This window comes from Apium graveolens, chromosome 10, assembly GCF_009905375.1.
Source record: "Apium graveolens cultivar Ventura chromosome 10, ASM990537v1, whole genome shotgun sequence".
Taxonomy (NCBI): domain Eukaryota; kingdom Viridiplantae; phylum Streptophyta; class Magnoliopsida; order Apiales; family Apiaceae; genus Apium; species Apium graveolens.
In genome coordinates, this window is record NC_133656.1 from 139,939,968 (window position 1) to 140,012,056 (window position 72,089).

The 72,089-nt window shown below is 36.3% G+C and overlaps 5 protein-coding genes across 6 annotated transcripts; 2 read left to right on the plus strand and 3 right to left on the minus strand.

The window, feature by feature from the left end:
* Positions 1-24,739: 24,739 nt before the first annotated feature.
* Positions 24,740-26,858, minus strand: LOC141693435 (hypothetical protein At1g04090-like). Its single transcript, XM_074498538.1, has 3 exons — positions 26,781-26,858; positions 26,521-26,648; positions 24,740-26,407 (listed from the first exon to the last, which is right to left on the minus strand). The coding sequence occupies exons 1-3, from the start codon at positions 26,837-26,839 to the stop codon at positions 24,843-24,845; spliced, it is 1,752 nt and encodes a 583-aa protein (XP_074354639.1). The 5' UTR covers positions 26,840-26,858; the 3' UTR covers positions 24,740-24,842.
* Positions 26,859-28,723: 1,865 nt separating this feature from the next.
* On the minus strand, positions 28,724-30,971 carry LOC141689001 (uncharacterized). Its single transcript, XM_074493158.1, has 5 exons — positions 30,804-30,971; positions 30,366-30,662; positions 29,518-30,051; positions 28,971-29,162; positions 28,724-28,859 (listed from the first exon to the last, which is right to left on the minus strand). The coding sequence occupies exons 1-5, from the start codon at positions 30,807-30,809 to the stop codon at positions 28,824-28,826; spliced, it is 1,065 nt and encodes a 354-aa protein (XP_074349259.1). The 5' UTR covers positions 30,810-30,971; the 3' UTR covers positions 28,724-28,823.
* A 3,399-nt stretch (positions 30,972-34,370) lies between these two features.
* Positions 34,371-36,779, plus strand: LOC141693920 (uncharacterized). Its single transcript, XM_074499107.1, has 2 exons — positions 34,371-35,203; positions 36,189-36,779. Exons 1-2 carry the CDS (start codon positions 34,924-34,926, stop codon positions 36,551-36,553), a joined length of 645 nt encoding a protein of 214 aa, XP_074355208.1. The 5' UTR covers positions 34,371-34,923; the 3' UTR covers positions 36,554-36,779.
* Positions 36,780-37,390: 611 nt separating this feature from the next.
* LOC141689443 (putative pentatricopeptide repeat-containing protein At3g25060, mitochondrial) lies at positions 37,391-40,048 on the minus strand. Its single transcript, XM_074493724.1, has one exon. The coding sequence runs from the start codon at positions 39,961-39,963 to the stop codon at positions 38,194-38,196; it is 1,770 nt and encodes a 589-aa protein (XP_074349825.1). The 5' UTR covers positions 39,964-40,048; the 3' UTR covers positions 37,391-38,193.
* A 905-nt stretch (positions 40,049-40,953) lies between these two features.
* LOC141690839 (chorismate synthase 1, chloroplastic-like) lies at positions 40,954-60,277 on the plus strand. Of its 2 annotated transcripts, none has more exons than XM_074495600.1 (13): positions 40,954-41,111; positions 41,319-41,469; positions 41,535-41,611; positions 41,725-41,783; positions 41,906-41,989; positions 42,087-42,179; positions 42,460-42,540; positions 42,804-42,935; positions 43,014-43,116; positions 43,202-43,296; positions 43,399-43,464; positions 43,909-43,993; positions 60,072-60,277. In XM_074495600.1, exons 1-13 carry the CDS (start codon positions 41,015-41,017, stop codon positions 60,086-60,088), a joined length of 1,140 nt encoding a protein of 379 aa, XP_074351701.1. In that variant the 5' UTR covers positions 40,954-41,014; the 3' UTR covers positions 60,089-60,277. The 2 variants fall into 2 exon arrangements, with proteins under 2 accessions (XP_074351701.1, XP_074351700.1); XM_074495599.1 differs by lacking the exon at positions 60,072-60,277 and adding an exon at positions 44,344-44,586 and having other exon boundaries at positions 40,955-41,111.
* Positions 60,278-72,089: the final 11,812 nt, after the last annotated feature.

A 72,089-nucleotide genomic window follows, 5' to 3' on the forward strand; every position in this document is an offset into this window, starting at 1 on the left:
TGGACATGATCTTAATAAGAGAAAATTAGGTTTTTTCAAGAAAAGGGGTTTTAGCCTTTTAGGGGGGGGGGGAGAGAGCGAGCGTATTCTTTTTGCCTTAGAAAATCTTGAGAGTGTGTAAGAATGAATCAACAAATCATATTTGTATTTATACTCTCATAAAATAAGTTAAAAATAAGTGAAAAGAGATTTCCTAATTTATGCAAAAAGTAACTGTAAAAATGAAATTGGGTTATTGATTACTAAAAATGACTGTGAATATACACACATGATTGACACACGTAACATCGTATTTAACGGTTCAAAATGACCCACTCTCAATGGATAAGATAGAAGAACCTAGCTATTGATGAAGTTGTTCATCAATTGCTAAAATCCAAAAAAAATCTAGATGTTTGTTATGAGTATCAACTGCTAAGAGTAGCAGTTGATATAGTTAAATTGATTTTCTTAACTACTAACAAACAAAGTCTGAAATCGGTCTCAGACTAGAACGAACAACGAAACTTTACGACAGCTTTTTCGTACACGTGTCATAACACTAACATCTGGCTGCAACAAGAAATAATTAACAGACAATTTTATCAGTTATGAAAAATTAAGCACACCTAGCTCACTTACTAGTCTTGTGAGTTTCGATTTATCAAGTGTCTTGGTAAAGATATCTACTAACTGTTTCTCTCTTGGAACAAAATGTAGTTCCGCAGTACCATTCATCACATTTTCTCCGATGAAGTGATACCTTATATCAATATACTTGGTTCTTGAGTGCTGTCCTGGATTCTCACTGATGGAAATAGCACTGGTGTTGTCACAAATGATTGGTATTTTCTCCAATCTTAATCCATAGTCAGATAATTGAGTCCTCATTCATGAAATTTGTGTACACCAACTTCCAGCTGTAATGTACTCATCCTCAGCTGCAGAGGTTGATACTAAGTTCTGCTTTTTGCTAAACCAAGAGACCAACTTTTTTCTTAAAAATTGACAGCTTCGAGTTGTGATTTTCCTATCAATTCTACAACCTGAATAGTCTGCATCTGAATAGTTGATTAGATCAAAACCAGACACTCTAGGATACCAAATGACAAGGTTTGGTGTTCCTTTGAGATATCTCAAAATTCTTATTATAGCTATTAAATATGACTCTCTAGGATCAAATTGAAACCTAGCACAAAGACAAGTGGCAAACATAATATCTGGTCTACTGGATGTCAAGTACAACAGAGACCCAACCATGCCTCTATAATTAGAAATATCCACTTTCTTTAATGAGATGTTCAATTTTAATTCAGTGGCAATTGGCATTGGAGTCTTGGCAGGTGAACAATTTGATAAGTCAAACTTCTTTAGAAGATCATTCACATATTTGATTTGACTTATGAAAATTCCTTCCTTCACTTGTTTAACTTGTAAACCAAGGAAGTAGGTGAGTTCACCCATCATTCTCATCTCATATTTACTTTGCATTACTTTTACAAACTTTTTGCAAAGCTTCTCATCAGTTGAACCAAAGATTATATCATCCACATAAATCTGTACAAGTATACTGGAACCATTGACATTTTTGTAAAAGAGGGTTTTATCTATAGTACCTCTAGTGAAATGATTTTTAAGTAAAAATTGAGATAGAGTGTCATACCAGAATTTAGGTGCTTGCTTTAGACCATATAGTACTTTTAAAAGAATATATACATAATCTAGAAATTTTGAGTCCTTAATCCAGGTGGTTGGAAAAAATATACTTCTTCTTCAAGTTCTTCATTTAGAAAAGCACTTTTTACATCCACCTGATAGACTTTGAAATTGGCATGAGCTGCATAGGCTAGAAAGATTCTGATTCCTTCCAGTCTTGCCACATGAGCAAAAGTTTCATCAAAATCAATTCCTTCTTCTTGATAATAGCCTTTTGAAATGAATCTTGCTTTGTTCCTTGTAACAATGCCATTTTCATCCATCTAATTTTTGAATACCCATTTAGTTCCAATGACTGATATGTCCTTTGGCCTAGGTACGAGCTTCTAAACTTTATTCCTTTTAAACTGGTTTAGTTCTTCATACATGGTTGTAATCCAGTCTGAATCCAGTAGAGCATCCTTGACTTTTTTTGGCTCTTTATGTGAGAGAAAGCTATTGTACAGACATTCCTCTTGAGCTGCTCTTCAGGTTCCAACTCTGGCAGATGCATTTCCTATGATTAATTCAAATAGATGACTTTTTGTCCATTTTCTTTGTGAAGGTAGATTTGATCTAAATGATGAAACTTCATTATCTTCATTATGTTGAACAAGATTTGAAAGATTATTTCTTGAATCTTCCCCCGAGTTTGAGGCTTCTGTAGAAGTTGATGGAGTTCCAGGCTCTCTATCAAATGATAGATCATTTTGAGCTTCAATGGATGCCTCATTTTGGTCAACAACTGTCCTATTTGACTGATCAATGACTACTTCCTTTTCGGGATTAACTATTCTTTCCATACCAGTCAAATTTGCAGGTTTTGTGTTGATTCTTCCAGGATCATCATCAGCTTTGTCTTGTCAGTCTTCCATTTCATCATCAAATACAAGTACATCATTCTACTCCTGGTATATCAATCCTTGAATCTCCTTGTCATCAAAAGCTACATGAACTGATTCCATAACAATGTTGATTCTCATGTTGTAGACTCTGTAAGCCTTACCAACTGCATACCCAACAAAAATTCCTCCATCCGCTTTGGCTTCAAATTTGCCAATATTTTCACCTTGATTTCTACGAATAAAATATTTGCAACCACACATGCAGAAAATCCAAGGTTGGTTTCTTCCCTTTAAATAACTGATAGGGAGTCGTACCATGAGCCTGATTAATTAAAGAGATATTATGAGTGTATATGCGGTGTTAATGGCTTCAGCCCAAAAGTATGTGGGTGATTTTGATTCGCCTAGAATTGCCCTTACGGTTTCAATGAGAGTTCTATTTTTCCTTTCAACAACTCCATTTTTAGGGAGTTCTTGGAGCAGAAAACTCATGAAGAATGCCAACATTTTCATAGAATTTTGTCATAACTGAATTCTTGAACTCAATTCAATTGTCATTCCTGATTTTTCTCACTTTTAAGTCTGAATTATTGTTAATCAACTTGTTGTTATTAATAATGATATCACTGGAATCATTCTTTGAATAAAGAAAGAAGGTCCAAGTAAATTTAGAGAAATCATTAATAATTACTAAGTAGTATCGCTTATTGGAGATGGACATGACATTAATTGGTCCAAATAAATCCATGTGAAGCAGTTACAAGGGTTTATCAATCAAGGAGACTATCTTACTCTTGAAAGAGGCTTTCTTTTGCTTTCCAAGTTGATAGACACTACAAAGACCATCCTTGAAGAATTCCAATCTTGGAATTCCTCTTACTAAGTCCTTTTTGACTAGATCATTCATTGTTGAAAAGTTGAGATGATACAGCTTCTTATGTTATAGCCAGCTTTAGTCAACAATTTCCTTACCGAGAAGATGGGTAATAGAATCAGTATCTGTTGAGTTGAAGTTAACTACATAGACATTTCCTTTTATGACTCCCGTTATCACCACTTTGTTATTTTTCTTATTCGTAACAACACAAGCTTCCAAATCAAAGTCTACTTTGATACCTTTATCACAAAGTTGATTGACACTCAGCAGGTTGTGCCCGAGTCCTTCAATAAGTGCTACTTGATCAATGATAATATTTCCTTTTGAAATCACGCTATATCCTACAGTATACCATTTACCGTCATCTCCAAAAGTAATATTTGGGCCAGCTTTTTCTTCCACCTCTGTGAGCAGGGATGAATCTCCAGTCATGTGTCTTGAACAACCACTATCTACATACTAGATATTTCTCTTCTTTCCCTACACACAAACAAAACCAACTCAATCCGACTCTGGTACCCAAGTGGTCTTGGGTCCAGTTTTGTTAGATGTTTTATTTGCCTTGTTTCCATTTTTACCCTTACACTTTGAAGAATCAGAGTCCACCTTAGTCTTTGATTCTTGATCAGAGTTAATGATGTTAGAATCATATACAAGTTTCTGTGAGTGCATAACATTCCTATGAGGATTAAACATGTTATTCATTTCAGTAATGTTCCATAGCATGTTATATGCAGAGAAATAAGGACTAGGAATGTATGGCATGTTGTTACAATTTTGATTAAATATGATAGGCATAGGAAAATATTGCATAGCAGGCATATGTCGCAGGCATAGACATCTTAGGCATAGACATAATAGGCACAAGCATAGACTTTTAATTAACATATAAATAATTAAAACTACCACACTTAGCATAAGATTTTCTCGGAGCATACTTATCTGGAGTGTAGTTTTTATGTTTGTTAATACCAATCTTGCCATTCCTGTTATTTGTTTTCTTATCTTCTACTTTAGTCTTAACCTTGTCCTTCAATTGCTTGTCGAATAGGTGCTCAGTGTTCAGCTGTTTGTTCTGCTAGGTTTTGCTACACTCACCAATTACAAAATTCTTGCTAACTGGACCATACTTCTCATGAAGTTTTTCCAGTTTAGAAGAACTAATTGATTTCTTCGACGGATAAATTTTATCTATTGAAGCTTCATTTTTCAACAAATAATCACTATCCGTAGAAATACAAGAATTATTAACAGGTTCAGTCTTAACTTTCTCCTTGTTTCCAGCAATGTCACAGAAAGATTTAATTCCTTGTTGGCAGCATTTCTCGATTCTTTCCATTTCTCAATAATATTTTGTTCACATTCAAGCTGATTCTTAAGAGTTTTTTCCCTCTTTAACACATCAAGCAAGTCACCTTTAACTACTAGATAATTTCTTTTCAATTTGACAAGTTCATGCAATTGACTTTCTAACTGAGCATTTTTCTCAACAAGTAAAGAGTTAGATTCTTTAACTCTAGTATTTTCTTTTCGAGAGATTTTAAGAGAGACATACAGATTATACAATTCAGAGATCATTTCATTTATGGTTTCCTTCCTTTCACTATTACTCAGATTAGACAAGTCAGTAGTGATTACCTAAATTCTTGATGTACTCACTTCAAGTCCATCATCATTTACTACGAGTGCTAAATTCACATACACATCTTCTTCATCCGAGTCTCCTCCTTCCACCTGGTCCTTCTCTTTGGTAATGAAGGCTTTCTTTTTTTATTAGGAGATTACAATATTTCTTCTTACAGTCAACAGCTTCATTACTCATGAGATTCTTAAGTGTCCAGCTATTCCACAGTTATAGCATTTAAATCTTGATTTTTCAACCAAATTTCTGTTTGAGTGGGATTCTTTGTTGAATGTCTTCGAAAAATATTTTTACTTAAATTTCATATTAGAAATCTTTTTGAGAGAAAGGCCATGTGCTCATCTAGCTCTTCAAGCTCGTCAGTTGAGGAGGAAACATTCTCAAGCTCAACAGCTTTGGCTTTGCCTTATGATGACTTTGGTCTTTGTTCCTCAGCTTCATTTGTTGTAGATTCCATCTTGACTTCCACTTGCTTCTTATAGTACTTTGATGCAACAAGGGCTACAGATCTGTATTTCCCTTGTCCCCTTTCTATTTCCTCATCTTGCTGCATATCCAGCTCATACATTTTAAAGATTCCATAAAGTCTGTCAAGATTGTATTTCTTATAATCATATTAGTTTCTGACAGAGACAGTTGTCGACTTCCATTCCTTTGGAAGAGATCTCAAAAACTTCAGATTTGATTCCTTGACCAGATAGTCTCTTCCATGCAACCTTAGACCATCCAACAATTTTTGAAATCTGTTGAAAGTCTCACTCAGTCCTTCACCAGAGATAGAGTGAAAGTACTTACATTGTTGTATGAGGAGTTACTTCTTGTTTACTTTGACTTGTCAGATCCCTCATAGAAATTTGAATGGTGCCCCAGAATCCTTGGTTGTGGGATTGTTTATGACACATTCAAACATGTCAGAATCAATACCATTGAACATGATGTTCATAGTTCTCTTGTCTTTATTGATTTCCTCCAGATCTTCTGGTGAGTATTCGTCTGGATGCTTTACCACTATTCTGTCTACACCAATGGTTCCGTCAGCTGCTACAAGTCATGTGATTGTCTCCATGGGAACACGAGGACCATTGTTAATGCATCTGACAAATCCTTCATCTTGAGACATCGGGTGAAGCCTCATCGCCACTTTCCAGTAAGAATAATTTTTTTTTGTCAAGAACTGGAATCTTTACACCAACATCCTTCTTACCCAGGATTGATTGTTTATAACTTCAAGATCTTTAAACTCTCTGTATGTTGAGAGTTTGCTCTGATATCAATTTTATTTACCAACAATCAATATATGAGTAATTTGTAGAAGGGGGGATTGAATATAAATTATGATTTTCAACTTTTTCTTCGTGAATAATTGCTAAAGTGAAATAAGAACACAAAAATTAAAATTTCAGGTGGTTTGTTTTTGACTTGCCACCTGAGTAATATATTGAAAAAATAATCTTTATAAATTACAAGAATTTCACAGCTGCATTTTACATCATTTTTCTAAGAGATAGTGCTCTCGACTAAGCTCTGTTGAAAACCCTAGTTTCTTATTTTTTAGATAATACACTGCTACCACTTGGTTTATATATCACCAAGTTATAATGCTTGCTAGACAATACATAACCAGTCTTCGAGGTCCAACAAGATTGCTTTTTTATTCTCTTTTCTGTGAGGCTTGACAAAAGAGGCTGGATTTTATCTTGATATATTTTTGTGAATATTCCTCCAATTTTTCATGCATGAAAATGGAAGGTTTCTTCTTCTTCTTCTTCTCTATCCAAGATCACATGTTCATTTTTTCTTGGCTTCCATTTTTCAAACTGTGATCTTTTATCAGCCCATGTGCTCAATCAGATTTGGTATATGTGTTATGTCAAGTCACTACCAATTGTTATTTGTTACATTAGCCATTGACAATCTGATCTTCTTATCCATTGATGAGTAGATCTGTTAGCCATTGAAAGTCTGTTCTCCTTAGCCATTGAAGGCTCACTTCATTTAACTAGAATTACATGGCATCGAATATTTATAATTAACCATTCTATTCTATTTATTCATTGAGTCAACGATGATTATGGAATGAATAATTACAACAATGACTATAAGTTACGATCTACATGAAAAATGCTACAAATTCTTATCATAGATAAACTACTCTATCGATAGCTATCACACAAAGATAATTTAGCCATCGATAGTTGCTTTCTACTTAATGAAATATTATGCTATATGTTTTGTTCATCATCAAAGGCACATGTGATTCCCAACACTTTTCGTCTGATCTATATTACCACCACTATCACCACTTGAACTAGAATCATTGTTGCCATTAATGACATGTATATCAGGATCATCTGAAAGATTTTCAAATTCCAGAGATTTAGAATCTTTTTCTCTTTGCAGGCTTGCCAACTTGGTGTCGTTAAACGTTACATTAAGTCTTTCAATTACCTTTTGATCAGCAATCGCATGCACCCTGTATGCTTTGGATTCTAGAGAGTAGCCAAGAAATATGCCTTCTTCTACTTTAGCATCAAAGTTTTCTAGATGCTTATTTCCATAAGCAGAAATCATTTTGCTCCAAATACATGAAATTATTTTGGTGTTGGTGTTTTGTCAGCCATAATCTCATAAGAATTCTTATCATGACCTTTATTAATCAGGATACGATTCTGAGTGTAACAAGCTGCGTTGAATAGGGGAGAGCGCGGGCGGATCGGTTCAGTTTTAGGCTAAAACTGAAACTGAAATCACACATACTCTCGGTTTTTAAAATCAAAAACCGAAACTGAAACCACAACCATCGGTTCAGTTTCAGTTATAAAATACTGGATTGATTATTATTGGTTTAATATCGGTTTTAAAACCGAGTCAAATATAAATATTAAAATTTGAGTAAAATTTGGAACAACATATTATTTTGATTAAAAAAAGGTATTAAAAATATATTATATATTAATGTTTGCTATATTAAAATTTGCTAAGCTACAGAAAAAGTGAGAACTAGTCTCTGGTCTCTGCATGTTTCCCCGGATAAAAATGCAAAACAGGGTATAGTAGTGCACTTACCGGGAAAAACAAGCAAAAAAAAATACACACTGGACAATGGACATACTTGGAAAACACACATCGTATAACCTGTGCTATGCCCAAACAAAAATATTTATATAAGATAAATTTTAAAATATATTTGTATTTATTTATATTTAAGTTGATATAAACTATATAAAAATAGTTAATAAATATATTTTAAGTATCGGGTCAGGTTTTTTCGGTTCGGTTTCCACCTATAACCGAAACCGATATTCGGTTTTGATTTTTAGTTTTTCGGTTTTGGTTGTGGTTTGGTATTTTATAGATCGGTTTTAACAGCTTTTAGTGGATTTGGTTTCGATTTCGGATTTATTAGGTTTTTTGCTCAGCCCTAGTATTGACTGCTGCAGCCCAAAAGTAGGTAGGAAGTCATGATTCACTTAGCATAATCGTTGCTGCTTCAACCAAGGTACAATTCTTTCTTTTAACCATTCCATTTTAATGTGGATTTCTTGGTGCTGAACACTGTCTCGAATACCTTTCTCAGTACAAAATTCATTAAGAAATGCATTCTTGAATTCTGTTACATTATCTGATCTGATCTTCATAACATGTACTTTCATTTCCATCTCAATCTTCTTTATTTGATCGACAATCATCCATGGTGCTTCATCATCTGATTGTAAGAACAACACCAATGTGTACTTTGAGTACTCATTGACCATCAATAAAGCATATCTTTTCCTTGATAGTGACAACACATTTACTGGACCAAATAAATCCATGTGGATCAACTAAAGAGGTTCAGTGATACTTGTCATTTCCTTGCTTCTGTGTGACGCTTTCTTTGACTTCTCTTTTTCACATGCTTCACAGAGTCCTTCTAGACGGAAATTCCATCTATGGTAGACCTCTCACCAACTCCTTATTTACTAGTAAGTTCATTATCTTGAAATTTAAGTGTGAGAGCTTCTGCTATAGCCAACTTTGATCTACTGAATCTTTGCTATAGAAACACCTCATTATCCCCATCACAAGTTGAACTCAAGTCATCTACGAATATATTACCTTTCATTACTCCCTGTAAAGCAAGCTTATCATCTTTTCGATTTGAGATTAAACACCTTTCCTTCATGAAGTCAATATTGTACCCTTTATCACAAACCGGCCGATACTCAGAACATTATGCTTTAATCCTTCCATAAGAGAGATATTTTCAATGATGAGATTCATGATTTCCAAATTGCCATATCCCATAGTAAATCCTTTGTTTTCATCTCCAAAGGTAACTATAGGGCCAGCTTTCTCAACCACACATGTGAGCAGGGACTTTTCTCATGCCATGTACCTTACCCTGCAAACGCAGATTGATTAAGAAGACTTTGGTACCCAAACATGGTTGGGTCCTTAAGGTTTAGGAGTTGTAAAGGGATCAACACATTCACCTTGACTATTTTCTTCTTAGTCTTAGTCTTGATAGTGTTGTCATCAGACTTAGAGACAAGTGTAACCTTCCCAACTTTAGGAGGTACTATAGTCTTTTCCTGTGTGCGCTCATTACTCATGCTTGTTGTAGTGTCAGTGCAAGTGCTAGCAGTTGCATGAAAGGCTTTAAAGTACTTAGACATGATAATAAATACACATAACATACAACCCGCTACAGCACAAGGCTCATGAAAATTACGCATGTTAGGCATTACAGGCATAATAAATAATGAAACGTATTCTACTTTAGCCTTAGTGCATGCATTTGTAAGGTGTCCAACATAATTACAATTGTTATACAATTTTCTAGATGCAGATGAAGAAAATACAAAATTAGAATTCTTATTCACACCTACTTTTCTATTCTTGTTCTTCTTAGACTTCACCTTAACACTCTCATCAGCCTTAGAATCATTTATGGACTCTGATCTCTTAAGTGTGTCATGCCCTTATTTATCCACCTTGATACCTTGGTCAGTTTTGGGTTTTTCCTTCATAATTGGAACCTTAGGGTCTTAAGGGATTCCTCTACCTTCTTCTTCTCATTATCCTCAATAATCATTCCTCATTTGTTACAACCGGTATTTTCATGTAATATTATTTGTGGATTTGGTATAATATTAAAGCCGAATGAAATATATTCAATGATTGTACGTTTGTGTGAGTGAAAATTTCTGCATTATAAATTTGCTTTATGTAGTATATGATTTTTCAAAGCAAGAGTTTATTTAATTTCTTTATTTTTGATTTATAAGGAATATTCTAAGCCTTGGAAAAATTTTCTTTTAAAAGGTATTTTGTTCACAAATTTTGAAAATGATTTTATAAAGTCTCTAAAAATCCAAGTTATTTTATGGTATAAATTTTATAATTTTTGAACTTGTATTTTATTTTATAAAAATAAATCATTATAAATTTTAGTTGTCATATTTAGCAAATTACAAGAAAGCCCTTGCATGCAAACCACCCTCTCATTCTTTTCAAGGACAAAGAGGATAATTCCAACCCCACTAACTCTTATTTTTCTAGCCAATTTCCTTCTTCACCCTTGCATGCAAAATGAACCAATTATAAGTGGAGGGATAGTCTTGTCAATTTTCCTTTCCACTCAAATTTTGTCAAATCAAATACCATAAAACAAGCAAAGTGTCATGATCATTTTCATACTCCACCCACACCTCACTCTCTCCTCCCTCCCTTCTCCCTCCTCTCGGCCCTCCTTCCCCCCTCACTCTCGGCTTTTAGCCGAGAACCACCCCTCCCCATTTTTCTTCATTCCTCAACCAAGCTTCTACTCTTTATACAAGTAAATGTTATTTCCCATACCATGATCATTCATATTTCAAAGAGTTTTGAATAGAAAGTTTAAGTTTTGAAGTTGCATGTTAAGGTTCTAGTTGAAACTCAAAGTACAACCTTGATTCTTGTGAGTTTAGGGTTATTTTTGAGAGGACTACAAGGAATGGAGAAGTGCCAAGTATTGAGAGGGAAACTCTTGATAATTAAATGGCTATTCCCATCCATTTTATTCGGCCATGACCATATGGGAGCCGAATGAATGGTCCTTAAGACTATTTTTGTTGCTTAAATCAATTTTTTTGCATGTTTATGTGATAATGACTTGAATTTTGTGGTGAAAATTTGATAAAACTCTTTGCATGCTAAGTGATCATCTAGGTATAGCTTATTCTAGGCTTGCATGTCAATTTTATGATAGAATATATGTAGAAAATGTATTGTTTTGGTTTGCAAAACCCGAAGACATGCATGCATGTGGATTTCTCTTAGAATGTTGTAAGATTTTGATCATTTGGAAAGATTTTATTAGTGAGCCTTAATTTCAGTAGGAATAATGTGTTAATATTGATTTATACTTCTTGTTGCATGGTAATAATTCATGGTTATCTTTTATAAAAATGCATATCTTGTTGTTTCAAAAGCATGAAGATTTGTGATTTGTGAAGTGTAGTTTCTTTTGTTTTGCCATAATTATACCTTAGGTAAGGATGATCTCACCCAAGGTTATTTTGAGAATAAGGGAGTTAGTTCAGTATATTACCATGTTTAAGTCTTGGTTTGAGTATTGGGATGTTGGTAGTTGAGTTTGTCAAGTCAAAACCTTGGAGAAAGGAGAGTTATAGTTTCTGCAGAAAATCAGTTTAGAACCCTGAGGTTTAGAGTGAGTTTTGATCATGTCATTGATGTGCACTTTGAGGCCCAAGCCACCAGAAGTTAGTATTGGGAGTATATAAAAGGTTTTAGGTATTGGTTGGAGGTTTGCATGTCATTTGGTTAGGTGCACAAGTAGAATAACAAAATCTGTCCAGTAGGGGACAGTTTTGTTGCAACTTAGAAATAGGGAGATTTGACCATGTCATGGGTAGGCCCTCATTAGACCCTGTTGGGCCTTAGTTAGAGGGAGTGTCAGAGAAGTTTTTCCAACAATAGTTCATAGGATATGAGTTAGAACCATGTGTCACAAGTTAATTCAAGTCGGGGCGTTTTCTGCCCAGAAAAACAGGGGAACCTTGGATTTTTAGCTTAGGCCCAAGAAGGCCCAAGCCAGGCCCTTGAGCCACATCAAGTTTGTGAGATGCCCTTAGGTCAGGAGAGTCTTGTGTAAAAGTTTTGAAGGAAAACTTGTAGTTTAAGAGTGTCTAATGCACTCAAGAAACCATAGTTGTCATTCTGAAATTTGCACCAGTGAGCACTTTCACTTATCACATAGTTTTAGAACACTTAAAAGTGAGTATTAGGTCGACCACCATAGTTGTAAGATAGTATAAGGTCATTAGAGCAAAAGGCACAAGTGAGGGTCAATAGGTTTTGGATAGTTTAGGGAAGGCACATCGAGTTAGGAAGCCAAAATTAGAAGACCTTGTCTAGTTTAGCGACCAAGTGACTTAAGTTGTGAGTCGAGATCATCCAAGCCTAGTGTTACATTATGGTATATATAGTGTTATTGGTATTAATATATGATATGTGATTATGTGGCTATGTGTGTACTTTCGTAATTTAAAAGTGAATATATAATTAGGTGCATACAGGCCTAAGTGCCATCCGTATTTAATTTTGGGTTGTAAATAGGTCAAGTTAGTGAGAATATATTATAATGAGGATTATTATTTATGTAGGATCTCGAGACGAGGGAAAACTTGCCATAAAGGTCGAGTGACCAGTCAGACCAGACCAGCCTTTCTCAAGGCAAGTGATTCAACTTGACCTTCGTATCTACTGCTAATAATTCATATATTGCTACAACTATCCCTGTCATTTGATATATTAAATCAAGCGTATCTTACGTTTATCTTTGAATCATATAGAAATGCCATGAACCCTCGAGTACGTATTGCAAGTAGTTCAAAAGTCTTATTCATGATAGTATACTAAACTAATTTGAATGCCATGATAAAGGAAAGGGTAGTTACCACTCTTAGTTGATTCTCTTGATTAACATGTTGATGATTCCTAAGTATCGATATCTCATCCTGATACTTGAACCCATATAGAACCTTACCTTGATACCTGAAAGCCAGATATTTATCAAAGTTGTCCCTAATTGATTGATACCCCTCTTTCTTATCCTAAAGCTTGTCAATTCTGATATATCCTGAGCTAAAAATCATTTCTTCATACCTTAACACCCTTAGTATTCATGAAGCTTACATCCTTGAAGATCCAGCACTTGAACCTTGATGAGAAACCATTGCTTTAAGCCCAATTTGGCATTTCCCTTTATGATATCCAATAGCCTCACTAAATTCCCTTGTCCAAACTTTGATATATGAAAACCATTCAGTTACTTTAATAGAGTATAGTTTTGTGAATCGTGTCCCTGAGATTTAATACCATATTTCCCGTATTTCGAGTTGATATATAATCCCTTGATAAAGATGTTTACTATAAAAAAAGATTTTGTCTTAATTCGGCATCAGTTTTTTTTTGAAATGAATAAAAATGTGGGTTTTCAGTCCCAAAGGGGGATAAATGTTTTCTTTGAATGGTGGATCTGGACTGAGACACGAGTCCTTTCCACACTTATATTAGGCTTAAAAGTTGCCCAGGGATTCCCATTAATATTTTAGAACCCAACGAGGTTCGGGATTACTTCGCGGCTGATCACCGGCTGTAATCCGTAGCGTCCTAAAATGATTTTGATTAAGACATGATTTTTTGAAATTTGTTTTGATACAAGTAAAAATGATGCCATTACCCAATGTTTTATCTCTCGTTATCTCAGATTATGTCTTCCCATTGACATTCTTTAATTTATATCTCGATTTATGTTTTGTATCGTACTATTAGCACTTGTTGAGCATTTGGCTCACTTCTTGCTTTACCCTGATATTACAGCTAGCAGCTATGGTTAGATTCAAGCAGACTGCCCGTAAGACATGTGATGCTGATGCTTATGTTCGAGCTCAGGTAGAATAAGTAATAATAGTTTGTGTGAGGACTCGGTATTTAAAATCAGATGTAATAGTTGGTAGTGTTGGGCTGTTCCAAACCCTAAACTGTAAGATCTTGGAGTTGGTTGTGTATTCTTCTTTTAAAAATGTTGTAATAGTTATATTTAATTTGCTGTTTAAGTTGGGGGCGTGGCATCATTGATTAACAAACTCAATTCATCCAAAGATTCTGAAACAGGTTCAGTGAACAACGGAGATGCTACATCCATAACAACAATGGTACCTTTTCAGAGACAAGCTCTTTTGACTCTGATGCACCAACATGTTTCTTACCAGCTCTCTTAGAATAATCAAGTCCTATTGTAACCTTAGTGCTAAGTCGTTGAATATCTATTATCTCTTTTTGAGTTGGACCTGAATTCTTAAAGGCATGTAACTTCTTTGCTAGGTCAACAATTTGGGTTCTAAGTATGGCCAATATCTCTGCGTTGCACTTAACCTTGTTCTCTAAATATTCGTTATTCTGCTTAAGATCGTCTAATGACACAATAATAAATACTAGTTCCTCATTCTTTATAGTAAGATTCTCAATCTTAAGAACTAGTTTATCATTTTCAAGTGCATATGCAAGCATGCTTGTATGAACATTATACAATTCTAAGGTAAGTTCATGCAAAGTAGATTTATATACAGATTCAGACATATTAATAGTGGTAAGATTAGGTAATTGAGATTATTGTGGTGATTCTTCTGCAGAGTCTTCCATAAGAGCAAGATTTACATACTTTTCCTCTTTATCCGAATCAATATCATCCTAGCTTTTTTCTTCAGCAATGTATGGTTTCCCTTTCTCATTGACCAAATATGTATTCATCTTCTGTTTCAGCTTCTTATTCTGTCTCTTCAGATCTTCGTATTCATCTCCTCTTTGACCAAATACGTATGGTTTCCCTTTCTATTCAGATATTCGTAAGTTTTTTTTCTTTCATAGAAATCTTGTCCTCTTGCTTCTTTAGGTTTTTTGCATTCAGATGCAAAATGCCCCAATTCATCGTAGTTGAAGCATCTTGTTTTGCTTTTATCCACCCAGCTTAACTTGTGCCCTCCTTTGGAACCAGATCCTAGTTAGTAGCTTCCTTTCTGAAATTCTCCAGATGAACCTCTTGACTTGTAGTTAGGCTTCCTTCTCAATCGAACATGACTGAATTTTGATGCCATGTAAGCCATTGATTTGTCGTCCAACTCCTCAATTTCTTTCTGAGTATAAACTCACTTTCATCTTCAGGCTCACCTTGAGCAATTTCAACTTCCAGAATTTTCTTGATAGTTGAGGAGGGTGCAACCTTAACTTCTGAAGTTTCAGGTTCACGAGCCACAAGTGCAGTGGTCTTTGCAAGCATCGTATTCTTGCTGTCTACAGAGCTAGGCCCATGGATTATAGCTTGTTGTTCTTGCTCCAACTCATGAGTTCTCAATTTGTCATAAATTACATCCAGGGGTATAGTCACAAAATCAGCCTTTCTTTAGCGGATGTATTCTTTTGCTCCAAGTAAAGTGGTAGAGTCAGCATGAACTTCCTGTTTGACTCACGCATCAGATAGTTTTTTCCTGTAGTATCAACTCGCTTAACAGTCTTGCATACCTTTCAAAGAGTGAACACATAGTCTCTCTGAGCTATAACTTAAACGCTTCATATTGAGTCGTAAGGATGTCTATACTATTTTTTTAACTTCAACAATGTCTTCCATTAACAGCTCAATTATTTCTAACATTTCCTTTACACTGTTACAACCCATAATTTGATGACTCATATCTTTATCGGTTGATTCCACTATTATGAGTTAAAGTCTTATATCCAAATTGGTTATTCTCTGTCCATCTTCGTGTATTTGGTCGCATACATGGGAGTGGATATCTAAGGAATTCTACCACCTGTTGAGGTTGACACTTCAAGAATTACTTCCATTAGAATGTAAGGACCATTCAGTAGTATCCCACATATGGTGAATTCGAAGTTTTTATAAACAACATCATCTTTTTCTTCCATAACTTATAATTTTCTCGATCAAATGGGAGAACCTTGATACTTTCATTTGGGTATTCATCATCTTGGAGGAATTAAAATTTTTTAAGATTCAAAAAGTTCAAGATTGAAGAATTTTGAAAATTAAAAATTTTAAGAAAATTTCAAGAACTTGTTTATTTTAGTTTCTTTCTCTGGATCTTGATTTGTATGTCAATCGACAAGTTCTGATACCAATTGTTAGTCCCAGAGTATCGTAGAAGGGAGGATTGAATACAATACCTATAAATTCTTTCGATTTTTTTCAAGTTCTTCATTTAAAGTGCGGAATCAAAATAATCACAAAAAAAATTGAGGAATATATCATTTTATTAATATAAATCTTGAGTTTGATGCACTCTAATCAATTACGATTAGCTACAACAAATTCGACAGCATAACGGTACAAAATACAAGCTTAATTATCTTTAATGGAGCTCTCATTTATTGTAGTTGGTTGTTGAGGAAGACGATTACCAAAGTAGACGAACTTCTGCTTCTTTTGTGTAGACTTCAATTCTATTTGGACATGTGGACCAAGCATCCTTGAATTTGCTTCATTTCCTTGAATTCACAAATGCTTGGACTCGACCGGCATCCTAGGAATCGACCAAACATTCCTTGGACTCGACAGTTCTGGCTTGGACTCGACAATTGTGAGTCCTTTTATAATATAGGACTCGACACTTCAGTTTTTATGTTCAAGATATAGCACTCGACAATTTAATTGTTAAGCTTGGGATCTAGGACTCTACAATTAAAATGGAAAATCTTAGAGACCTTATTTCTTGAGCTCGACATGATGGGCCTCCACATTAAGCTTGGGCTCACATGTTTTGTTCTTGATTAAGGCTTAGACTAAATCAATTCTAGAAAAGAGTTTGCCTATAAATACTTCTTGTAAGGCGAATAATTCTTCTCTATTTGTAGCCTCTTTTTAAACTTTGTCAGGTTTTTAACCTTTTTTTCTTTTGGCTTTGAACTAGAAATTTTATTTCTTGATATATTGATGTTTAGTGTGATGGTCTGGTTCACAACCGACTAGCATTAAAATGAATTCACTTCACTGAAATCCCGAGTTCTTCAATACTAAATCAATCAATTTCTTTAACACTGAAAGTCCTTTGACATTTTCTTCATGGAGGCTTGAACATTAAAATGAACTTCTTTTTGTGAACTTATTACGAACTTGGAGTTTTGATTCCATATTTTCATTTTTTGTATTTATCCAATCTTCTTTCTTCTGGAATCCTGTGTTTTACATTAAATATTATTTTCATGTTTCTTTTCCATGTTGAGTTATATATCCTCTATTATATATTACGTTATGTTATGCTTTAAAAGAAGCATCCCGAGCCCCGACAATCGACAAACATGTTTCAATTCATTCTTTCCGGGCTTCTCAACATGCTCACTATTCATAGGTTACCCGTTTAAAAAAATGAAATGGTTATTGAAGGAAAAAACTAGGTAACTCAAAGTGATAATAAAAAAATCGGAAAAAATAGCAAAGAAAGGCAAAAAATTATTAGCAACGGCAACAAAGAAATGCATGTGTAGCAGTATCTTCGGATGATGAAGAAGAAGATGATGATAAATTAAATGGGGATGATGATGATGATGAATTAGATGGGGATGATTATGATGCTGATGAATTATATGAGGATGATAATAGAATAGTAGAGGATTAAAATGCGGATGAATATAATCTAGATGGGGATAATGATGACGAATCAGACGGGGATGATGATGATGAAATAATGGAGGATGAAAATAGGGATGAAAAGAAAGAGGATCAAGACGAAGAAAATGGGGATGAAATAGTGAAAGTGTTTGCTCAGGTTTTATTTTTTAATTTGGATTTGTATTCAGTTTACTTGATCCTGGAATTGAGATATGTTTATGCTTTTTTATGTTTTTATTAATCCAGGATTTGAGTTTTACTTATTTTTTCTTTATTTTTATTATTGACATGTTTTATATTTTGATTACAATTTTCCCTTGAAGATTGATACCAGTTTAAAATCTCGAAACATCTTAAAATTAGTTAAAAATTAGGCCGTTAGTAGAACATAAGGTGTAAGGTACAAAAAGGAAGGCTATACTGGCCAATCAGTAAAATAGGATGTGCAATAATAACTTTAGGGTTTGCAATTTGCATATATCACAGATAAATTAACCCAAGGGTTTTAGAAGCTTCCGGACAGTGGACATACATATTCCAATTCATTCTTTTCGAGCTTCTGAACATGCCCACTATTCCGGGTTGCCCGTTTCAAAAAAAAATGCAACGATTATTGAAAGAAGAAACTTAAAAATTTAAAATGATAATAAAAGTTTGGAAAGATCGACAAAGAAAGGCAAAAATGTTTGGAAATGGCAGCAAAGAAACGCAGGTGTAACAATGTCATCGGACGAAGAAGAAGAAGAAGAAGAAGAAGAAGAAGAAGAAGAAGAAGAAGAAGAAGAAGAAGAAGAAGAAGAAGAAGAAGAAGAAGAAGAAGAAGAAGAAGAAGAAGAAGAAGAAGAAGAAGAAGAAGAAGAAGAAGAAGAAGAGATGATGATGATGAATTAGATGAGGATTATGATGAAATAATGGAGGATGAAACAGATGATGATGATGAAGAAGAAAGAGGATCAAGAAAAAGAAAATGGGGATGAAATAGTGAAAATGTTTGCTCAGGTTTTTATGTTATAATTTGGATTTGTTTTTACTTTACTTGATCCTAGAATTGAGATGTGTTTATACCTTTTTATGTTTTTATTGATACAGGAATTGAGTTTTACTTGTTTTTTCTGTATTTTTATTATTTATTTATTTTTAATATTTGATTTTCAATTTCCTCTTAAAGATTGATACTGGAGATGAGGACACCTTTTTGATGTATTTTATGAATGTGCTGAGTTTATTCCAGTGCATGTTGAAAGTGATTGTGAGATTTTAGTCTTGCAGATTGGAAATTTGATTTTGTCGATGTGTGATCTATCATTTTTATTATGTTAGGTACTTGATGCATATTTATAATTTTTTTATTCAGGTGAAAGAGAGCATAACTGGATTTTTAGTGCTGATCAGTTAGCCACTGATGGTGCAGGTTCAATCACTCATTTGGTCATCCTGTATAAATTTCATTATATTATCATGTTGTTGCTAACACTATTCTTTCTAGCTTTCAGATATTTAAAGAGGTGGATGACTTGGAAGGGAATGATTTATTGGCTCCAACCAGCCCAACTGGCTATTCTAATGGAGATTACGACTTGGCCCATACCGTGCTTCAGGTTTGATTTTTGATGCCATTTCTTTCTAATTTCTGTTGCTTGTATAATTCTCAGGCTGTTGTTTGCTCGAGTTTATTAATCTTTTTCATTGCTCCTTTGTAACACCCCAGTCTCATTGCGGGGAGATTTGGGAATTTTGTTCAGTTTATAAGGAAAAGTACTACTACTTTGTACACCAACAAATCCTGATCTTTTGTGGGCCTGTGGTGGGATTGTTGTTTATCCCAGTTGACTGCATTTAGGCTAGTAGGCTTCGGCTTATTTCGGACTCGGAATCGGGACTTGACCCGATTTTCGAAAAAGGCTCAGGATTTGACCCGTATTGTCACATATGGTATCAGAGCCGACTCTCCAAATCTTTATTCATCAAGTTGCCGGAGGTAGAGGAGACGAACGCTGGTGATATTATACCACAACTGACAAAGATCTGGAGGCGAGGACACAAAGCCAGCCGGTATTATCCCACAATGGCTAGAGAGAACCGATCCAGACCTATGGGCTATCTGTTTTAGCCTGATGAGGATGTTAGGAGTTTAAGTGGGGGAGTATGTAACACTCTAGTCCCACATCGAGAAGATTTGGGACTTTTTCAGTTTATAAGACAAAGTACTACTAATTTGTGTACCAACAAATCATGATCTTTGGGGGCATGTAGTGGGCTTGTTGTTTATCCAAGTTGGCTGTATTTAGTCCAGTAGGCTTAAGCTTATTTCAGAATCAGGATTTGACACGGGTTGTCATATCCTTCCTATCAATTCTTAGGACTAAATTTATATGTTACATTTAGGTTGACTTGGGTTGTTGGGACTTGCCATTTGTATAGGATCAACTTGAATGATAAATTGTATCGGGTTTGAGTTTTATATGACCATTAACGTGAAAAATCATTAGTGCTCATCTAAAAGCCAACATGTTCTCCGCTTTAGACTCTAGATGCTAGATTTCATGATTATTAACCAGTAAGACGGAAACTATAAGAATTAATGAATCACTAGACTGCACGTAGATTCGAGAAAGGTTTCGTGCTGCAAGACTGTCATAGGTTTCACTAGACTTGAAGATCTTATTTTGTAAAAAAACTATAAGATTTGTTTGCGAAATCATTTTTAGAAATGTGACGGTGAAGAAATGTTCCAACTTCCAATCTTCAAAGAAAAAACAGGCAATACTTTCATAAATTTAGTTATTAGATTCCCAAAATGTATAGTACTTTTAAGTTAAGTACAAACCTAATGAGTTATTGACAATAGAGTAATAGGCTATTATTTTTTTTATTGGTCGTTCGAGGATATGGAGTTGGATTGACAGTTTATAAGGGAAAATTTTTAGCTTGGGTTGGTTTCCATTCAACAGATTGCTTCTAAGGACAATGCTTCTGATATTTTGACCGAGGGTCTGAGTAAAGTTTTGCACTGAAATTGTGCTGCAAAACTTGGTATTATTACCTATCTTTGTGTCAAACATGGTCATTCTGATGAAGGTAATTCTAGTAGGGGTGTACCTGATTTGGATCAAATCAGTTTTGTGGTAAAAGTCAAACCAAATCGCGAAGAGCGATTTTATAAAATTTTCATCAATGTAGCTGAGATTTAACCGCATCATTTGCTATTACGAATTACGGTTTTACGGTTCGGGTTGCGGTTCAACCATTTGAAATAAAACATGAAGAATTATAAAAAAAATAAAAAACTTAATGAAGTTATGTTCGAGTTATTTGATAAGTTAATATTGAAAATTAAAAAAAAATGAAAGTATAAAGTAGTGAAGGGCTGAAGTGCAGTGAGAGTCTTAGAGATAGGATATGAAACTTGAGAGTTAGCTGTGTGGCTAATAGAAAGAATGAGGTAATGGGTGGGCATGAATTGACTAATTGAACTTAAATCTTGAGACTTGAAATAGTGGACTAGGATCGTAAAAAAAGGAGTGCTAATATTTAAATCTTATAATATTTAATAATAAAATTTTTGACAAAATAAACGTATTTACTTATTAGTTCAACTACTATAAAAAATATTTTATTATAAATTTATTTTCCGGTTTGCGGATGTGATTTTGTAATTTTTAAAATTTTAAAACCACATCCAAACTGCAAATAAACGATTATTAATATTTTCAACCGCAATCAATTCGTATTTCGTGATTATCCCTAAAATACGGTTTAGTTGTGAGCGGTTAATACGGTTGAACGGTTGGTCTATACACCCCAATTTTCTAGTGCACAGGCTGTCCAAGCAAATCATGCTGCATTGCAGAAGATGTTTTTTAAGAGGGGATAATGAGATCAATATTATCAAAAGCATTAAGCGCACAAAAATCAAACGCTCCCTGGAGTCTAGGGCTCTAGGCGGCACACGCTTCTTTGTAGCATGGTGCACACTTAAAAAAATTCTAAAATATTTTACAAGCTGCTACAATCCTTAATTATTTTGGGCTTTTAATATTTTACACTTTATTTTGGGCTAATATTATTGGGGCTTAACTGAATACAACCCTATTTTTTGTTATTAAAATGCAATGAAACCCGATTTTTCAAAGCTTCATGATTTTTCGCCCTTCGCGGTTTGGGGCATAAATGTGCGCTTATTTGAAATCGACGAGCTTCATATATTTCCAAGCGCTTGGACTGCGCTTTTGTGCTTTTTGCGCCTAGGCGAGGGCGTTATTCACAACACTGAATGAGTACGGAGACCTGGCCACTTGTGCGGTTCGTGCGGGCTGGGCCGGGCCGCACACGGGGTGGGCACTCGAAATATCAACATTGAACCGGCCCGTTTAATAACGAATTGGGCTCGAGCCGGATTTCAACCGCGGTAAACAAATTCGTAACCGACACACGATTAACCGCATCGATTAACCGATGGAGACTTATTTTGTAGATATTTCAGAGCTGACCCGACAAGTTGGAGACTTATTTTGTAGATGTAGTAAAGTGACAACTAAAATGATAAACAATTGAAAATTTGAAATTGACAACTTGGTAACCTCTGCAAAAGAAACCCATATAATAACAACAGTACCAATTAGAAACAACCCAGCTCTGTATCTCCGGCCCATCACAAAACTATCAAGAAAACACCCAAAAAAAGATCTAATTTTTATTCCCAGATCAAGAAAGTTCAAGAAAATGAAAACCCAAGATTATTTTTATGGTTCTTGATCTGACCTTGCTTGTAATTATGGAAAATAAAGAGTTGAAAAGAAGAGAAACAATGGAGTTAGAATGAAGTATCTAGAGTTGAATCTCAAGATTATTCTATAATTGTACGTGTGTTAAATGTGTGTGTACGTATTTATTGTACATAAATGTAATAATGTCAGTTGTGTTTGTTTGTTGAAGTCCCTTTGTGTAGCTCGTGCGGGCTGCGGGCTCGTGTGGTCCCAGTTTTTTAATATTGTATTCGTAACTGGCTCGATTAATTTAACGAATTGTGCGGGCTTGAATCGGCCCGGTTAGGGCCGAATAATTACGGATTTTCGTACGAACCGGTCCAGAATGTGCGGTTCAAACCCGCACATTTGGTCAGCTCTAAGTACGGTACCTTCTACATTGGAACAAAATTAGTTAGCTAGAAGTGAACTCTATATCATGTATATATAGTAAGAGCAAGTCCAATACTAGATGCAAAATGACTATAGTCATTACTATAATTTGGCATCAAAAAATGTTTTTTGGTGCTATAATAGAACCTCAAATCCAATGCTAGTTGCATTTTAAAACCAAATAATTTTAAATTTTAATTTTTTTTGTCTTTCCCTCCTATATCTTAATTAAAGTTTACCAATATGCATGACATTTATGGTTACTTGATGATTTGGCATGAGTGCATAAATACATCCTTGGTTTCAAATTTAGAAACATGGATGCATATATGCATATTTGCATCCAAAGATAGAACTCCTTTGGAATTGAAATTTTTAGCATTTGGTTTCAAATAATAAAATGGCACCACTTATAGTATTGTATTGGATTTTCTCTGAGACAAATAGATCTTTATATTAATCTTTATGTAATCATTTCAAGAGAATGTAACAAACTCTTTGTTCTGTCAATACATCTTTATTTTTCGCATTTATAAATCTCCAATGGAGGTGCTAAGTGAAGATTGTCAATATTAACAACTCATCGATAATATTGATAAATTATTGTGTCTTTTTTCAATTGTATTTTTGACATCCTTCTTATCAAAATTTACTCCAACAACTCCACTCAAAATTATAGAACTATTCAAATACAAGTATTATTTAACATAGATATGAAGGTACATATATTTATTATGACATATTACATTGTTTCCATCTTAATAGGATACTAAAGGGTGCCAAAAATTGGCTATTTTCGTAGACATCTCTAAAAATAACCAACAAAAGTGCCGAGTCATCTCATGTGACATCTTGACACACCTTTGACACACATTTTGACAACTCCATCGCAGATGCCCTAATGCGAAACAGGAGCCCTATGTTCAATATTAATACAGAACGCTAACCATCACACAGACAACCAGTATGTAACAAATATAAGTGATGAAAAAAAAAATCTAACTAGAAAATCTTGTAATTTCAAATAATTTAATAAACATTGATTTTAAACTGGTCATCAAAATTCAAAGATGATATATTTGCTACCTTGTCACTTGTTTGAAAAATGATGGATTAAGCAAGCTAAACTTGACTGGATTTGGAACTAGTGGCTTAACTTCATATATTGACACTTGTACATTCGTACAATAAAATTTTAGACAAATTTGGAACTACTGCTCCGTTCTCATATCCATGGTCCTTTTTAAAAAAATGTACAATAAAGTTTTAGACAAATAATTGTACATGGAATACTTGTTTTGGACAAAATAAAAAAGACAGAGTTTCTGAAACCCAATGTTACTCTCTTGGGCTCATCAACAAGGCACAAGAATCTTTACTCTATTTACCATTTTATCGGCAGTAAACACCAAAGAAAAAAGAGAGAGAAAATTTAATGATAAACATGAAAATTTTACTTAGTTGAGTGACCTTTTTGTAAACTTTTTGAGTTCGATGACCTGATAGCAAGTTGAGTACTAGTTGAGTGACGAATTTGCCATTTCACCCTTTTCATTGCTTAGTGCACCATCAGTAACCTCGTCGTATCTCAATTTTCCCTTGACTGTCTGAGTGTTTTTGGTCCAACTGCTCTCCGACCCATTGGTTCTGATATACGAGTCTTCAAGTTCAAGAATTCGAATCTCAGTCTCTATCATGTTGCATTTCAAAATATCAAATCACTGTGAAAGATAATAATTGAGATATCCGACTAGCAATTACTATCTTGGGATTGAACAAGGGAACGATACACAAGTTAGTTTGTTGATCAAGAAGGCACAAGAATCTTTACTCTGAATACCATTTTATGAGCAGTAAATAGTAAACGCCCAAGAAAAAAAGAGAGAGAAAACATAGCATATTATTAAATGGAATGGCGGAATGATTACAATATGGATCGAAATAAGCTAAGAAAACATTACTTAAGGAATGGTATAAAAGATTAAAGTTGAAATCATCAAATCCTTTCATCCCCGCTCCAAATATCTTTCCATTTGGGACCTGTAGGCCCTTCCTCACCTAATAACTCAGCGGAAAGACTTCTCAGAAACTGCTCTAACTTCTTAAACAGGATGCCAGGCACCTTTTTTTGCATTTCTTGTAAAAAACGTTCTATAAGAAACACTCTTTTTGGACCCCATTCCCTAGCATAATTCAACCATGGTTCTTCTGCGATGGGGAGGCTATCATAGTCTGCTCCAAGTATCCAGTATCTTGCGCCACTATCCATTCTGTATCCACTTTTTGAGGTATCATTTCGTGCCCCTGCAAACATTTTTTCTTGTGCAAACTGCTGCCTGTGCATGAATGTTCCTTCCGTAGGATACGATGCATGCCCATATTGAGCTGAATACACAACAGGCTTGTTATTGCTCTCAAACTCCAGCCTAGGGGAACTCACCCAATCCCCTTTGTCATGTTTCGCAAAATATACACCTTTTAACTCCCCGTTGAAATTACTGATTCTTAGCGTGACATGTTCCCAGTCACCAACATGCTCCCCAACCTCGCTAAATGAATAAGTAAACCACCCAATTTTAAATTTTCCGGGACCATTGAAAGGGTAGAAGAGCCATACTTGAATGTCCGTAAATGTGCCACCAAGAGCAGGCTTTACGTGAATGTAAGAGTAAGCTTCTTGCAAATTACCTTTCTTGAGATTTTCACTTGCTGCTTCATCTGACGGGAGATCTATCCAGTAGGCACCATCATTGGAACCATTTTGAGGGAGATTCCAGCCATTGTGCGCGATACGAACAGGAGTGGATTCTTGCCCTTTCGTGTAAAGCAATGCTCCATTTTGGAAAAACCAACTTACTCTGGAGGGAAAGTATTTCTCCTCAGAATGGAAGTATACCGCTGGAGAATAAGCTTGCATCAGTGCTTTAACTTGATAATAATTTGGCATACTGGGAAAATTAGAGTTGAAATTTGTCAAGCAAGATAATTTATGCAATTCATTCCCATTTAGTTGAAGAGAAAATGTTCCCACAGGTACACCCATAGCCTTACTTCCTCTGTTAACCGGTCTTAAACCAAATATATTATACCCCTGACCTCCCCAAATCCAGTTGTCGAATTCAACATCCTCTGTTAGTTGAGATCGAACAACCCGGACTTTATCGAGGGGAGGCTTCTGGGGAGTGGCTGTGACAGTATAGCCCACAGCTGAATAACCATCTGGTGCAACCGGAAGCCAAATATAGCCAACATCATTCTCGACATTGCTCCCAGGACCACTATTATAAAGAAGTGTATAATCAGTTGGCAACGCCAGCGCCTTTGGATCCGTAGGTAACGAAACATCTTTAGCAACAAGAACCCATCCATAGAGAGGTTGATTATTTGGTTGGCCGTAGCAACCAAGCATAAAAAATCCGTCTGGGATCGAAGTTGGTTCATAAAATGTGGCACCCTGATTATCTGGCCCTCCTTCGTAAGTAGCCCAAACTTTGTTCAAGGAAGTGATTTGAGAAACTTGTAATGCTCCTAGATCAATTACGCCACTTGCAAAACTTGTACCTAAATAAATCAATTGCATTTGGACAAACTTATAATGCTCATATAGTCATCTTGTGTGACAACAATTATACGTACTCTTCTCAGAAAAACCATTACTTTGGAAACTTATATACCTGGTGGCCATGCTGGAAGCGGCGCTGGAAGCTTGAAGTTTGATTCGATAGGCAGCTTCATAACAGTAGTAAACGGAGAAGAAGAGTATCGTCTGCTACTAGCCATCGTGGATTCGACAAAACATACCCTTAAACAACAACATCAATCATTTTAGTGAAACTGTGGTAAAGAAACAGAATCATAGCCTTAAAAATGACACTGCTCAAAAATAATAATCACTAGAAATAACGAGACGATCAAATAATAACGAGTCTCGTACCAGGTGAAGATTATCCAAATGCAACATGTATTCGGCCTCAGACCTCTCATCCTTGACATAATAGTATATGTGAATGAACAAATCCTGAAAACATATAGAGATTATTTTCGATAAATATATGTTTAAACGAATACGAAAAAAACAAGAAATTATCTGTGATGAATATAACATCAGCTACTGCGGAAACATATTTACCCAAAATCAAAGTAGAAAGGAGGTGTTAGTGAAGAGTGGTGAGTATATGCAAGAGCAGAGAGTGTTGATGTGAGTGTGATCAAGAAATACCATGAATATATATAGATATTTTTTAGGGTAAATTAATTATGCTCCTTAATTAACTCATTTTCAAATCACCTTACCGATACTATATTTGACCATTTATATAGAACAGGATCCAAATTAGTGTGTTGATATGATTTTTCCGATTTCATTTTTAATTTTTTGGTGGGTAAATTGCTTCTTAAAAGGCAAGTATTGACCAAAAATGCAAAAACATTTTATGTTTTTGATGAGGAGCAAAATCTGAAATGCATTTTAAACTCATTTATGTCCCCAATTTATGTTTGATTGTTCCTATCAAGGCAATTTCCGGTCATGTTATAATTTTGTTGTAATAAGATATTTGACTAAACACTTTAAAGAGTTGTACAAAATTTGGTATATAATTTTTTTTTTAATTTCCTTCATGTTAGTACAATAACTTTTCGCAAAATATTTAATATGTAAATTTATTTGCCAAGTATATTACAAAATAATATGACTTTTTTATTAAATAAGTAGAAAGAAGTCATGATAATTTCATCGTATTCGTAAGTATAGTTCTATATGTTCTTGACTTAATTTTCAAGTATTTTTAATATCAAAATTTAAATGTTTGCGGTTCAACTTGAGACAAATATGTTACTACTTTATGTCCTTAAATTATTTTAAATTATTTTTCCATATATTTTGAGTATTACTAAAATCTAAATTGATTATCAGTTGTGGCCATAGCTAAACCTTAAATGTTGCTGATTTGATTGACTGAAATTGTTAGGAATTTTGTAATCCCAAGAATTTGGGATTGCCAGGATATAGTTGTTTCTAATTATCAAAGTCCTAAAAATTCGAAATTGGTTGACTCTATTTTATTCCATAAAAATGAGTAGCCGAGTCGTAGTGTACTCGAAATGAGTACTTGAATAACTAATTAGGTAAACTAATTGGGTAATATAAAATTAAATTATCTAATGATACAAAGAGATTAGTAAAATACTCCGAAATAATAAAATTTAAATATAAATTGCTTGGTTAAATACTTTTTGACGGAATAATCTAACATTATAATTTCTAATAAATGTCAATTTTTTGGGAAAAAACTAAAATATATATAATTTTACGTTCGGTTTTTCTGAATAGTTTTAAATTAAAATAATAAAAAATTAAGAAAGTCAAATTCTGTTTAATACTTAGAGTCAAATAGAGTTTTGAACCATTTTTATAAAATTATTTTTAAACTTGATTACTCGGAAAGCTTATAGAATGAGGGGGTTAAAATTACTAGGCGATATTTAGAACACCTCTAATTACTGAAGTGCAAAATACTGTATAATTTTCAAAAAGTCAGATATAAATGACTTACCAGTTACCGATGAGTATTTAATTTAGCAAATATCATACATGAGCAATGTTAGAACTTTATCTAAGAGATAGTAAAACCTCAGCACCTTGCCGCTTATCCCGTCTAAAGTCTAATCACAAGTAATGTGACAAAACAAGACCAATGCAGATAAGCAAGTAATGTCACAAACCAATGCAATTATGCAATCACAGAAACACTGATAATTTTACTCTTATACAAACCAAACAATATAAAACCTGCAAGCAATGCTTAGCAGTTGCTGTATAGAAGACCAGGGATAGAAAATTTTACAATGAATAGGTCATTAATCGTCTGTAGAAGCATGCGATAATATATCAAAGCATGCGATACCATCCTTCAAACAAGCTCTGCTTTCGTATAGAAAGGCTTTGCTGGTAGCACATACTTGAAGTCCTCTCTACTTACTTCCCAAAGCATGGAAACCACTTGCTCTGCCACTGGAAATTGATTTTTACAGAGGAAAAGATGACTTAGATGAATGTTTAACCATATAGGAAAGACATTTTGGTCTTTAGAGAAGATTTTGATATATTTTGTAACCAACAGACCTTATGTTTGTTGTGCCCATTTTGCTTTTGCCTAGTGGCATAAGCTTGTTCTGCAGCCATGTTTGACACCATAGGTGAGCCTGAGATCTTTTCGCGGTGTAGTTGGTTAAATGCATGGGTATAATTGTCTCCTGAGGAAGGATTCTTCTCATCCCAGTCTCCAAATCGTGGGACTGCAGCACCTTTTTCAGGCTGAAATGCAAATCGGAAGTTAAGATTAATCCTAAATTTTAAACAATAACTAGTTTGATACTGAGATAACTTTCTACTCAATATCCTACCACAATCACAATAGTGAGAACAAAACAAATAGCTCATACTAACAAACTGTACAGATGCCAGCTATTAGCAGTGATGTGTTCGTAGAAGAATCTGAGGACAACGAATGGCTATATCAAACAACATGCCCTTTTACTTCCACAATGATAATAAGTGAAAGGGCCTAGACCTCTTGAGACAGGATCAATGCACTTGTAGAAGAATGCATTTTCTAATTGACGCGGTTTTCATGATATTATTATCATCCTAATAGAAGTTGTAAACTTACATATTGAACCCCTGTAGAAACTGGCTTCATTCTGGATCTTCCAGGTGTGGCATTGCCATTGCCATTTGGACGCTTACTCTCCCGAGCAGGAGAACCACTAATCTTCTCATTCCGTTTTGCTTGGAACTGTGGATGGAGTGGTGATCGGTCAATGCTCTGCACTAACCCAACATTTTGCCTTCTGGCTTGATTAGAGCCTGGTCCACTACTCCCAAGGTAATGATGTGGTGAGCCATTACCTCGACTAACATTGACATCATCAGCGAACTTCTTTCTATCATTATTTTTCCCTGATTGACTGTCAAGTGTTGTTGGTCTAACTGTTGTCTTACCTATTGGTTCCTCGACCACATTTTTAGCTCTAGAAGGCGTCGCTTGAGCTGAAGAAGGGAACATGCCTGGATACTCCATGGGGTCATTTGGATTCATCATTTTCCCACCAAGTTTAGATTTGCGAGCCTCGTCAAAGTAGATGGTGTAAGGAATATTATCCTGTCCATCCCAGTTGCCAAACTGTGGTACCACAGAGCGTTGCTGCAACAACAACAAGAAAGTCAATTTTCTTCCTTAATTATTCAGTATACAAAATTTGACAGACAGACATGAAACAAGCCCGTGAAATTAAAAACTAATACACGGTCTAATAAATTATAGTAGTAGTGTTAAGTGACCCGTTCTCCTAACACCTCACCATGTTAGAGAAAGGCATCAACAAGATGTTATGGTTTTGAAGAAGTAGCATACAAACAAATAATGAAGCAAACCACCCCTAACATTCTTCTTATGCAGTGTGATTGTTATTCAAGTTGAAGTTCGAAAATGACTTTGAATGTTGAGAAATAACTAACATTGTCATTGCTTATTGGAGCGTTATTAAACCTCTTCATATCTCCGTTTTCCCTTGACTGACCGTCAAGTGCTGTTGGTCTAACTGCTTTCCGACCTATTGGTTCCAGGAGAGCATTTCTAACTGCAGAAGGCGTCGCTTTAGGTGAAGAAGGGAACATGCCTGGATACTCCATAGGGTCATTTGGATTCATCATCTTCCCTCCATTTTTAGCTTTGCGAGCCTCGTCAAAGTAGATGGTGTAAGGAAGATTATTTTCTCCTTCCCAGTTGCCAAACTGTGGTACCGTTGGGCGTTTCTGCAACAGGAAAGTAAATTTTCGCAATTATTCAGTTTACAAAATTTAACAGATAATATACAAGAGCAGTGTACAAACAAGTAAAATTTCTCATATGCATAGTTTGATTGCAACATAATTTGAAGTTGAGAAATAACTTACTGCCATTTCTGTACGATGAACAGAATCCGCACTTGGAATATAACAGTTTCCTCAGGAGAACTCGAACCACGAAAACTTGAAGCTTATTTGAAACTGACAAAGTTGTAATACAAAATGAGAACCAGATAGAAAGACAAGGAAGAAAGAGGGAATGAGAAACAGGTTATGTTATGTATGGTGAATTGGCTCAAACAGTTGTGCATGTGTACAATATATATAAATGTGGTGGCCACCAGCTTGTTGACTTTTCTTCTCTTGACCATCAAGGGATCAACTACTTGTTCACTTTTTAACCATTTTTACTTGTTCAAATTTGACACCGTAAAGAAATTAACGGAGTCACGAAGAACTAGAATGACATAGGAACTAGATGAAATTCCGAATATAAAATTCTTTAAAGAACAAAAAATAATATAATACCCAGAGAAGATAGTTAGAATTAAGCAAAAAAAATCTGATAATAAAATTTGAGAATGCAGTAATAAATTTCCTAATACTCTCATTCATCCTTTTTCTTTATTAAGTAATCTCATACACACCCTCAAATACACTCACATAATGGAACCCTTAGCTTTCTCGGAACTCAATAAAACTCTGATTTATCTTTCTAATGTTGCACAAATATTAAGGAATATAAAAATAATTTTAAAAATTAAAATTGATTATATTTATTAAAAAAAACGTGGAAAATTTTAATTATCCTCCATGTTTTACTAGTTCATTTAGTTGGAGTAGAAGGAATGAATCATGAAAAATACAATAAAGGACGTTGCTAAACAGCAAGAAGGAGGTACCGACGCTGTAACATGAAGTAGTCAAAGATGAATTGGGTGAGAAGATTGGGTTACAATTAACAAAAAAGAAAAAGAAAAGTGAACCTCGTCCTGTGGAATCTAGCAAACAAGAAATGGTCTTCTTTCTGACCACATTCATTCAAACACAGATGAATAAAACAATTCAAGGTAGTCAGTTGGGCTTTTCAAAGCTCCTTGACATTGGTCGCCCAACTTTGGTTTTCTTTTGGGGTTTTTCCACTACTCTGTTTCTCGCACCATCAACCCACAAACAATCAAACACTATTACTTATGTGCCCTAATTTTAAAAAAAAAATTGAAAGAAAATAATAATATATATAAATTTGACATATTTTTACTCCAAATATCCAACGAAAATATCTTACATCTTTGTCATTTACTTTTTTATCATTTAAAAACTCGATAACAAGACTAGTGACAAAAAAAAATCCAAAATAAGGCCTAAGCTTATGGTTTGTTCACAAGATAATCAAAATTGGATTGGAAATCCCTGTTTATCTGATTTTGTCACCATAAACTGATGCACTCCCCCCTATGCCACCTTGCAAAAAGTTGTGAAAATTAAATTATATTTGTAAAATTATAAAGATAAATACTATGGCTATCAAATTCGTTCCCAAAGGACTCTCAAATGATATTATGGAAATTAGTTATTGGTTTTCCTTATTAATATATTGAATTATGCGTGTATTAATATGAATTTTTTATAAACTAAAATATATTGATGGAGAATAATTTAAAAATTCATTTCGGAGTCTAACATTTACACACGTGTATCTGCAATTTTAAATTACAAGGTATAGTCACGTTCTAATCCCAACTCACGAATTGAAACAGTTTGCATCAACGTGAATATAATTTATTAAAATAAAATTACATATGTTATCTCTTTTTTTTGAAACATATGTACTTACATTACTCAAATTAAATCAGAATCAAGTACATGATTTAAGAAATCAGGAGTAGTGACATGCCACTCTCCGAGGTCAGACATAGAAAGTGCGGTTCGAACTAGGTCATGAGCCACACAATTCGCAAACCTAAAGACAAATTTAATTAACACATAATTAAAGAGCTTTAAAACAAGTTTACAATCGCCCACAATAGTGTTGAAATAAGCACAACCATCCTCACCGTAGCAAGCATAAGCTAAGTTCTGAGAATCAGTTTCGAAGATGCAACAATCCAGCTGCAAATATTTGATCCATGTGATAGCTTCCTTTAAACTTAATGCTTCAGCCTCCTTTGAACTCCAATTACCCCTAATACGACCACATCTCGCTCCAATGAACTGCTCCTGGGAATTCCGAATCACACATCCAAAACCGATATAACCATTCTGAGCTCCAGTTGCGTCAACATTGATTTTAATCCAATCATCAGGCGGCTTGTTCCATTTTTATCAGCAATGTTGTTCCTAGCAGATTGAAGCTTCACCTGCGATTCCGGTGCTTTTCTCCGGTCTTGTAACAAATGCAATGCAGCTACTTTAACCCCGAAGGCTGATCCATTTGCTTTGTCCCAGACCCATTTATTCCTCCGATTCCATATACTCCAACATATCAAGTAAAACCAAATACACTGATCCTTTGACACACCACTAAACACACGTCTCAGGACATCAAACATTAATTCATCAGGCATGATCGTGTTTATCACCTGGAGACCAGACATATGCCAAACCGTCTTTACAAAATCACACTGAAATAAAACATGCACATCCGTTTCATTGTCACTATCACTTAATTTATATATTTTAACACCCAACTTTGTATTATGAAGAAAACCTAATCGAAACTAAAATACCTTGAATCCGAAACCGTCTAAATGAGTTAAATTGTTTGCGAGCAACTCAAACTCGATTGTTTAGTGCCCGTTTGGAAAATTTTAAAATAATTAATTTATAACTTAAAATGAATAAGTTACTTATAAGTAATAAATAAATTAAAAATTATATGTTATATAAGTGTTTGGATAACTTTACTTAAAAAGTCAGAATTATTTTTATTTAAATGAACTAAAACAAATATTTTTTATATACAATTATCTTAATTCATGAGTTTTGAATTAATATAATATTTATAAACATATATTTTAAATTTAACGTTAATAAAAAAACGAAAAATCAAAATAAGTTAAGAAAAAGTACGTCGTTGTTAACATTCAACTTATCAGTTTATAAGTTATAAATTCAACTTATAAGCGGGGTCGACAAACTCGACTAAATTACGCCCATACGAAACCTACATAGATATCCACCTTGAGCTGTTTTTTAAAACTCGGTTTAGGCGGCCATCTAGGCACTATAACATCCCAACTTAAAATTAGGCATCGATTTAGGGGTTTTTTTAAAAATTGGTAAATAATCAAGATTATATAGTTAAGGCCAAACAAGTTTTAATTTTTTTTTAATTTCTTTAATTATGATTTTGATATAAAATATTGTGCAAGAAATAGCAAGCAAGTTCATATATTTATTTTCTTAGACAAAATATAAAAATGATACATTAATTAGTTCAGTACGTGACGTATATTTTTTCGATTAATCTGTCAAATAAATCTCTCAAAATTAACATCGTCTCCCTCGTACTTCTAGCGAGTGTAATAAATTAACATAATCTTATTTATTTAATTTTTATATTTTTGACAAAAACATTCTTGCAGCTGCAAAACCCCGAACCCACTTGCGTCAAGATTCCAGCATGAAAATAAAAGAGAAAAAGGCACCTGGGGTTTTATATATTTCATCATCCACTTTTATATACCCAAATTTTACAGATCTATCATTATATTAACCCCCTTTACTTCTTGCAAAAAGTTACTAACTTTACTATTTAGCTTTCATTATTTACTGTTAAAACTCGACCTAATTTTACACTTTCTTCAGCAACACTGCTCTTGTTTTTCTGCAAGTATAGTTTGTGTAGCTGCAACTTCAAATCCACTTAATTCAACACTTGGGTTGCTGCAGCTATCTTTCAAGTAACTTAATTGTCACATTTTGTCAAGTGGGCTTTGCAATTTTCATTTGTTTTCGTAAGATAATATCTTTCTTTTGAAAAAAGTTTGAATCTTTCTTAGTAAATCTATGTTTGTTGATTAATCTTAATTACCCACTTGTGATTTTTCTTGTAAATTGCATTTTTTAATTTGGCTTCATAAGATACCACTTTTTCTTGAAAAAGTTAGCATCTTTATAGTTAATCTATGTTTCTTGATTATATTTTGAATTAGTAAAGTTTGTAAGTTTTGATTTTTGTGTGAATTGCATTAATTTATTAAGAGTAAGTTAATTTTTGGTAAAGATGATTCAGTTGTTGTATTGGATCCTTTTTGCTGAGGGGTCTGTGGCTTTGCTTTTAATGGTTGAGATTAGTCCCTTGAGAGAGCTAGTTATGAGTGGATTGGATCAAGTAGAGAAGAGAAGAGGTACTGTCTTCACTATTGCTGCTACATTGGTTTTGATTCTAATCTCGAATTCGTATAGCATTGCCAAGATTCAGAATAAAAGTGCCAAGGTTGGTACTATGACACCAATGGATCAGGTTCTTTGGAAAACTCACTTGCTAGAAGCTTCTCTTTTGGGTATGGTTTCTTCACTATTTATATTTGTTTTGCAAGTCTTTGGTAAGCATGTAGTTGTTTTCTTATTGTACCTGTAATGTTTAAGGGCCAGAATGTTAATGTTAGAAGAAATGAATCGTTCTTTTTTATTGTGTAATTTGCAAGGTTTTTCCGAATACGATATCAAGCAATCACAAGAAAATCGTAAAGGACATAGCATCTTAAATCATAATGAAAGTTACCACTTTAGTGTATGTGATAAGATATCTAGAACGAAGGCAAGTTATTGAATAATAGATCGTAATTTCTGTCTAGTGATTTTGTGGTTGTAAGGTGGGTAATGCTATCTTCTACTGCAAATCTTTTATATGATTAATGTGCATTTCTATGAACCCTACATAATGCCAGGCACCTCCTTTGTTTTTATATTTCACTAGTCATACTGATTCCAGTTCTGACCTCTGTATTGACCTCTGTATTGAGGTGAAACCGCTCTGTCTTATTCCAGATAATATGGATAAATGTGCAAATAACTTGAGTTGTTTTTCAGATTAATGCATCTTGATTAGAAGTTTAAGAATTCATATGTGTATTAATAGTCTCAAGGAGCACAAAGCTTTGATTTTGTATATGAATTTCAGAAGATGAATTGTTAAGTTGAAGAGTCCTGTAGGCATGAATTGGGAGTAATAGCTTTCATACTCATGATTATATGAATCCTTTTGGTGTTGGTATCGCTATCTGCAAGGCGAATGTATTACTGTTACACATGTCTTTACTCTTAAAAATTTATCCACATATGCCAGAATCCTTCTCTGTATCTTTAAATTTACCCTCTCTAAATTATATAATCCATGGACTGAAGTTCAGTATTACAATTGGAAGAAAAATAATAGTACAATACTTAACTAAAGAATGATACAGCTATGTGATGGTTGAGACTTCTAAATTATCATATTGAACATTAATTAGTATTGTTTCCTAAACGGCTTAAATGATCGTGCAGGGTTCTCATTGTTTCTTGGATTCTTAATTGTTTGTATGCACTCTCGTCTCCGGGAATTGAATACTTTGCGGACTACAGTTCAGGATTCTAGACAAGAAGTGGAAAGACTAAAGAAAGAGAAGCTGCAACTTAAAGAAAATGAAGAGAAGGCAAAAGAAGCAACAAAGCTCATGCAAAAAGAGGTTTCTGAATCATGTAAGAAGCTGGATAAGCTTAAGTTGGAATCTAAAGAGAAGAAAACTCGGGTTGAGACAGCAGAAGGTCATGTAGCTGCTCTCCAAAAACAAATGGCAGATCTTCTCCTGGAATATGACAGACTGTTAGAGGATAACCAGAATCTTCAAGCTCATGCTGTGGGGAAATAGAAAGCAGCTTTTTGGCAGTACAACCATTCAAGTTTTGGATCATGTATTGGTTCACTTGTGCTATTGACTCCTTTAGGTGTTGCTCACCCATTTTTATAAGAATAGGACGAGAAAGGGGTAGGGTTTTTAGCCGGTGTTGAGATTTGAAAAAAGAGGTTAGATCATCAGCCAGTGTTGACTTTTTGTTATTGTTTGTTGCTCAAATGTTAAGAATATCTATCTTTCATCTTAGTCTCTCAACCTTGCTTTCCACCTTTGTCTCATTTTCTTTTTCTTACTTAAAAGAGTGTTTTTAATTTTTAATAGAATCATGGATTTGTAGTACGCATGTTGTGATACTGATCTATATTATACTACTCGGTTCCACTTTATTATAGTAGCAAACATCATTTTCAAGAAAAGGGATCACATTCCTTGCTTAATTGCAATGTTTCATGTTTTCTCCATCCCACTAAATTCTTTACATATTTTTTCCTCATATTTAACATGAATTTTAATGCTATTATAAAATATAATTTTATAATTTTTTTAATTTTTTTTTTATGTCTAAAAATTTAAACATTATATTTTTATTTAAAAAAATATATTTAAAATTATTTAGGAAACCATATTTTACGGGAGTCTTAAAAAGCGTGTCAATTTCCCGTCCCCCAATGTAAACATCCCAATGGGACGGAGGAAGTAGTATTTATAGCTTGTTCCAACATTTCAGAATTCCAAAAGCATCTAGGCCCGATATCAAATTAGGGTTTGTCAAGTGCATGAGCACATACTAATAAAATGTGATTGATGAGTTACTAAAATTTAAAATTTTGTTGGTGGAGGTGCATGCTGGGGTTCATCATTAATAGTTTTTCATCAATATTTTGTGGACATCTATAAAGCATTATCAAGCATTAACCCTTAGCACGTGCCAAGTGGTACACACCAGAAAAAAACACATCAAATTATAGCTGGAACTTGGATCATATACTCATTTTCAGGATGAAAACGCATAAAAATGTTCCTCGGATATAGCCTGCCTTCTCTTTCCACATTTTTGTTATCTTAACGTACGCCATTCTTATACGTCCATTTTTTCAGGCTGAAGTTTCAGCATCACCATTAATTGAAGGGTTGCTATATGCTGTTGGCATCTCCTTATCGTGTTTCCCCAGTCAATATTAAGCGATTCAGCAATGGGAATTTAAGACCTGGCTAGCACATTAGTAGCATACTGTATATCCTTTCAAATGGTGGTGGCCTGTACTTGATAGTTAGAGTTCAGTGGGCTAATCCTACTTAAATGTTGTAGTGGTCATAGATTGAATCTATCCTTTCTTACACTGTGTCAAGCGTTCAGCAGAATCCTGTTCGCTTATAACTGTGATCGTCATAAGAGAACAATCAGATCAAGAACACACCAGTTGAAGAAAACCCCCAAAACACAGAGACCAACAATACATAGCTGATCAAACTTTTGCAGGAATCACTTGGTCCCTAAATTAATATATGTGACAAGGACAATCTCAACAGGGCCTGGTCATCTGAGGTTCTCTTTGATCTCAATCTAGTCATAGTCTCCAAAATCTCATTGGAGATTAATAGTTTATGAAGTAACAACACTGGCGTTTTCTTTCTCGAAATCATACATATAGATTTCAGACTGGGTTGCTTTCTGCATCTAGCATTTCAAACTCTAGTTTACCTAGAATCTCGATGATCTGTTTAAGTTGGGGGTGGTTTTTATCTTCCATAACAAAAGTGTGAAGTATCCCATCCGTTTCCACAACACTGCAACCTGGTACTTTTTTAGTCCCGGTCTGTTTCATTACTGCCCTCACCCCAGCTACTTCATTCCACCTCCTTGAAGCAGCAAAGAAGTTTGATACAAGAGCATAGCTTCCAGGGTCATCTGGATATATTTCTAAAATCTTCTTTGCTGCCAATTCTCCAATTGACAACTTCCCATAATTATAGCAACCAGACAACAGAGACACCCATATGGCAATCCCAGATTCATCTGTCATGGAATTGATCATATCATATGCTTCTTTTACATGTCCTGCACGAGCCAAAAGATCAACCATAACAGCATAATGTTTTATGCTAGGTTGAATGTTATATTGACTAACCATTACATTGAACCAGTACTGTCCTTCATCTACTAAGCCCGAGTGACTTAAAGCTGAAAGGAGAGAAGCAAAAGTTGTATCATCGGGTCTTAAATTAGTCTCTGTCATGCCTAGAAAGAGTGAAAGAGCTTCCTTTCCATGTCCATGCATCCCATAACTAGTAATCATAGTATTCCATAATATTGAGTCCCTTAAATTTATGACATCAAATAACGTACGAGCACAAGCAAGCAATCCACATTTTGAGTACATATCAATCAATGCAGTGCTCAAAACTTGATCATTATCAAGCATTTTCACAATATAACCATGTATAGATTTACCTACTCTTAAAAAACCAACCTGAGAACATGCCAAAAGTGCACTCACAATCGAAACAATATCCGGCCTGAATCCAATACTCTGCATTTCTATCAATAATTCAAGTGCATTCGCAGCAAAACCGTTTTGAGCATACCCAGAGATCATAGCACTCCAAGTAACAACATTTCTAGAGCGCATACTCCTAAACATATAAGAAGCAAGCTCCAATCTTCCATATTTAGCATACATATCCACCAAGCTTGTTTCAACGACAACATCCATCAACAAATATCTCCTAATCAGATACCCGTGAACAGAAAGCCCCATTCTCGTGTCTCCAATATTTGCACAGGCCTGAATCAACCCCAACATCACAACTTTATCCCCTTCCAACCCCTCATTCCTCATTCGCCTATACACACAAATAGCTTCACTCACCCTCCCACATTGTGCAAACCCTGAAATCATAGTCGTCCAACAAACAATATCCCTTCTCCGCATCTTCTCAAACGCAACCATTGCCTCATCCATCCTCCCACACTTAGCATACAAATTCAAAACAGAAGAACCAACAAAAACATCATTCTCATAACCACATTCAACAGCCCGTTGACGTACATTATCACCCATTTCAAAGTCCAACAAACTCGCGCACGCCTTAAGGGCAATCGTAAACGTTGAACTGTCAGGCTTAACACCTTCCAATTCCATCAGGCCATAAAAATCCATCACCTCACCAGGACTACCTTTTCGCGAAAACGCAACAATTATAGCATTCCAAGTATCAATGCCTCTGTGAGGCAACATATCAAACACCTTAACAGCAGCTTTTAAGTCATCAGTTCTTGCATATGCACCAATAAGTTGACTACCACAACTTCCATGACCAAGAAAGCCAGTTAGTAGTAACAAAGCATGAATCTTTGCAATAGATTTTCTATCCTTATACACTAAAAACACAGACTTTAGATTATTAAACAATTTATACAACATACCAACATAAATTTATTTTATATATTCAAGAAAATGTGACAAAAATAAGTACTTGATCCAGGAAACATGTTATGGCAAATTTATTTCTTTGATAAATAGGTGTAGCGAATTTATATAATTATAAGAAAATTTTAAAACCGTATTTTATTAGAAGATGTATCTAATCTATTTTTTCAGTTTTATAAAATAATTAATATTTTTTTTTTATAAATATTGATCAAAATTCGATTAATTGATCACCTAAAAGTTAAAATAAGACACCTAATAATCTAATAATATGGGGGTAATATGATATGGGAAGTACCCGAGAGATCACTGTTAATGTAACCAGTTTCACAAACGAGCTAAAGAAACAAAATATGTAAAAATCCTTCTTACACAAGATCAAAAGAGCTATATTTTATTATGAATGATTAAATATCTATATGTAAGCTTTTACTAGTAGTTAAAATTGATGATTTAGTAACATTTTAAATTTTTGATTTGTACAAAATTACAATTTATTAAATTTGAAATCCAACCTTTCAAAAAATCCGACAAATTCTCACGATTCTCGTTTTAAAAAGTTTTTATAGAAACACGATTATATATATATATATATACAATTTATTATTGTACCGAATTTCTTTAAAATTGTAATTCTGCGTTCTCTTAATTTGGTCCGAAAATCATGAGTTAGTTGTTGGTATTTGTCTACAAGAACAATAAAATATGAAGAATGCTTGAGGTCCAAATATTGTTATATTTTTTTCACAATAATTTTCCTCGTAATTATATAAAACTGGTGTGCATTGATATGCACTTAAGAATAAAATTTTAACACTGCCACGTCATTTTATAAATTTTGACAAATTTTGGGTTACTGTACCTTTATAACTAAATAAAAGAAATGCACGGTCACAAGCTGGCCCCCGGACCTCCGGTAGGTTTCTCCCATTTAAGTATTGGCCCCCTCTAGTTATAAATACCAACACATTTTAAATATTTATTGTGTACACTGTAATGCACGGTCCTAAGTGGCCCTTGTTGTCTGACATTATAATCACATGCAATGGCCTCATCCTATTCAATCATGGCGTTTGTTTCCTCCCTCGTTGGATCTCCTTTTCCATCTTCTGTTTCTCGCCAAATGCATCACAACAAGCTCAGTTAGTTCATACAAATATATATATATATATATATGTCCTCATTTCATCTATTGTATCTGTGATTATGCGCGCATTGCTGCTTCATTTTGCATAGTAGATTACTCTAGTTAGGCGTGCATCTAATTAGTGGACCGATACTATTATTTGTTTTTTTTTTTGTCTTTTGGCTAAGATATGACTGAGAACTTTAATGGCGCACCTTGACAGAGATAAGATCAGTTGGGAGCACTTATGGAACAAATTTTCGAGTGACCACTTTTGGAGAATCGCATGGTGGTGGTGTTGGTTGTGTGATTGATGGTTGTCCGCCTCGCTTGCCTCTCTCTGAAGCTGATATGCAGATAGAACTTGATAGAAGGTATATCGTCTTTCATGATCTCGTTTAAATATATTATTGTTTACATTTAAGTTCTTGAATCCCAGGAGACCAGGTCAGAGCCGAATTACTACCCTTAGAAAAGAGACTGATACGTGCACTATATATTCCGGTGTTTCTGAAGGTTATTTCTAAATTTCTGTTTCTCCTAAATTTATTCTACTTATAAAGTTTATTAGATACTTCTGGTGCTTCTTATCTTCTGGAAATGGTCTGATTATTAGTGCATTGATGCAGGGTTGACTACCGGAACTCCAATAATGGTTAAGGTTCCAAATACAAATCATCAAGGCGATGTAAGTGCAATAAGACGCTTAGTTTTCTAAAATTTTAATTCTGCTTAAAGCTCTCTTCTGGAATACTGATTATTACAACACGGCATTCATAAATTTTATGTCTGTGTTGTCGGTCTTTACAGGTTTATAATGAATTGTCAATAGCATATAGGCCTTCTCATGCTGACGCAACATATGATTTCAAGTACGGGGTGAGATCAGTACAGGTAACTTCTTTTAACAGTCTTATAATCTGCATTCACCGGGAAACTGAAATAATAGATCTATTTGTCTAAATTACTTTCGTGTGTTCATCCAATTTAGGGTGGTGGAAGATCATCAGGTAGAGAAACTGTAGCAAGAGTTGCAGCTGGAGCTGTTGCTAAGAAAATTCTTAAGCTGTTTTCAGGAACCGAGGTAGGTTTGACATTCAGATAACGGTCATTCTGGCAATTCTAATATAGTTCTAAAAAAGTCTCCTCTTAAGCTCAACATAGATGTTTCAATTTATGTAGGCCTTTAGGCTGCTCCTCCAAAATAATCAAGTGCTAGAATGTCTCTTAACGGATTAGTTTCCCTCACATGCCTAAGGCCCTAAATCTGTTGGAAACATCGGATAACTATTTACTGTGCAATTGCTGTTTCTGCTTTCTTTAGTATTTCTCATTATTGCCTTGTTCATACAAAATCTTATCAGATTCTTGCTTATGTCTCTCAAGCCCATAAGATTGTACTTCCCCAGGACCTGGTTGATCATGAGACTCTGACACTGGATCAGGTATGTTAGTCCAATTATAATTTAAATCGCTGATTTGTTTTTCTTAATAATGTTCATAAGCAATATGTTTACTCCATTATCAGTAGCCAGTACCAAGTAGTATTATCAACAGGTGAACGATTCCATTTAAATTTCTCATACTGAATTCATTAATTTATTATTTAATCATTTCTGCTAGTTCCTTCCCTCATTTCTTACAGAAACACATGTTCGCATAGTCCATGTGATTAGATAATATTACCAATCTTCTGCATTATTTTCAGATCGAGAGTAACATAGCAAGGTGCCCGAATCCTGAGTATGCCGAGAAGATAATTGCTGCCATTGAGGCTGCTCGAGCACAAGATGATTCTGTTGGTGGTGTTGTCACGTGTATTGCAAGAAATGTTCCACGTGTAAGTGGCTATCTTGACCCCCCCCAATCTGTGTGTGTATGTGAAGACAGGCTTGTAACCAAATATGCTTGAGTTTAGGGTCTTGGTACACCTGTATTTGATAAACTTGAAGCTGAGCTGGCTAAAGCTGCCTTGTCTTTGCCAGCGTCAAAGGGTTTTGAGATTGGCAGTGGGTTCTCAGGTCAGAGATATCGAAACTTTTAAATCCATACTATGCCAGAGTATGATTTTTTTTTATCTTCTAAACAGAGAAATTATTTTTCTAGGTACATTTCTGACTGGCAGTGAGCACAATGATGAATTCTTTAGAGATGAACATGGCCGAATCAGGACAAGAACAAACCGGTCTGGTGGGATACAGGTACTTGATCAAGGATTTTAGTATTTAAATTCAATTGTGGATTACTATTTCCCTCTTTAATTAGTTTTTGTTCATCGGAGTATATCTTATGATCATCTGCAGGGCGGCATAACTAATGGAGAAGTTATCAGTATGAGGATAGCCTTTAAGCCAACACCTACTATTGGAGTAAGTGTCTTCTCTCCATTTTGTTATAAAACAATTGCCCTCGCCCTTCAACAATCATATACAAGACGTTTGCGGTTCTTTTCTTGCTCAATAGAAATGAATGCAGCAACAGTCATTGACAATGCCCTAGAAATGCAGTACATGATTATGGAAATGGAATGCACTATATACACGTTATTTTTCGAACATGTGTATATGTGTCTTTTAAATATAACTTCCTTGGCTTACAGCCTAGCGGATGCCTTTAGCTCTGCAACATGAGTGGCAAGTGTATAGGTTCTTGCCCTTGACCTTTTCAAAATAAAGAGTTATATATATTTAATTGAGCAGCAGAAAACATCCGTATTTGCTATTATATGATTTTGATTGCACAATCAAAAGAATACAGCATAGATAGAATCTATGAGTTGTAAATTTACGAAAGTCATGATCATGGTTATGCAGAGGAAACAAAGCACAGTTACCAGGGATAAGCAAGAGACAGAGCTTACATTCCGTGGTCGCCAGGAACCTTGTGTTGCCGTAAGAGGTTTGTATCAAACGATGCACATTTTGCACACATTATACCAATATAAATCACTAGCTTTATGTCGCTAAGCATAAACTTAAAGCCAACAAAGTGCCGGTGTTGTGGTTGAGTTCCTGTACCCCCTTGAGGGAGGTCAGTGTGTGCATGTGTAATTAATTAGCAAATTAAAAAACATAAACTTAAATGTCAATATATCAGTTAATATAGCTGTCGACCAACTGACCATTTAAGCATTTTCGCTGCCAAAATTGACGTTCATTCTCCCCTAAGTAGCATTGTGCAACACGAAAAGAAGTTGAAAGGCTTGCAGCTCTGAAATAACCAATAATCGTATGGTTTTGTTTGTGTAGCTGTGCCTGTAGTGGAATCTATGGTGGCCTTGGTGCTTGTTGATCAATTGATGTCACAATTTTCACAGAATGAATTATTCCCTATCAATTCAGATCTACAGGAATCTATTGCAAAACATGAGCTAGCTAGCCTACTTGTTTGAAGGGTGCACATTGATTTCAAAATAAGCCATGTTTTGCTTTCTGTGGGTTTGTACCTTCATTTAGTAAAATCAGATTAAACATATGCAGTCCTTTCTCCAATTTGTTTCCCTTTTCTTTTCTCTAAATCCTTTTACCTTCTTAATGGCATTACTTCTTGAGCTCAGTAAAATCAGATTAAACGCTGCCAAGGTCTCCCTTGAGCTCCTCGTACTCAGTAATGCCGAGTAAGAATGCCCGGTTGAGGCATGAATTTAAGGTAATTAATTTGACGCTAAAGCTTTCACTTGAGTTCCTCTTCCGAATATAACTGCTCGACTTCCCCTTTCGAATATATATAACTGAGGTAACGACGAACCAAACGGACCACATATGTGTAGTTTGGCCTACTTACTAAAAACTCATCTAAATGTTTAACTCCATCTTCACCAGTTCACTTATGTATTGTATACATACTCAGCATTTGCAAGTCCATGCCAATGAGCTTGCTGTGATCCTTGAATGCTGTATGCATTTCTCATCTACCAGGGAGGCTAGATTAACCAGCCTATGTGGATGACAAATGCATTATACTGTTGTATATAAGGAATGCACATTATTTATTACAAAACAATTAAGTTGAGGTTTAATTAAAATACGTACAGCACATAAAAATTATTGACTAGGACAACATTTCTAAGCTATATAATAAAATTTTGGATTTTTTTCATAAATATCCAAGTTTTACAAAAAATTTGTAAAAATACTATCATTTTTTAAAACAAATTGGCAAAATACTATCTTTAAAAAAATATTTGCAAAAATACGGTTAGTAACCATATATGCAACCAAAAATACAAATTTAAAAAAATTTGTTGAAAATTACCTTTAGTTGCAAAATAAATTGCCCAAATGGTTGCAAATAGCGAAAAATGAGTGTCCATGCTGTACCAAAACTTATATAAAGAACAATTAAATTTTGTAAGTAGTAACAAAATGAGTTTCTTTGGCTGCACTCGAGAGATTGCCTTCTCAGAAACGGACCAAGTTCGCCTTGCTTAGATGTCAGCTCTCCAAACTCAAGGTAAAGATATTAGGATTGTCGATGTTAGAAAACTCGATAGATTTCATCGTCAACTTGTCGTCAACAATGCACTGGCCACCGCCGATCAGGATAATTATAGACTTTTTGCTGCCATTAAACAACGTCTTGATAGGTAATATCGATTTTTTTTGTACATTCTGTTATGTCCAAATGTTGGTATAAACAATATTCAGATTAAGATTGATAAAAAAGGTAAAATTGAAGGAGAAACGCCTAAAAATTAGGAAAAGATAAGATTAACTTTCCATAAACAGATGGCACGCCCTAAGAACGCGCTGCATTGGTTAAATAGTTGAGTGGCCCGTGACCGTTTTGCCTTAAAGGCGCGCCCTTTAACATGACGAGGCGCGTCCAATCGTTGAAAAAAGATAGATGAGTGACTTAATTGGAGTCTGTCCTATAGTGAGCCTTAGGACGCGCCCTAGGTAAGGAATGCTCCTTGGGTGGATTATTTGGACATGATTACTTCGACATGTCCATACTGTGGCTTGGGCAGAATTAAAGTCAGCCCCAAAGATGAATAGCTTAGGGCGCGCCTTATGATGTAAAATGGTATGAGAAACCAAAAGCTGGTGATACAGGGCGGCGCCAACATACAGAGATGTTAGGGCGCGCCTTGAATTTCTACTTGGACATAGGTATAGCTTTTATGTGCTGATTAGGTGGATTCTCTAGAAGGCTCAAGGAAGATGGAGATTGTTATTACTAACCTACTTGATGCAGGTACTCTATTGAGAAACTCCTTCCTGTAGCATATCTAAAGGAAAGGCGGTGTCCGTGGTCAGAGACCTCCAGGGATATGCCTGGACTGAAGGCCTCCTCCTGTAGTCAATGGGTGTCCTCATTGGGGATGTGGGGTGAAATCTGGTGTGTGCTTTGGGAGCTCTGTCTCTATAGTCAACGAGTGTCCTCGTTGGGAGACTTCGGAGTATCCTGCACTTTGCACCTAAAAGCTTGGGATCACTTGTCCTGAAATCTGGTAGGGGCTCCTTATCGGGGGACAAGGATGCGTCCAACATTTGGGGTGAACCACGGCTATACCTGCGTCCACGGACTAGAGAAACAGCTGGTAGCGGAGGGTTATCCTTGGCCAGGGAGATGCCTTATCCGTGAAGTCTCGAAGCCGCGGACGAGCCTTGGGCCTTTGTGGTTGGGCCTCATCGGCGGACATTCCTAAAGCTAGTAGAAGACGGTTTCCAGTAGATTTCCTATTGGGCCTCGGGATAAGAAATCTAAGCCCATTAGGTTTCTTGTTCCCCAAGAACTACGTGGGCTTGATCCCCTATAAATAGGGGTACGTAGGCAAATTGTAAGGGGTCAGAAGCGAGAGCGCAAAGGAGCCACCACTAACCCTAAGCAATCTCAGCCCCCAATAATCACCATCACCAAATACTGTTCACTTTTCCGACGAAGAACCGCCATCACAGATCTTGTTTCCGGCTACGAACCTCAAATTTTGTTGTTACCAAATTCCTCCGTCAACAAATTGGCGCTAGAAGGAGGGGCTTAACAAGATCTACATCTGGGAGGAAGGATGTCTCAATATCACGATGGAGGTTTTTACGATGGAAGTTCTGAAGAAGATTCCGATCATGGCTATGAATATGAACCCTACGTTCCGCCAATGACTGACCGTCCCACACCGGACGTTGGAGGACAGCCGCCTGTGCTCATCAGCAACGCTGACTTGTTGGAACAACTGTATCGCATGGGCGATGCTTTGAATGGTTTCGATTCAAGGTTAAGCACCGTGGAACGACGCAAGGGCAGGAGAGGTCTTCGCTACAACCGAGCGGCTCAGGCGCCTGGAAAAGCACCCATGACAGACAGGGATGTCTCGGTCGGCCATGGCCACACTGAAAGAGGGCGCGTGCCGATAACCCCGCGACGCCTGGACTATTCTAATGACACGTCCCCGATCGTTGAGCTAGTGGAAGAAGATGCTGATGGACGGAAAATTCTGCGAACAGATAACCGGGGAGCCACCCATCCACACCGTTCTGGACGTAGTCTCGAGAAACACCGGCAGGCGGAATCAATACCGGAGAATCAGCCACGAGGCTTCGCAGCTCTGAAAGATCGCTTGGGGATTCGCTTGGGCGATGACGATTTGAGAATGGTGCTACTTGAATGGCAGAGAGAAGCTGATCACGGAGATGTGACACCCCATGATACAACGCGTGTGCCCCTGAATTCCCAGGAAAATCGGGAGCGGCACCGCGATCCAACGCGTGTGCCCCTGAATTCCCAGGATAATCGGGAGCGGCACCGCGATCCAACTCGTGTGCCCCTGAATTCCCAGGATAATCGGGAGCGGCACCGTGATCCAACGCATGTGCCCCCGAATCCCCAGGAAAATCGGGAGCGGCACCGCGATCATGGACGTGGGTATGGAAACGATTGATGGAGAAGGCCTCAATGGAGGGGAAGAGGTGGAGGCCGAGGCAGATATTTAGACGGATACCGTCGTGACAATTACCGCAGACACCTCGATTCCCGCTGGAATAACCAAGCAGATGGCTATGATTATGTGGAACATGATGACCCCAGGAATATAGAAAACTATGACCACGGTACGGTTCGAGGCCGCGGCCAAGGTGGAGAAGAGAATCAAGGGGGAAATCAGGGACGAAATCCTGAAATAATTGTAATACCTGAAGACGCCCAGAATACAAACCAGCAGCAAGCCCCTCCCGGGGGGAATCAAGTGGAAATACCTCCATTGCAACCCCAAGGTTCACAGACTCAAATGCAGACCATTCCCGGCGTGGGAACTTTCAATGTAGGAGATCTGAAAAGGCTACTTAACCATCTCGAAGGCAGGGTGGCGGCTACAGCTGAAATCCCGTCCCCATTCTCGGCAGCAGTAAGGGATGCGCAATTGCCGGCCGGGTATCGCAACACTACCAGCGATCTCCGCTTCCACGGAAACTCAGATCCGGTGGAATTCCTGGGTCGTTTTAATATAGAGATGGATGTGTACCAAGTCCCGGACTTGGCTCGATGTCGTCTCTTGGCGGTAACCTTTAGAGAAAGCGCCCAGCAGTGGTTTCAAAAGCTCGGGCCAGGAGTGATCACCTCGTGGGATCATATGAAGAATTTGTTCTTAACTAAGTTCCAAGCCGCGGTGAGATACGCTCCCTCTGTCACAACTCTTGCCAATGTTAGGCAAAGAGAAAATGAAAGTTTAACATCGTACTTCAAAAGGTTCAACGCCGAGTCTACTAGCGTGAGGGGGGCCTCAGACGAAGCCCTAAAAAGTTTCCTGATCGCAGGATTAAGGGTTGGTTCAGATTTTTGGAAGCACTTGCAAGGGAAAGATCCGGCCACTCTCACAGATGTCTTCGCTTTGGCAGAATCCTTTAAAGCTATAGAACAATCTTTGGCAGATGTACAACCAACTTCACAGTCGAGTCAAAGAAACAAAGGAAGGAAGAGGGATAGGTCACCAAGCCCGAGATACCGAAGGAATAGTCGAAGCCCAGACCGGATAAATACAACAAGCACAAGGAGGGGATGGAGCCCTCCCTCAAACTATGACTACAAGACAAGCCGGTACACACCTTTGGTCGCATCTATCGACCATATCTATGAGGTAAACAGAAATAAAGGGCTATTTAGGAAACCTGAAGCTTTATCATCATGGCAAAGCAAAGACAAGAAAAAATATTGTGAATACCATGAATCATCTGGACATAACACGCACGAGTGCCGACATTTAAAAGACGAAATCGAAGCGCTTATCAAGGAAGGATACCTCGGAGAATGGGTAGTCAAGGAAGTAAGGAAGCACAAGGATGACAGGACAAGGGAAGAGGAAAGACGAGCCCCACGCGGGACAAACAATGATACCCCGGAGGAAAATAAATTTATCAGAGATGGAAGTATCCGAACAATCTACGGGGGAGATCCCGGAATGGAATGCAACAACCGAGCCTTGGCAAAATACGCTAGGGAAGCCCGGTTTAGGCCTCTCACAGATATTCATAGGGTGGAAACCCGGCCACCCAAAGTGTTTAAAGGGGAGTCCATGGATATCACTTTCAGAGAAACAGATGCCCGATGGGTACATCACCCACACAATGATGCGTTGGTTATTTCCATCCAAATCGGTATAAAGAATATCCATAGAGCCTTCGTGGACAATGGAAGCTCCGCAAACATCCTCTATTACAGCACCTTCAAGAAGATGGGACTGCCTGATCAGGATATGTCGGGGGAAGACTCGTGGGTCTATGGTTTTTCAGGTGCAGGAGTTAGAGTCATGGGGTCAATTCGGCTCCCATGCACACTAGGGGAAAGCCCACTATCGGTAACAAAGATGCTCGAATTTAAGGCTCTGAATCAGGAATCATCCCACAATGTGTTATTGGGACGACCTTTTCTACGGGAGATGAGAGTCATCACTTCAATTCATCACCTAACAATCAAATTTCCAACGCCAAATGGAGTGGGAAGTATCAGGGGTTCCCAATATGATTCACGGGAGTGCTACAGGCAAGCAATGAAAGGGTTCTGAAAAGACTCCCACGCCAATGATACTCCGGACGGGGATCGAGAGAAAAGCATTGAGCAACCGACCGAGGAAATCCGAGTCCACTATTATGTTGAGCAAGAAGAAGAACATCCCTCTGAGTTGCCCTCGACAATGTTGTACCTGGAAGACACAATCAGAATTGAGATGTTGGAAGAAGAAGAGGAGGCGATGTATACCATAGTCCAAGCAGATTTCCACGGGGAACGTTTAGAAGGAAGATTCGGTGTCTTGCAAAGCCTCGAACAGGGTGACGTCATTCCTCTTGCAGAAGCACCCCCGCCCGCAAAATATACTAAAAAAATTGATAACTCTACTACGCAAGGCACACCTCCTGAAGGGAATGCACCCTCTCTACAAGATTAGGAGATCTATAATCCCCTTGACTTGGATCCCCGGATACCAATGCCGACGGAAAAGATGGGGCCAGCAGAAGATACGATCGAGATCCCCGTTGATGAAAAAGACCCGAGTAAGGTTCTGAGAATAGGGTCCCAATTGATACCAAGGATAAAGGAAGGTCTGTCAATATTTCTGTTAGAAAACCTTGATGTATTTGCATGGAGCCATTCTGATATGGTGGGGATTGATCCAGAAATAATGTGCCATCGATTGAATATCGACCCCAAGCATAAAGGGGTTCGACAAAAACGAAGGGCCGTAAGTGGAGAAAGAGCTATAACCCTAGCAGAAGAAGTAGAAAGGCTCCTAGACGTCGGACTAATTCGAGAATCTTTTTACCCAGAATGGCTAGCAAATCCGGTATTGGTAAAAAAGCCCAACGGCAAATGGAGAACGTGCGTGGACTTCACCGACCTAAATAAAGCATGCCCAAAAGATAGTTTTCCCCTACCAAGAATTGATCAGTTGGTCGACGCTACGGCGGGGCATGCCCTGCTCAGCTTCATGGACTCATATTTCGGGTATAACCAGATCCTTATGTATGAGCCTGACCAGGAGCACACCTCTTTCATCACTGATAGAGGGCTCTACTGCTATATTGGAATGCCATTTGTTCTGATCAACGCCGGTGCCACTTACCAAAGGTTGGTAAACAAAATGTTCAAGAAGCAGATTGGGAAGACTATGGAAGTGTATGTGGATGACATGCTCGTGAAATCGAAAAGGGCGGAAGACCATGTCGCCGACTTAACTGAAATGTTCCATATCCTGAGAAAATATAGGATGAAACTAAACCCGCAGAAATGCGTGTTCGGCATAGAATCGAGAAAATTCTTGGGATTCATGGTCAATAACCGGGGGATTGAGGCCAACCCGGCAAAAATAAAAGCTCTGCTAGACATGAAATCCCCCACCAGTGTCAAACAGGTACAGAGTCTAACAGGAAGGATTGCGGCCCTGAATCGATTTGTGTCAAAGTCGTCGGATAGGTGCAAAGAATTCTTCAAAGCAATCAAAGGGAGAGGGAAGGATTTTCTGTGGACCCCTAATTGTGAAGAAGCTTTTCTGAAAATCAAAGAACAACTGGGAAATCCGCCGATGTTGACCAAGCCAGAAGATGGAGAAACATTAATTCTATATTTGGCGGTGTCAGAATATTCCGTCAGTGCCGTCTTGGTAAAGGAAGAAGCAAGCTACCAGTGGCCTGTATACTATGTAAGCAAAAGGTTGCTAGATACAGAAACCAGATATACTAACATGGAAAAATTTGTGTACGCTCTTATTCTTGCGGCACGAAAGCTAAGACCGTATTTTCAGGCTCACCGAATAGAAGTTCGCACCGCTTATCCACTCCGGCAAATTTTACATAAACCCGAATCGTCGGGAAGAATGTTAAAATGGGCCATAGAGCTAGGGCAATTCGATTTGGAATATTGTCCACGCACGGAAATCAAAGGACAAGCGCTGGCCGATTTCGTACTTGAGTTTGATGAAGAAATTGATGATAAGGCCATAGTACCGGCAGAACCAACCTCGCAAGAAAGTTATCAGGACGAAAAGAAGCAGGAACTTCCCCACCCGTGGTGGACATTACATGTGGACGGGGCCGTAAACAACAGCGGGTCCGGTGCCGGGATAATCCTGATCAGTCCGGAGGGGCACCGCTTGATGAGTGCTATCCATCTCAAATTTTATGCTACCAACAATGATGCTGAGTATGAAGCCTTGATTAACGGTCTGAAGTTAGCTCTGGAAGTAGGGGCCGTGAATTTGATAGTTTGAAGTGATTCTGAATTAGTTGTCAATCAAGTCAACGGAGGATTCCAAGCCCGAGGACCGTGGACAGAGTTGTATATGAGATGTGCAAGACGCCTACTGGGAAAATTTTCAAGTGCCAGACTGGAAAGCGTTCTACGAGAAGAGAATAGTAATGTGGACGCTTTGGCCAAGATGGGGTCGCAGATGGACGGCGTACAACTTGGACAAATCCCCTTGGGAATCCAGGAAGTTCCAAGTATCCCAGAGGTGGAGGTGTGTCAAATACAAGAAATCCCAAAAGAAAGCTGGATGACCCCCATCCATAACTATATTCAATCAGGGGCTGTACCGGAGGATAAACTACAGGCTCGACATCTTCGGTACCAAGCTGCAAAGTATGTCGAGTATGATGGGGTACTATACAAGAGAGGATTTAACCAGCCACTGTTACGTTGTGTGGACAGGAAAGAAGGAAATTATATTCTCAGAGAGGTGCATGAAGGGATTTGTGGCAATCACTCGGGGGGTGGTTCCTTAGCATTTAAAGTGCTCAGACAAGGGTACTACTGGCCGACTATGAGGGAAGATGCTTTCAATTTTGTCCGGGCCTGTGATCGCTGCCAACGGTTTGCCAACTATTCCAACATCCCGACAACCACCATTACCTCATTAACAAGTCCCTGGCCTTTTGCCATGTGGGGGATTGATCTCATTGGAGAGTTACCTAAAGCAAAGGGGGGTGTGAAATACGCTGTGGTGGCTGTGGACTATTTCACCAAATGGGCAGAGGCCATGCCATTAGCCACAATCACGGCAAAAAAGATAAGGGATTTTGTGTTCAACTCCATAGTATGCAGGTTTGGTATTCCTTACAAGCTCATTTCAGACAATGGGAAACAATTTGATAGTAAGGAGTTAAGGAAGCTCTGTGAAGACCTAAAGATTAAAAAAGACTTCACTGCGGTTTATCATCCGCAGAGTAATGGTCAGATAGAAGCCATAAACAAAATCATAGAGCATACCTTGAAGGCTAAGTTGGAAGAAAATAAGGGAGACTAGCCAGAAGAAATGCCCATGATCCTCTGGTCTTACAATACGACTCCTAGAATGACTACAGGGGAAACCTCATTTCTACTAACTTATGGATATGAGGCCATGGTTCCCGTGGAGGTAGGAGCTGGATCCCTCCGGAGAGATGTCTTTATTGAGGAAGATGCAGAAGTTAACCAGAGGCTTCACTTGGATTTGCTAGATGAAGCCAGAACGAACTCTCAATTAAAGCTTGCTGCATACCAGCAGAGGGTCGCAAGGTATTTCAATAAAAGGGTTAAATATGTACCATTCAAGGTTGGGGATCTTGTGTTGCGAAAGGTTATGCCTAATACTAAGATAGCTCAACACGGGGTGCTTGGGGCTAATTGGGAAGGACCGTACAAGGTCAAAGCTATACTCTGGAAGGGAATCTATCGCCTAGAAGACCTGGATGGTAAACTTATTCCTCGAGCATGGAATGCAGAACATCTACGAAAGTATTATCAGTAGGGTGTGGCTGTGCCCCCTTGTTTTCTTATTTGATTCTCATGTAATAGGCTAGTAGCAAATAAATTCCTTCTAGCCTATGGGGGTAGTACATGTGACTGCGAACCCTGGAACTAGCAGAAGGAAGAATTTTTTTTTTCAAATAACTTCCCCATAGAGCATAGTAGCCATGTGACCGGTGTAATTTGAACACTAGAGCGCATTATCAATCAAAAGGAAAAGTTACTTCAAATTGTTTTATCTGCCTAACATGAAATTACTCATTTGGAAAACATCCAAGGCGCACCCTATATTGAGGCGCGCCCTGTCTAGTAATTGTTGATTCATAATCAAGATTAAATACAGTGTACGAGGGTGAAAGGAACAAGTGTTCATGGCCATCAAAATAAGCTAAGCTCCCTCGGTTAAGGCGCGCCCGTGGACTAATACTTGAGTAAAATATCGCAAAGGGATTACAAATAGGTGTTATTTGCAAATTCAAGAAATAAGGCGCACCCTATAGTCACAAAATCCATGTGAACGTAAAAAGGCCAAGTGAAAAATCGAAGTGCCTTAACAAAGTTTTTATAAAAAAGATGTTAGGCCATGCAGAAAGTCACGATGCAAAAAGGAAAAGTAGCAACAAAACAAGTCATACAACTTTGCACAGCATCAAAAGAGGGCTGGCTCCTCATAAGTATCTGAAATTTAGAGACTATAAATGATTAAGGCGCGCCTTGGGACTGGTCTGTTGGAGGAATAGATTGGAGGGGTACAGTTGGATCAACTTCAGGCGCGTCCTTGGAGAATTCCTCTTGAGGCGCGCCCTCCCTCTCTTCTTCTTCTTCTTCTAATCCAAGCTCTATCCTCCTTGCCTTGATTTCAGCAGCATGCTCTTTTTTGAATTCCACCATCTCAGCAACAGTCTCCTCCCCAAATTTCTCAAAGGAATAGTCAGGATCATTGGCCACAAAGCCCACCCTGTAAAAATGAAAACCATTGGCAAATGCTTCATCTGTCATTTCCCTCTTCTCATCAGGCCAGCCTGTTTTCTGTTGCTCTTCGAGGTACTCTATCCTCAAGTTGACACCAACAAGCTCAGTATGGAGAGAGGTAGCCTTCTTGTTGGCAATCTCTAATTGAGAAGTGAGATTGGCCACCTCATCCTTGAGGAAAGAGATCTCAGAATCCTTAGCTTTGATGTCTTTGGCATGCAAGAAGTCTTTGTCTGTGAGGGTATTCTTCAGAATGTTGTTATCACCCTGCAGCCTCTCTAGGCGCGCCTTCTCCTCAAGTAATTTGTCCACCACTTGGGTGGAGTGGATGAACAGTTGGCAAGAAGCTTTTATAGAAGCACGGACAGCATCTCCCAAATCCATAGCCTGCCACTGTTCCACTTCTTCATCTGAAACATGAAGGGCACCCATGGGGCCAAGAGCGCTGAAAGAAGAACCAGAAGGCGCGCCCTCTGTTCTATGTCTCTTGGGCGCGCCCTGTTTTTCTGTAAGGTCAATTACGGGCCATTTTTGAACAGATGTTGTTTGAGGAATGGGAGCTGAAGTGGGGACGGATGTCTGAGCTGCAGGAACATCTTTCTTCGACTTCGGCCTAGGCTTATCACCAGGGCGCGCCCCAAAGGATTTAGGGATTCTTGGAGGGGCCATTTCTGCACAAAACATGGGACATATTAGTTAAGCATGGCAGCTAAATATAATAATAATAATAATATTGACAAACATGTATAAAATGTTATGCCTAAGATGCAAAGGGCGCGCCCTGGAAGGTGGAGCTTAAATAAACAAAAATTTACATCTAGTGTGATTATTAAAGATGACAGAAGAAAAGGACGTGCCAATAGGATAAGGGCGCGCCTCTATATCCTACGGTTAGTTAACCTGAAGGATCCAGGCCTTGTAAAGAACCGTCCTCTGTTTCTTCTTCTTCTTCTTCTTCTTCTTCTTCTTCAGCTTCTTCGCTACCTAAGTCGATAACACGGAAAACAGGAGCACCTTTCCTAAATTTTACGTATTTGCACTTCACTCCTACTTGGTCAGAAAGAATCCCTACTCGCATCAAGTTGGATCGAGTAACTAAGGATTTTAAGTTCCACCTGTCAGAAGCCACTCTAAGGAGGGCTTCAGCTCATTTTTTGGGCTCGCCTTTAAGGAGTTTTGAAGATGGTCTGTCTGGAAAAGTATAAGAATGAGAAAAGAAAGAAAAAATGTAAAAATAACATAAGGGAAAAGATACAAAGGCGCGTCCTTACTTGGTGACTTATTGAATCTTATTCTTATCCTGGGAACGTCATACAGGTAAAAAAAGTTCTCTTTCCAACCTTTCTCGTGGCTAAGCTTGCCAGAGGAGAAACCCTTCTTGTTATGCTGCTTATCCACCACCAAATAATAGTACCCGTGGTCAGACTTTCTTAGATTGAAAAAATAAGCAACTTCGGCCATGGACGGTTGGGAAAAACCCAAGTCCGTATAGAGGATGAACAAGGCCATGACGAACTTGTAGCTGTTGGGAGAAAGTTGGAGTGGAGCTACGTCGTAGAATTCTATCACTTTCCTAAGGAAGGGATGTAATGGCGCGCCTATACCTAAAGACACCAGCTTGGGGCTGGTCACCATTCTGGGAATTTTAAAGTTTCTCCCATAATTGAAGATATGGGGCCGCATCATGCTCAAAGGGCGCGCCCATATGCCTTCCATGTCATAAAACTCCATGAGCCATCCTAGTTGTTCGTCTGAACAAGCCGAAGACAGGCCCACGCAGAAAAGCTTCCCATGTTCCTTCCTGAAACGTTTCTTCACAGCTTCATTACACGATTCGAATTCGTCCCAATCAAAATCCAATTCACTGTCAGAAACTTCCCAATGTTGGAAGGGAATTGGAGAAGGCTCAGGAGAGGTGGAAAATTGAAAGGAGTCTTCATCAAAGAAGTTTTCTTCATCACGGAGTGGTGATACATTTGCTTCAGGCGCGCCCTCGTGAGTAGGAGAGGTAGGCGCGCCCTTTGGTCGCTGAGGAGATAGACTTGTGGAAACAGCCTTGTAAAAAACCTTGGAAGGCCCAGCGTCTACATTAACCCCCCTTTCAACACCCCTATACTTGTCGGCATTTAAGCTCTCAAACCAATCATCATCGTCTAGCTCTGTACTAGTTGGGGCTGGAGACCTCTCTTTTTGGACTAATTTTTGTTTTCCGTGTCTATGAGATAAGGGAATGTTGTCCGTGGATGAGCTATCTGAAAAATCTGCCATTAAGGAACCCTTTTTGGAGTCTTGAAGAAGGCGCGCCACCAGGTTCAGGAATTCGGGAGTATGGTGAGCGTTTGGAAGCTGGGGATCCAAGTAAGCGTTTGGAGGAGAATAGATTCCCAAGTTGGTAAGGAAATCCTTGAAGGGGTGAAAAGGAGAAGACGCGCCCTCGTCTTCCAGCTGCCAAGAAAACCAAAAATGTTGAGGGCGCGCCCAATACGAAAGAACGAGATACAAAAATATGAAGGAAACGGAAAAGGTAGGGATAGACTTAAAGGAAGGGTGAGGCGAGTCATGAAGGCGCGCCCTATTCTGTCCTAAAATCTATAAAAGACTGGAAGATTGGATGACATTGGCGTGGCTTAAAGTAAAAGGAACGCGCCTCGTATCGACAAAGAGACGCGCCTTATCATGGGACGTATATTTTTAATTTTGAGGAAAAAATGGTTGGGATTACTAGAAACATAAAGTTAAAAGCTAGACCCCATGATTTCAGATCTAGAGCAACAAAATTTGAAATTATAAGATATACATACACAGATACATACATCGTTTTGTGTTTATCATCAAGAACAATTAAGGAAGTTGAAGAGACAATGTAGCATGCAGTATTATTTGTGTGATGAAATCCCGAGAAGAAAGAAGATTTACATACCTTTTCAAATGGAGAAGACGTTGACTGGAAGAAATCGAGAATACGGTGACGGAGAAGGCCGATTCTGGGCAAGAGTTCATCGCCGGAGTTGAAGTCTTTGGTGAAAAAAGAGAAAATGAAAAGAAAGGGGAAAGTGAAAGTAAAAATGAAAATGACTGACGGTGACTTGTATTTATAGGTGAAATTGACAGCTGTTAAAATAAATCACACCAATCACGTCAGGCACGATTTCCGAATAAACAGGGGAACCGTTTTAAAAAATAAATTCAAATTGAAGGACGCGCCCTCTTGAAGACGCGCCTCGTATAAATTAACTCAGTAATCCTGAATGCAAAATCCGAAACTTTAGGAATGCACACCCTTTTTAAGGCGCGCCTCATAAGTGTGATATTTGGGATGCGCGAAAATGGGAACTCTGAACAGATCAAGCCCTGTTGAGGGCGCGCCCCAGAAGTAGTACTAGGGAATTGTTTATACAGATTTTGTTAAAGATAAAGAGAAATTCCAATCCCATTCTCAAATGACATATGGAATTTGGGGGGTAGTTGTTATGCCCAAATGTTGGTATAAACAATATTCAGATTAAGATTGATAAAAAAGGTAAAATTGAAGGAGAAACGCCTAAAAACTAGGAAAAGATAAGATTAACTTTCCATAAACAGATGGCACGCCCTAAGAACGCGCTGCATTGGTTAAATAGTTGAGTGGCCCGTGATCGTTTTGCCTTAAAGGCGCGCCCTTTAACATGACGAGGCGCGTCCAATCGTTGAAAAAAGATAGATGGGTGACTTAATTGGAGTCTGTCCTATAGTGAGCCTTAGGGCGCGCCCTAGGTAAGGAAGGCTCCTTGGGTGGATTATTTGGACATGATTACTTCGACATGTCCATACTGTGGCTTGGGCAGAATTAAAGTCAGCCCCAAAGATGAATAGCTTAGGGCGCGCCTTATGATGTAAAATGGTATGAGAAACCAAAAGCTGGTGATACAGGGCGGTGCCAACATACAGAGATGTTAGGGCGCGCCTTGAATTTCTACTTGGACATAGTTATAGCTTTTATGTGCTGATTAGGTGGATTCTCTAGAAGGCTCAAGGAAGATGGAGATTGTTATTACTAACCTACTTGATGCAGGTACTCTATTGAGGAACTCCTTCCTGTAGCATATCTATAGGAAAGGCGGTGTCCGTGGTCAGAGACCTCCAGGGGTATGCCTGGACTGAAGGCCTCCTCCTGTAGTCAATGGGTGTCCTCATTTGGGATGTGGGGTGAAATCTGGTGTGTGCTTTGGGAGCTCTGTCTCTGTAGTCAACGGGTGTCCTCGTTGGGAGACTTCGGAGTATCCTGCACTTTGCACCTAAAAGCTTGGGATCACTTGTCCTGAAATCTGGTAGGGGCTCCTTATCGGGGGACATGGATGCGTCCAACATTTGGGGTGAACCATGGCTATACCTGCATCCACGGACTAGAGAAACAGCTGGTAGCGGAGGGTTATTCTTGGCCAGGGAGATGCCTTATCCGTGAAGTCTCGAAGCCGCGGACGAGCCTTGGGCCTTTGTGGTTGGGCCTCATCGGCGGACATTCCTAAAGCTAGTAGAAGACGGTTTCCAGTAGGTTTCCTATTGGGCCTCGGGATAAGAAATCTAAGCCCATTAGGTTTCTTGTTCCCCAAGAACTACGTGGGCTTGATCCCCTATAAATAGGGGTACGTAGGCAAATTGTAAGGGGTTAGAAGCGAGAGCGCAAAGGAGCCACCACTAACCCTAAGCAATCTCAGCCCCCAATAATCACCACCACCAAACACTGTTCACTTTTCCGACGAAGAACCGCCATCTCAGATCTTGTTTCCGGCTACAAACCTCAAATTTTGTTGTTACCAAATTCCTCCGTCAACACATTCTTTATCACTCAGTGTTAAATTCGATCAAATTAAATAATAATGCAGGGATTGTTATCTTTTAAATTGAATATATTACTGGGATTAAGGTACCAAGTGTAGAGGTTAGGTTTCAGGAGACCACGTTTGCGGCGGCTTCTTCGGCGGAGGAGAAAGCAAAGGTGCAGAGAGGGATGAGAAAGGGGGGAGGGGGAGCGAGTAGGGAAGGAGAGAGAAGTAGTGAGGTGAGAGAGAGGGCAGAGAAGTTAAAAAAAAGAATGGGAAGATGAAGATGATAGTTTTGCAATTTAATTGTTTGTATGTTTAAAAATTTAGTAATTTGTAAAATTTTGAGTAAGATAGTAGAGTTGTAAATAAATATCGAAAAATTGGTATATTTGTCAAATTCCCTTTAATTTTACTCTTGTCTAATATAATCTTTTACTTTACTCTTGTCTAATATTTTTTTTTACTCTTGTCTAATATAATTTTTTTTATCATAGGTAATCCGCAACCGTGAACTCATGAGACATAATTATATATCCTCCTCCTGTGAATTCGAATCTCTAACTAATAAGATATTTATCGCTCTTTAACCAACTGAGGCAATATAATCCATTTTTTCGTCAGGGCTGAATAAATATTTTCACGTGAGATATGCGACACAGTATAGTTGAGATATATCATATATGATAGTAAATTTCTCTTTACTTGTGAACTAAATCTGTTAGTTCAAACATACAACATTCTCCATATTAGACTTTAGACTCGTATTTCTTGCCCGCTACACATGGGCGAAAATTTATTTTTTTACAAATAAAAGCTTATAATTATTAATTAGATTTTTTGAGAAATAAAGAATTAGGTCAAGAGAGGGATTGTTTTTTGTCGTTGTTTAATAATTATTTTAGTATGTAAACAATATATCTATCTTTAGTTATATATAATTCGTGTTTAATCAAGGTTCTTTTGGTTGTTTTTAATACTATATTATATAAGCACATTTTGTAATAAAATTATCTTATTTCATGAATTTTAATCAGATTTTTTTATTTAAATGATTTAAACCAAATAATTTTGTAATAAAATTATCGTTTTCATGAATTTTAAATTAAAAATATTTAAAAAATAAAGTTAATAAAAAAAGAAAAATCAAAATAAATTTAAAAAACGTACGTCATTACTGGGCATTAAAAACATACCACCTCCGTCCCATCCCATCGGTTCTACACGTTTACTATTTTCACGTATTTTGAGATATGAAGTATAGTTTCATAATATTTTATTTTTAAAGTTTAAACATAAAACTTTTATTCAGAGAAAAAAATTTCAAAAAATGTTATGAAATTATGCTTTAAAGAAGTATTGAAAAGTGTGCCAAAAAATAATGTATAAAATTTAATGGGACAGAGGGAGTATATTGTTATGTACGTCATTAAATCAAAAAATGAAAAATGAAAAACAGGCCTTTAGTATTTTCAGCGTGTTATGTACTTTTTTTCTCCTTTTTCTTAGTTTTGTATCCATCGATATAATAAAATTTTAATATGTAAATATTCATTCATCTATGCATGTCGGATATTTAGAAAGTAAATTTTATTTATAGAAGGAACTTATGTCTCCTTATAAACAAACAGATTTACTGCCAATTTATTACATACAAAAAATAATAAAATTTTATAATATATAAATTTTCTTTTATGAATTAAGATCGTATAACTAATAGAGAACATAAATGAAAAAAGAAATGCACAAAATTTTTTCAGTCATTATTGTTGGAATCTGCAACTCAGGTGCAACTCAGGCACCTTCTGCCCAACTCAACCCATAGGAAATTATTACACTTGTTAAGTGGTGAAGGCTAAGGTGGAGCGATCAGTGTGGATGCTAATAAAACATGACTATTAGATGTCTAAATACTTGTAATATTTGGGAAAAATTATGTGAATATTATATGTTAAATAAATAAATATTATGTGTTTTATAAATTTAAAGTAATTATTGTCATGATATTAGCTGTTACAGTTGTTATGCATGTTTCTGTGCGGGCCAGAAAATTTTTCGATTGGATAATATGTGTTAATCTGCGATTATATGAATTTATCTGCAATCGGGACGCGTGTTTATTAGCGTCTTTATTAAGGCACTTATTTTATTTCATTTTATGCGCGTTCAAATATATTCTACGTGTTTTCGGGATTTTCTGGTAATTTAGGAGTCGTTCTTGTTTTTCAAAAATTAACGAACCGGGACCCCACCGGGACGTCAAACCCCACAAAATCTATTTTTTTTATTTTTATAAAATTATTCGTACTTCGAATACCCTTTATTTTTATATTTTTGAATTATTCGCAATTTTTGGGAAATTTTGACATTAATTTTATATTTTATTATTTTTAAAATTATTCCCCCGTAATTATTATTTTGGGGCTTAATTATTATAATTAAGGGATAAAAACACCCTTAATTTATTTTGGGGTATTAAATTTCTGTATATATAAATAGCTGAACTGTTTTATTTATTTATTTTTATTTTTTTAAAAATTCAGAAAAATTTATAAGAACCAAGAACAGTTTGGGGGTAAAATCTTATTAAGAACACAAATCTAATGATATTGGGAGATTAAAGAATCCTCTGTTGATTCTCTTGTAACCAAAATAATCCTTGTTTCAAGCCCTTCCTGTTGATATCAAAATCACGAATCGAGGGTGAGTATTCTGTAAAATCGATTATGGGTTCATGTTCTTGAATTTCGTTTTGATTTTTAAGTGATTGTTGGTTGTTCTTTTGATTGAATAAGCTTCCTGATATTGTTTAGAGCAGATTCATATATTTATTCAAATTATTTGAGTTCGGAATCAATGTGACAGAGTTCTTGGGTTTTTACGTTTTTTTTTGTTTTCGATTTCTGGATTTATTGTTGATTTTCTGATGTTTATAAGATTATGAATAATTTGGGTGTGAATTTAGCGTCATTTTGATACCAAAATCATCGATTTTGGTTTAGTTTTGAAGAAGTTGGGATTTTGGGAGGTAGTCGCCGGAATTTAACCGGTTTTTGGCCGGGGAATGATTTTTCGGGATTGTTTGGGGTTGGGGACGGTTGAATCATACTCCTGGAGAAATCACGGATGTTTTGGTGTTAAAAACGGAAGAAAACGCGCTGTTTTGATGGCTGTAGGACTCGCCGGAGTTGGCCGGACGTTTGACCGGAATCTGGAATTTTTCAGATTCCGGCGAAACGCCGGTCACCTTCTTCGACCTCCGGCGAAAGTCCGTTCTTCAGGGCCGCCGTTCGATCCAGCGAAGAAGAAGCCTGTCTTCTAAAATCTGTTTTTATTACTTTCTTTTTCCTTTTACTTTAAAATGCATTTTCTTGTTTTTTTAAAATCATTTATTTAATTTTAAAAATCAATTACTTATTATTTAAAATTCTAAAAATTATTTTCTTAATTATTTTAATTTCCTAAAATAATTTCTTTTATTATTTTCAAAAATCCAATTTGATTTAATTATTTATAATTCATTTTAATTAATTATTTATGAATTTAATTAATTGATTAAAAAATCAATTAATCAATAATTTTTATTTATAAATAGTTAAATAAATGTAAATTAGTTATAATTAATTCAAATAAGCCCTAAAAACTTATTTCTAAAATTTTAAAAATATATTTTGGTATTTAAAAATCAATTAATATTATTATTAATTGATTTATTTCCATTTATTTCTTATTTTATTCATTATAATTAAACCGTTCGCCCGTTTAATACGAAACGAACGCGTATAGACTCAGAAAATTATTACGCTTTCAAAATCCTAATTTCTTTTGTATTGCAATGATATTTGATTTGTGTATCAGTTTGAGTCGATATCTGATCTGTAAGTATTATTAATGATCCGATTTTAATTCTGAACGCACTGAGCCATATCTTTTAATGATCTGACTTATATGTTACATGAAATATGTGATTACGTGTTATACGAATACCATGGTTACGTGCTATGTGATATGCATGCTATTTGTTTACAATTTAAAATGTCATGCTTAGTTATAAACGATCGGGTAGATGTCAAGACGTATAGTTACGTCGATTGAGTTTGGTTCTGTCCATTTAAGTTAGTCCTTTTGTTTCTAGAATCAAGTAGCAAGAAGTGTGGTCAAATGTTAGACGGAGATAGTAGCCAACAGCTATAAGCCAGAATAATAGTAAGAAGTTGTTGAGCATACCAGGCAAGTACCCCTAACTTCACTTATCGTTCAAGTGATGTTTATTTCGAATTATATAATGCAAATATACCTACCTTCACTTATCATTCAAGTGATACTACTATGAATCTTATTCTGTAAATATTTATATCTTCACTTTTCATTCAAGTGATGATTATTCTGACTTTATTATTCAATTTCTATACTATTCTAAGTTCAGAATAGTTAAACGTTTTGACATTTCGCTACAATTTACTCTATACAGTAAAACTTTGATTTGAGATTAGCGAATAACTAATTTTTCTAGTTATTTCGCCATCGATTGTTGAGATAACTCGAGACCATGAGAAGTGGGGAGTTATATGGTTAAGAATGTCATTTGATTCGACTCCTTTGACGAAAAATTGTTTTTATAGATTGGATGGTAGCGTAAGAAGCTGCGGCGATGGTCCAGTGTGAGCCATGTATTATACTTGATTATAATACCTCGCTAGGCCAATATGTTCCTTGGGTGCCCCGTTTGTTTAGTTGGATATGCTTCGGCATACCGGTGTTGCTCCGCGGCTGATCACCTGCGGCAACATACCGTCGCCCGAGGATTCTGATCCAAAACCAAAGGATTTACAAAAATATTATCTATTATCAAAACTTATATCAGTTTTTGATACTGTTCAGGTATTGTTGTTTGGTTTTGCTCCTCAGATATATTGTTGTTTTGTTCTAAATCATAAGCTATATACTGCTTGCTGAGCATTTCTTTCGCTCATACTTGTTTCCTATCCTAATTCTTTCAGCTAGACCATGACAAGCTTGAGTTCCAGGTCTGACCATAGGTTGTGTGCTTGTAAATAGTTTGGTGTGGTTTCCAGGTAGACAGTTTGGGACGCTTAACTAGTCTAGGGGTTTGTAATAAAATTTGAATAAGTTGTAAAACTAATTAGACGTATGGTTTGTAATAACAGTTGGTTTGTATTAGCGGCTGTTCCATACTATAACCTGTGATCGATCCAGTGCATGCAAGGGGTCATAGTTTTTATATTATTCCGCTGTGATTATTTTTATTATGGTTTATTGGCTAGTGACCCCCAAATCTAGACCCCGGGTTTGGAGGGCGTCACAGGTTGGTATCAGAGCTACAGGTTATGGTCACTGAAACAGGCTTAGGGTTGTCATAAGTGAGTCATAGGAAGAACCAGACATTTGAATGCAACAATTTGACAAGAGAAGAAATATGGACTAAAAAGGATGATAAAGGAATATTAAGATTTTCTTCTAGAATATGGATACCCAACATAGCTGAGCTGAAAGATGAAATTCTTCGAGACACTCACAACTCCAGATATTCAATTCATCCCAGGAGTACAAAGATGTACAGAGACTTAGGAGAAAACTTTTGGTGGCCAAGTATGAAGAAGGAAATTGCGAAATGGGTAAGTAAGTGTTACACTTGCCAGCGAGTCAAAGCGGAACATCAAAGACCCAGTGGACTGATATAACCATTGGACATTCCAGAATGAAAGTGGGAACATATCGCGATGGATTTCGTAGTTGGATTACCGAGGACCAAGGCAAATCATGATGCTATTTGGGTTATTATTGACAGATTGACGAAGTCAGCGCATTTTCTTCCTATCAACGAGAGATTTTCAATGGATAAATTGGTTCGGTTATATCTTAAGGAAATTGTGACCCGACATGGAGTTCCAGTATCCATAGTTTCAGACAGAGATCCTCGATTTAACTCAAGATTTTGGAAAAGTTTTCAAGATTGTCTCAGAATGAAGCTGGACATGAGTACCGAGTATCATCCGCAGACAGGCGGTCAAAGTGAAATGACGATTCAGACTATTGAAGATATGTTAAGGGTATGTGCACTAGATTTTGAAGGAAGTTGGGACGAACATTTGCCATTGGTTGAATTTTTCTACAACAACAGTTATCATGCCAGTATTGGAATGCCACCTTACGAAGATTTGTATGGGAGAAGATGCAGAACTCCAATATGTTGGGAAGAAGTCGGTGAGAGAAAGATTTTGGGTCCAGATTTGATCCAGCAGACAAAAGAGAAAATAGAACTCATTCGGAAATGATTAGTGGAAGCTCAAGATCGTCAACGCAGATATGCTGATCCTACCAGAAAGGATATTGAATTTGAAGTTGGTGAAGCAGTGTTATTGAAGGTTTCATCTTGGAAGGGTTTATCAAGATTTGGGAAGAAAGGAAAGCTAAGTCCGCATTATGTTGGCCCTTTTGAGATTTTGAAGCGTGTGGGAAAAGTGGCTTACGAGTTGGGGTTACCACCTCACATGCAGCATATTCACAACGTGTTCCATGTGCCAATGTTGAAGCGTTATTTGCATGATCCCAACCATGTGATAGAATATGAGCCAATCGAGATTCAACCAGATTTATCTTTTGTAGAGCAACCAGTGCAGATTTTAGATAAGAAAGAACGAGTGCTTAGGAATAAGTCTGTGTTGTTAGTACGAGTCTTGTGGAGGAATCCCAAGGTTGAAGAGTCGACCTGGGAGTTGGAAAGCGAAATGTGATCCAAGTATCCTCATTTGTTTTCCTAGGCTGATTCTGAGGACAGAATCCTGTTAAGGGGGAAAGATGTAATATCCGAGAAAAATTATGTGAATATTATATGTTAAATAAATAAATATTATGTGTTTTATAAATTTAGAGTAATTATTGTCATGATATTAGATGTTACAGTTGTTATGCATGTTTCTGTGCGGGCCATAAATTTTTTCGATTGGATAATATGTGTTAAACTGCAATTATATGAATTTATCTGCAATCAGGACGCGTGTTTATTAGCTTCTTTATTAAGGCACTCGTTTTGTTTCATTTTATGCGCGTTCGAATGTATTTTACGTGTTTTCGGGATTTTCTGGTAATTTAGGAGTCGTTCTTGTTTTTCAAAAATCAACGGACCGGGACCCCACCGGGACGTCAAACCCCACAAAATCCGTGTTTTTATTTTTATAAAATTATTCGTACTTCGAATACCATTTACTTTTGTATTTTTGAATTATTCGCAATTTTTGGGAAATTTTGACATTAATTTTATATATTATTTTTTTTAAAATTATTCCCCCGTAATTATTATTTTGGGGCTTAATTATTGTAATTAAGGGATAAAAACACAATTAATTTATTTTGGGGTATTAAATTTCTGTATATATAAATAGCTGAACTGTTTTATTTATTTATTTTTATTTTATTAAAAATTCAGAAAAATTCATAAGAACCAAAAACAGTTTGGGGGTAAAATCTTATCAAGAACACAAATCTAATGATATTGGGAGATTCAGGAATCCTCTGTTGATTCTCTTGTAACCAAAATAATCCTTGTTTCAAGCCCTTCCTGTTGATATCAAAATCACGAATCGAGGGTGAGTATTCTGTAAAATCGATTCTGGGTTCATGTTCTTGAATTTCGTTTTGATTTTTAAGTGATTGTTGGTTGTTCTTGTTGATTGAATAAGCTTCCTGCTATTGTTTAGAGCAGATTCATATATTTATTCGAATTATTTGAGTTCGGAATCGATGTGACCGAGTTCTTGGGTTTTTACATTTTTTTGTTTTCGATTTCTGGATTTATTGTTGATTTTCTGATGTTTATAAGATTATGAATAGTTTGGGTGTGAATTTAGCGTCGTTTTGATACCAAAATCATCGATTTTGGTTTAGTTTTGAAGAAGTTGGGATTTTGGGTGGTGGTCGCCGGAATTTAACCGGTTTTTGGCCGAGGAATGATTTTCCGGGATTGTTTGGGGTTGGGGACGGTTGAATCATACTCCTGGAGAAATCACGGATGTTTTGGTGTTAAAAACAGAAGAAAACCTCGCTGTTTTGATGGCTGTAGGACTCGCCGGAGTTGGCCAGACGTTTGACCGGAAACTGGAATTTTCCAGAAACCGGCGAAACGCCGGTCACCTTCTTCGACCTCCGGCGAAAGTCCGTTCTTCAGGGCCGCCATTCGATCCAGCGAAGAAGAAGCCTGTCTTCTAAAATTTGTTTTTATTACTTTCTTTTTCCATTTATTTTAAAATGCATTTTCTTGTTTTTTTTAAAAATCATTTATTTAATTTTAAAAATCAATTACTTATTATTTATAATTGTAAAAATTATTTTCTTAATTATTTTAATTTCCTAAAATTATTTCTTTTATTATTTTCAAAAATCCAATTTGATTTAATTATTTATAATTCATTTTAGTTAATTATTTATGAATTTAATTAATTGATTAAAAAATCAATTAATGTATTAATTTTATTTATAAATAGTTAAATAAATGTAAATTATTTATAATTAATTCAAATAATTCCTAAAAAATTATTTTTAAATTTTAAAAATTATATTTTGGTATTTAAAATTCAATTAATAATATTATTAATTGATTTATTTCCATTTATTTCTTATTTTATTCATAATAATTAAACCGTTCGTCCGTTTAATACGAAACGAACGCGTATAGACTCAGAAAATTATTACGCTTTTAATAAAAATACTTTTAAGTCCTAATTATTTTGTATTGCAATGACATTTAATTTGTCTATCTGTTTGAGTCAATATCTGATCGGTAAATATTATTAATGATCCGATTTTAATTTCGAACGCACCGAGATATATCTTTTAATGATCTGACTTATATGTTACATGAAATATGTGATTACGTGTTATACGAATACCATGGTTACGTGCTATGTGATATGCATGCTATCTGTTTACAATTTAAAATGTCATGCTTAGTTATAAACGATCGGGTAGATGTCAAGACGTATAGTTACGTCGATTGAGTTTGGTTCTGTCCATTTAAGTTAGTCCTTTTGTTTCTAGAATCAAGTAGCAAGAAGTGTGGTCAAATGTTAGACGGAGATAGTAGCCAGCAGCTATAAGCCAGAATAATAGTAAGAAGTTGTTGAGCATACCAGGCAAGTACCCCTAACTTCACTTATCGTTCAAGTGATGTTTATTTCGAATTATATAATGCAAATATACCTACCTTCACTTATCATTCAAGTGATACTACTATGAATCTTATTCTGCAAATATTTATATCTTCACTTTTCATTCAAGTGATGATTATTCTGACTTTATTATTCAATTTCTATACAATTCTAAGTTCAGAATAGTTAAACGTTTTGACATTTCGCTACAATTTACTCTATACAGTAAAACTTTGATTTGAGATTAGCGAATAACTAATTGTTCTAGTTATTTCTCCATCGATTGTTGAGATAACTCGGGACCATGAGAAGTGGGGAGTTATATGGTTAAGAATGTCATTTGATTCGACTCCTTTGATGGAAAATTGTTTTTATGGATTGGATGGTAGCGTAAGAGGTCGCGGCGGTGGTCCAGTGTGAGCCATGTATTATACTTGATTATAATACCTCGCTAGGCCAATATGTGCCTTGGGTGCCCCGTTTGTTTAGTTGGATATGCTTCGGCATACCGGTGTTGCTCCGCGGCTGATCACCGCCGGCAACATACCGTCGTCCGAAGATTCTGATCCAAAACAAAAGGATTTACAAAAATATTATCTATTATCAAAACTTATATCAGTTTTTGATACTGTTCAGGTATTGTTGTTTGGTTTTGCTCCTTAGATATATTGTTGTTTTGTTCTAAATCATAAGCTATATACTGCTTGCTGAGCAATTCTTTCGCTCATACTTGTTTCCTATCCTAATTCTTTCAGCTAGACCATGACAAGCTTGAGTTCCAGGTCTGACCAGAGGTTGTGTGCTTGTAAATAGTTTGGTGTGGTTTCCAGGTAGATAGTTTGGGACGTTTAACTAGTCTAGGGGTTTGTAATAAAATTTGAATAAGTTGTAAAACTAATTAGACTTATGGTTTGTAATAACAGTTGGTTTGTATTAGTGGTTGTTCCATACTATAACATGTGATCGATCCAGTGCATGCAAGGGGTCATAATTTTTATATTATTTTTATTATGGTTTATTGGCTAGTGACCCCCAAATCTAGACCCTGGGTTTGGAGGGCGTCACAATACTTGATACATATTTGAAATTTCTGTAAATATAAGTCATGGTACCAAAGAAATGTGAGTTATAGGAATTTATTATTTTTTTATACAAAATATATACTCCTAGATTTCAAGTAAGAGTAATACACCCGACACTGGAAAGTGACAAATATAGACTCCTAGATTTCCTAAAGTAGGGCATGAAACTAATTTGAAGTGACAAATATAGACTTCAAAAGCTGATAGAAATTGCCCAAAAATAAAGATAATACATAATAAAGGAATTCAGAACATATTCATAAAAGACATCTAACATGTTTTACTATCTAAAAATGTACTATGGTCATAAGGTCTAGAACTGGAATTGTTTTTATCCTTGAAGACTATGTTTTTGCAATTCTAGTACCCGAGAACTTCTATCTGGATGCAGTATTTCATTAATACACCAATCTTGTCCATTCTTCATTTTCCAAACTTTGACTAATAGCATAATAAAAACATGATTTATCAAAATATATTTTTAGAAATTTGAGAAACTTTTAAACAAAACACCTAATATTGAAGAACATAAATTACAAAAAGACTTTCAACTTTGTAGGTACAAAGAACTTTGCACCTTTTAAAACTAAAATTAATGACCCACAACTAAGTAAATAACTAACATAACCTAAACATTACCCCAATACATATAGAAGTAGTTGTAGTGAATAACATGAAAAATAAGATTCTAAGAAAACTATTTTACGAAAATGAAATTAAAAAAGCAAGCAGTATACTGAACTTCCTTTTGTTACTATATGTTTTTTATCTTGCAAGAAACTCAAATAATGCCCATTTGAATAACTAAAAATTCTATTGCGAGTAAGGAGGCAAGTGTGAATGTATTACACCATATTCTTATCACTTCATTGTCTTATAACAAATCTTTTCAATAACCAAAATTGTTGAAACATATTGAAAATGTACCAACATCAATCTAAAAAATAAAGAACATTAAATTATCGAGAAAATAAATCTTATAAAACACATGTGTAAACATTAACACAAATTAACATTAACATAATTTTTAATCCATGAAAAATTTAAAAAGAAAATGGGCCGAAAAACCTAAAGATTCGAGAAAGTTTAGTTCGTAAACTTAATGGTAGATATGCAAAGTTGAACCTAAAAAAAAATTAAGAGGAAGAACAAATGAGAGATGCAAAATAATAAGGAGAAAATTAAATGAAAGAACACTCAAAACTTTTCTACAATCACATACCTCACACAACTTTATCAAGATGATTATGAAGATTCTTATCTCGTCTTGTTTTTTTATAAAAATTCTTAAGATCATTATAGATTTAAACACCAAGAAAACGATCCAAAAACTCTCATAAATTTTTAATCAAACACTTTGACCGCAAGAATACAAAAGATTGATGTTTCAAAAATGAATAACACTTACTTATCACTACTCATCCAAATCAATTAAAAAATTCATTTAGAATTTTAACAAACATGTAAAGTGCTCATACAAACATTTCCTTATGGATGAAATTGACATTGTAGTTGTGTTATCCCTGCAATACAATCATTTCCTCTATAATTGATCAATCACCTCACCTGTGAATTCAAAAATATGAAACGAAGTAAATGAAAAATTAACACAATAGCAAGATATATGGGTGCATGAACAAAAATCTGAAGCAAATATACATATACTAATATACACACATCCAGTTATTACGGGTATAAAAAAGGAAAAGATCTTGACAAAAATAAAGAGGACATATATGTATAAGAGGAAGTATATAAGGAGATATAATTTTTGAATTGCTAGAAAGAGGAAAGAAGAGTTTGAAATTCAAAACTGGTACACACAATGAATGAATAGAATTTGATATTTTGGGGAAAAGCAAAAGCTTCTCAAAGAAGCTTCACAATTGCAATAATTAAATATACGTATTTATACGTATTAATTGAAAAAACGTATGGCTGTGATTTAAAGGGTGTATAAGTCAACGAAGTCACGTGGAATTTTCTTGTAAATATGTAGAAAAATATAGGATATTATGGTAAAAGGACATTAAAAAATGTAACAACTTTTATAATATAAATAGAAGCACTTCTGCGAGATACAGTAAGAGTTACACATTGTCTTGTGACCCTCGGTTCTAACTTCTGAATAAGGCTTTAAAAGTTCATGAAGTAGTAAGAGTATCTCCAATAGAGGTTGCCAAGGGGTTGCCAAATTTTATGTGACATGGCATCCTTGGTTGCCAACCTATTGGAGTTGTATGGTTGCCAAGTGTTTGCCTACCAAGGT

Excerpts from the sequence above, each read along its gene's own strand:
- LOC141693435 (XM_074498538.1), bottom strand. The coding sequence starts at position 26,839 with ATGTCAAGGATGAGAGGTCTGAGGCCGAATACATGTTGCATTTGGATA. Across the intron at positions 26,649-26,780 it reads ATTTGGATAATCTTCACCTG|GGTATGTTTTGTCGAATCCA; the intron begins GTACGAGACTCG and ends TTGTTGTTTAAG. Across the intron at positions 26,408-26,520 it reads GCTTCCAGCATGGCCACCAG|GTACAAGTTTTGCAAGTGGC; the intron begins GTATATAAGTTT and ends TGATTTATTTAG.
- LOC141689001 (XM_074493158.1), bottom strand. Across the intron at positions 30,052-30,365 it reads CTCCAATAAGCAATGACAAT|CAACGCTCTGTGGTACCACA; the intron begins GTTAGTTATTTC and ends TTGTTGTTGCAG. Across the intron at positions 28,860-28,970 it reads ATGGGCACAACAAACATAAG|TGGCAGAGCAAGTGGTTTCC; the intron begins GTCTGTTGGTTA and ends ATCAATTTCCAG.
- LOC141693920 (XM_074499107.1), top strand. The coding sequence starts at position 34,924 with ATGATTCAGTTGTTGTATTGGATCCTTTTTGCTGAGGGGTCTGTGGCT. Across the intron at positions 35,204-36,188 it reads GCTAGAAGCTTCTCTTTTGG|GGTTCTCATTGTTTCTTGGA; the intron begins GTATGGTTTCTT and ends ATGATCGTGCAG.
- LOC141689443 (XM_074493724.1), bottom strand. The coding sequence starts at position 39,963 with ATGTTGTATAAATTGTTTAATAATCTAAAGTCTGTGTTTTTAGTGTAT.
- LOC141690839 (XM_074495599.1), top strand. The coding sequence starts at position 41,015 with ATGGCCTCATCCTATTCAATCATGGCGTTTGTTTCCTCCCTCGTTGGA. Across the intron at positions 42,936-43,013 it reads TTGCAAGAAATGTTCCACGT|GGTCTTGGTACACCTGTATT; the intron begins GTAAGTGGCTAT and ends GCTTGAGTTTAG. Across the intron at positions 43,465-43,908 it reads AGCCAACACCTACTATTGGA|AGGAAACAAAGCACAGTTAC; the intron begins GTAAGTGTCTTC and ends ATGGTTATGCAG.